Source organism: Rhinolophus ferrumequinum, chromosome 15 (genome assembly GCF_004115265.2).
Source record: "Rhinolophus ferrumequinum isolate MPI-CBG mRhiFer1 chromosome 15, mRhiFer1_v1.p, whole genome shotgun sequence".
NCBI lineage: Eukaryota > Metazoa > Chordata > Mammalia > Chiroptera > Rhinolophidae > Rhinolophus > Rhinolophus ferrumequinum.
This window is the reverse complement of record NC_046298.1, coordinates 47,994,445-48,050,127: the sequence shown is the minus strand read 5'-3', so window position 1 is coordinate 48,050,127 and position 55,683 is coordinate 47,994,445. Positions and strand designations below refer to the sequence as shown.

Sequence of the window (55,683 nt, the reverse complement as noted above, 5' to 3'; positions counted from 1 at the left end):
AGACTCACAGATAGGCTGTTACTTGAATGAGGTCACATAAGAGAGTGTGGATTCCAGGTGCAGATGCTGTGGGAAGAGCCACATGGGAAGCACCTAATGAAAAGAGAAGAGACTACAGAATTCAGACAGGGTGTTGGGATAGCATTCTGGGATTGCACCTTCCAGGTTGGACATAAATTTTAGTCCATTGATTCAGTTACTCAGCCACATTACCTTGCACTTAGAGCTGGAGGCAGAGAGACTCAGCAACTCACACCTGGGAATGTGGGCATTATAAAGACAATTGCAATACAGTGTTGGAACAGAGCATGAGAAAAAGTGGAGGAATGACAGAATCTCTTCATTTGAATGTAGCATTCTGTCATTGGGGTGGGGGAATAAGAGAAGAAAGATACTGAGGAGACAGCAAGGCAAGGGACAAGGTTCATGGTGAAGGAGCCTCCTCTAAGGAGCCTTCATCATTGCCTCCTGCACTGACAATGCTGTCTCATTTCCCTTATGTCCTCAGCACAGAGTTCACACAGCTTGTGCCTCCAATTCTTGAGAAACTTCTTTGTCATCACAACCTTACATATGTGGTTTTGTTCTAAGGTTCTATAAATCCTGAAAAGTGTGTGCAGCTCCAACGCAGTTTACCTCTTGGTTTCTCCAGTGGATTTTCTCTGTGCCACACCTGAAACACCAACACCCCTAGCATCACCAGAATCAATCCAGGCAGACCCATGCAAATGAGATTCTCCACTGTGTAATCTGGGGGTGGGGGGCCTGGGGAACAATAGGAGAAAGAGGTCATGGAGTGTAGAGAGGGCCACACTGAAAACAGCAGACAGAGCAGAGATTTAGATCCCCCTTCTCTTGAACAGGTCACATATCCTGTATGTACCCCACTTCCCAAACTAAACAGGTTGAGTTACTTACCACTCGTGGAATTCGGGGTCTGCACAGATGGAATGAAAATAACAGGAGCCTCTGAGAATCAGGAAGTGAGATAAGTTGAGGAGCTGAAATCATCTCAGCCCAGCATTCACTCAAGTATCTACATTTTTATATCTCCCTACTCATATACATTTTTATCTACTTTTTCAATGATACTTTCTTCAATTGTAGGTGAGGTGGCAACCTTAGTGTTTCTGATTTCCTTGTACTTAGATTTAGCTTTTCAGTTTTAATTAAAAAAAATAAAGATTTGGCCATGCCCCATGACACAGGCTGAGAGTGAACATGTTAAAAAACTTGAGATTTAGTTTTTTTCTTGGTTTCTTATCAGTCTAAAGCCATATCCCAAGCTAAGCTTCATCTACTAGAAAGGAGAGTCCTCAGATGAGAATCTTGGATTCATGGATGAGAGATAGATAGACAGGTTTCCTGGGGGTCAGAAACAGAAAGGAGTGGAAACCTGGGGCTATCAGTCTTTGCCCAACCTCAGTCAGTTCACTCCAACTCCTGCATCTGCATTGAAAACTTTTAACTGGAGGATGACATCATAAAAATGGCAATGTGAGGTAAGCCTCTTGAAATCTCCCCTAGAATTTAAAACAAATTGAAAAACTGTAATTCCACAAAGCATTCACTACAAAGAAGACAGGAAAAATTAGGAGATGCACAACTGAAATCATATGAAGAGGTAAACAGAGCCACTGAAACACACAGGCCCTAAATCTGGTGCGGGAAGCGCTTTGGAACTTCAGAAGCTTTCCACATCTCCCAATGGAGGTGGTGCCCTAAGACCCAGGCAACCTGCTCACAGAGGAGAAGTTCACTTTCCAGGGAATACCCCCATTGTGTGAGAAGCCAGAACAGTGCAGAGAAAATATAACACTACAGTGTGAGAGAGAATAAAAGGCTGCAGTTGGAGAGAAACTAAAACACTCCACCAACACCTACTGGAAAGCAAAAGAAAGACCTTTTCCTACCAACCTGTTCCAGAACCCACTCGTTAGATGCCAAGGAAGAGAAAGAATAATTCACTAATTACCATGAATAATGAAAGTAACAAGGCAACTAAGAAAGAAAATACCAGTCTCCAGAAAATGAACTTACAGACATGGAAACATGTGACTTAAATGACAGAGAATTCCAGATTTCAGTTCTGAAAAACCTCAATGAGATGCAAGAAAACACAGGAAGTTTAATGAACTCAGAAACACCATCAAAGAACAAAATGAGCATTTTACCAAAGTGATTGAAATTTTAAAAATGAACCAAATAGAATTTCTGGAGATTAAGAACTCAGTAAAAGAAATGAAGAATGAAATAGCCAGCATAGCTAATAGAGCCGACCAGATGAAGGAAAGAATCAATGACATCAAAGATAGAAATCTGGAAATTACACTGATGAAAGAAGAGAGAGACTCGAGAGTTAAAAATATTGAAAGAACTCTACAAGAACTTTCTGACTCCATCAGAAAGAGCAACAGAAAAATAATGGACATCCCAGAAGGAGAAGAAAGGGAGAAGGAAACAGAGAATATATTCAAAGAGATAGTCGACGAGAACTTTCCAAACTTGTGGAAAGAATTGGATCGTCGAATCCAAGAAGCAAATAGAACACCTAATTACCTCAATCCCAACAGGCCTTCTCCAAGGCACACTGTATTGCAGCTGTCAAAAATCAACGGCAAAGAAAGAATCCTCAAGGCAGCCAGGGAAAAGAAGACGGTAACCTACAAAGGAAAGACCATTAGATTATCATCAAATTTCTCAGCAGAAACTCTACAAGCCAGGAGGGAGTGGAAACAAATATTCAAACTATTGAAAGAGAGAAATTATGAGCCAAGAATAATATACCCAGCAAAGATACCCCTTAGATATGAAGGAGGAATAAAGACCTTTCCAGACATACAGAAGCTGAGGGAATTTTCTAATACACGACCTGCACTACAAGAAACACTAAAGGAGGCTATTCGACACCATCAACAGGGACAATTTGTGACAACCAAAACATAAAAAGGGGGAGAGTAAATGCCTGAACCAGAATATGGGAATGGAGAAAGTAAGCATGCTGAAGAAAATGGAATACTCTATATATCAAACTTTCTTTTACATAAACTTAATGGTAACCACTCAAAAAAAATCCAGAACTAAAATATATACTCCAATAAAACAAGAAACAGAGGGAAACATCATAGAATACCACCACACAGAAATAATAGACAACAACAAAAAGGCAAAGAAACCATGGAGACACAATCTTATCAGAAAACTAAAGATAGAACGATAGGAAATCCTCACATTTCAATAATCACCCTAAATGTAAGTGGACTGAACTCACCAATAACAAGGCACAGAGTAGCAGATTGGATCAAAAAATTAAACCCAACCATATACTGATGCTAAGAGACACATCTCAGCTACAAGGACAAATACAGGCTTAAAGTGAAAGGGTAGAAATTGACACACCAAGCAAACGGTACCAGAGAAAATCAGGTGTAGCCATAATGATATCAGATGAAACAGACTTCAGGGTGAAAAAGATAACAAGAGACAAAGATGGACATTTCATAATACAACAACATATATACAACATATACATATACAACATATATACAACATATAATACAACATATACAACAAGAAGACATAACAGTCATCAATATTTACACCCCCAATCAGGGAGCACCAAATGATACCAAGCAAAATATACCAAATAACAGAGCTAAAAGAAGAAATTGAGCAAAACACAATTATACTAGAGGACCTAAATACATCATTGACTGCTATGGATAGATCATCCAAACAGAAAATAAATAATGAAATAGCAGCCCTAAATGACACATTAGATGAAATGGACATAACTGACATTTATAGAGCACGTCATCCTAAAACATCAGACTATACATTTTTTTTCTAGTGTACATGGAACATTCTCAAGGATAGACCATATATTGGGACATAAAACTAACCTCAGCAAATTTAAGAAGACCAAAATCACACCAAGCATACACTCTGATCACAAGGCATTAAAATTGGATATCAACTGCCAAAAGAAAGTAGGAAAAAACACAAATACCTGGAGATTAAACAACATCCTTTTTTTTTTTAATTTATTGAGGTGACAATTGTTAGTAAAAGTACATAGATTTCAGGTGTACAATTCTGTATTACATCCTCTATAAATCCCATTGTGTGTTCACCACCCGGAGTCAGTTCTCCTTCCATCACCATATATTTGATCCCCCTTACCCTCATCTCCCACCCCTCATCCCCCCTTACCCTCTGGTAACCACTAAATTTTTAAAGAACGACTGGGTCAAAGAAGAAATTAGAGGAGAAATCAAAAGATACATAGAAACAAATGACAATGAAAATACATCCTACCAAAATTTTTGGGATGCAGCGAAAGCAATTTTAAGAGGGTTATTTATATCATTACAGGCCTATCTCAAGAAACAAGAAAAATCCCAAATAAAAAACCTCATGTTACACCTTAAAGAACTAGAAAAACAAGAACAAGTGAAACGCAAGGTCAGCAGAAGAAAGGAAATAACAAAAATCAGAGCACAGGAAGTCATAGGAATGGCGGCAGCGGGGCGCACTTTCTGAGTTCTTCTCCAGATCTTATTACAAACGGGACCTATAACCCATCAAAGAACTCTTTGCTCATCACACAGAACAGCTAAGAGACTCGTGGAAGGATTACTTGAAGGTGCGCTAATTGGGCGAGCAGGGGAAGAAGGAAGGGAGCGGACTGAAAACGCGCGGGCCCACGGTGGAATCCGGGCCGGTGGCGGATGCAGCGGCGGCGGCGAAAACCGCGGTGGCACCCGCAGTTCCAAACACGCACAGGATCCCAGGGCAGAACAGAGAACACACAAACCAGGAGGTGGGCTCTTTCCCTGCGTCCCACGGCTGATTTCTCCCGCCGGGAGGGCGGCTAGTGGGCCCTAGGGCAGACAAAGAACACAGACTCCAACCTGGGCCCCTCCGCCTGCTCTTCCAATCCTACCCCCACCCTTCCAGAGACTTAAACTGGCCCCTGAACTGAGGAGTAGTGTCAGATTACAGAGGAGCCATAGTAGTGCTCAGGCTCTGAGAAGACTGACAGGCACCTCTGACCCAGGGAAGAGGCTGGGAAGAGTATGATTTTGGCTGGGCTAGGAGAGAAGAGACTCCTCCACCCCCAGCCACCACCTTTTCTGGCCTGCAGGAAGAGGGTGACACAGCTGGGCAGGAAGAGAGAAGACCTTTCCATCACCAGCCCCCACCCTTTCTGGCCTGCCTAGGGTGGGGCAAGTGCAACTGCGGAGACACTCCCAGGGATCAGCAGTAAGCCACAGACATAGCTCTGGGCTTTCAGCAGCCCAGAAATCTCCCGCCCGTCCCCCTCCCCCCCATACACACACACTGAAGAAGTGCCCTAAGACTCAGGAGTACTGGACACGGGACTGGTGGTGCTACTCTCAGTGTGCATATGTGCAGGCAAGGGCAGAAACTGCACTGACTTTGTAAAAACTATCATCCAGACCCCTCAGGCCCACGCATTTAAATCTACAGCCCCAAAGTCACTCTGGGCACCAGGTGACCGGCTCTGCCTGCGCAATAAGCAGGGGGCTCTTTGGTACAGCAGAGGACAACCTGGACATTACTTAGTGGGCTTAAGCCAAGACTGGCACTGCTTTTTGTTTTATTTTGTTTTGTTTTGTTGTGTTTTGTCTTTATATCTTTGATATCTTTACCTGTGTCGAGTGGGGGTTATCGGGTGTTTTTACATGTGAATGTATTTGATTTTTTTCTTTGTTGTTGTTGTGCTTGGTGATTTGCTTTGTCCTGAAATTGCCTAACAGGGCCTAGCTTAAGATGCACAAGATTCAACATATCCAGAGGCCAACTCCAGACCAAACCAGAGTACCACTGGGTTTGACCTAGAAGTCACACACCCAGAGGGAATTCTCTGCAGGCACAAGAGCACACAGAGGCCAAACCACATTTAAGTCGTCAACCCTCACACAGCAGAACAACCTGCGGTGGGCAGAGCCAAGTCTCACAACGAGTCAGCCTAAGAGTTAACCCCACCTACTCACAAGCAAAAAGCAATTAAAGATCTTCTTGAACAGGACAACATACACAACACAAGAGTCACCTTTGGAGCACACGCAAGGAGAACAACGAAGTAGTGCGAGTCAAATATAAAGGACACATACTACATAAGATAACCCAGCAAGAACTAAGAACTCTAGGGGATCTACCTAACACATCAAAGCAAACACAGAGAATCAGCCAGAATCGGGAAACAAAGATACACGTCCCAAATAAAAGAACAGAAGAAACCTCCACAATTGGAACCAAATGAAGCAGAGGTAACCAACCTTTCAGAGACAGAGTTCAGAACACTGGTGATAAGAATGTTTAAGGAGCTTAGAGAAGACATAAAGAAGGATGTAGAAATCATAACGAACAACCAGTTAGAACTAAAGAACACAATTACCGAAATTAAGAACTCACTTGAAGGAATTACCAGCAGGTTAGATGAAGCAGAGGATCGAATCAGCGACTTAGAAGACAAGGTAGCAGAGATCACCCAAACGGAACAACAGAAAGAAAAAAGAATAAAAAACAATGAGGATGGCTTAAGAGACCTCTGGGATAACATCAAGCGCAACAACATGCGCATCATAGGAATATCAGAAGGTGAAGAGAGGAAGCAAGGGATTGAGAACATATTTGAAGTAATAATGTCCTAAAACTTCCCCAACCTGATGAAGGAAACCAACATACAAACCCAGGAAGTGCAGAGAGTTCCAACCAGGATAAATCCAAACAGGTCCACGCCAAGACACATTATAGTTAAAATGGCAAAGCTTAAAGACAAAGAGAGAATCCTAAAAGCAGCAAGAGAAAGACAGAGGGTTACATACAAGGGAACTCCCATAAGACTATCAAATGACTTTTCTACAGAAACATTGAAGGCCAGGAGGGAGTGGCAGGAGATACTCAAAGTGATGGGAAACAAAGGCCTACAACCTAGATTGCTTTATCCAGCAAGGCTATCATTTAAAGTTGATGGAGAGATAAAGAGCTTTCCAGAAAAAAATAAGCTAAAAGAATTTATTACCACCAAGCCAGCATTCTAAGAAATACTAAAAGGATTTCTGTAAATAGAAGAAAGCTGAAAACAATCTAAATACAAATTTAAAAATGGAAATAACTATGTTCCTATCAATAATCACTTTAAAAGTAAACAGATTAAATGCTCCAATCAAGAGACATAGGGTGGCTGAGTGGATAAGAAAGCAAGACACTTGTATATGCTGTATGCTAGAGACTCACCTCAGAACAAAAGACACACACACGCTGAAAGTGAAGGGTTGGAGTAAGATATTTCATGCAAATGGAAATGAGAAAAAAGCTGGAGTTACAATACTTATATCTGACAAAATAGACTTTAAGATGAAGAACATATTAAAAGATAAAGATGGGCACTATATAATAATAAAGGGATCGATCCGACAAGAGGACATAACCCTAGTAAACATCTATGCACCCAACATAGGAGCACCTAAATATATAAAACAGGTACTGACTGACATAAAGACAGAGATCAACAGTAACATTGTCATAGTAGGGGACTTCAACACACCTCTGACAGCAAGGGACAGGTCTTCCAGACAAAAAAATCAATATGGAAACAACAGCCTTAAATGATACATTGGACCACTTGGATTTAATCAATATTTTCAGAGCATTTCACCCCCATGCTGCAAAATACACGTTTTTCTCAAGCGCACATGGAACATTTACCAAGATAGACCATATGTTAGGCCACAAAACAAGTCTTGACAAATTTAAGAAAATTGAAATCATACCAATTGTCTTCTCTGATCACAGTGCTATGAAATTAGAAATGAACTACAGGAAAAAAACTGGAAGACACACCAATTCATGGAGGCTGAATAACTTATTACTAAATAATGAATGGGTCAAGCAGGAGATCAAGGAAGAAATCAAAAGATATCTCGAAGCAAACGAAAATGAAAACACGACGACCCAAAATCTATGGGATTCCGCGAAAGCAGTTGTAAGAGGGAAATTCATAGCATTGCAGGCCTACCTAAAGAAACAAGAAACATCACTAATCCACAGTTTATCTTCACACTTAAGGGATCTGGAAAAAGAAGAGCAAAATAAGCCCAAAGGGAGCACAAGGAAGGAGATAATAAAGATCAGAGCAGAAATAAATGAAATAGAAACCAGAAAAACAATACAAAAGATCAATGAATCCAAGAGTTGGTTCTTAGAGAAGATAAACAAAATTGACAAACCTTTAGCCAGACTCATTTAAAAAAAGAGAGAGAGGACCCAAATTAATAAAATCAGAAATGAAACAGGAGAAGTGACAACAGACACTGCAGAAATACAAAAAGTTTTAAGAAATTACTATGAGCAACTGTATGCCAACAAATTTGACAATCTGGAAGAAATGGAGAAATTTCTAGAGGCGTACAACCTTCCAAGGCTAACTCAAGAAGAAACAGAAAACGTGAATAGACTGATTACCACCACGGAAATTGAATCAGTAATCAACAGTCTCCCAACAAACAAAAGCCCTGGACCAGATGGCTTTACAGGTGAATTTTACAAAAAGTTCAAAAAAGAATTATCACCTATTCTCCTCAAGCTCTTCCAAAAAATCCAGAAGGAGGGAAGACTCCCAAACACTTTTTACGAAGTCACTATCACCCTGATCCCAAAAGCAGACAAAGACACCACAAAAAAAGAAAACTACAGGCCGATATCTCTAATGAACATAGATGCAAAAATCCTCAACAAAATATTAGCGAACAGAATTCAGCAATACATTAAAAAGATCATACACCATCATCAAGTGGGATTCATCCCTGGTATGCAAGGGTGGTTCAACATCTGCAAATCAATTAATGTGATACACCACATTAACAAAATGAAAAATAAAAATCACATGATCATATCAATAGATGCAGAAAAAGCATTTGATGAAATCCAACAGCGATTTATGATAAAAACCCTTAAGAAAATGGGAATAAAGGGATCATATCTCAACATAATAAAGGTCATATACGACAAACCCACAGCTAATATCATACTCAATGGGGAAAAGCTAAAACCATTCCCCCTAAGATCAGGAATAAGGCAAGGTTGCCCACTATCTCCGCTTCTATTGAACATAGTGCTGGAAGTTCTAGCCACAGCAATCAGACAAGAAAAAGAAATAAAAGGCATCCAGATTGGTAAGGAGGAAGTAAAGTTATCATTGTATGCAGACGATATGATACTATATATAGAGAACCCTAAAGACTCCACCAAGAAGCTATTAGAGCTGATAGATGAATTTAGTAAAGTAGCAGAATACAAAATTAATATTCAGAAATCTGTTGCATTCGTATATACTGATAATAAAACATCAGAAGGAGAAATTAAAAAAACAATCCCATTTACAATTGCTCCAAAGACTATGAAATACCTGGGAACAAATTTAACCAAAGAAGTAAAAGATCTGTGCTCAGAAAAGTATAAGACACTGAAGAAAGAAATGGAAGAAGATATAAATAGATGGAAACACATATCATGTTCATGGATAGGAAGAATTAATATAGTTAAAATGTCCATACTGCCTAAGGCAATATACATATTCAACGCAATTCCTATCAAACTACCAATGACGTTTTTCACAGAAATAGAACATATAATCCTAAAATTTATATGGGACCATAAAAGACCCTGGATAGCCTCAGCAATCTTGAGAAATAAGAACAAAGTGGGAGGTATAACAATACCTGACTTCAAATTATACTACAAGGCTACAGTAATCCAAACAGCATGGTACTGGCATAAAAACAGACACATAGATCAATGGAACAGAATAGAGAGTTCAGAAATAAATCCATGCCTATATGGCCATTTAATCTGCGACAATGGAAGCAAGAATGTACGATGGGGTAAAGACAGTCTATTCAATAAATGGTGCTGGGAAACCTGGACAGACACATACAAAAAAATGAAGCTGGACCACCTCCTTACACCATATACAAAAATAAATTCAAAATGGCTTAAAGACTTAAATGTAAGATCTGAAAATACCTAGAAGAAAATATAGGAAGAAATTCACAGACATTACCCGGAGTAAGATTTTTACTGATATATCCCCTCGCGTGAGGGAAGTAAGAGAAAAAATAAACATGTGGGATTACATCAAACTAAAAAGCTTTTTCACAGCAAAGGAAACCATCAATAAAAAAAAGGGATCCTACTGAATGGGAAAAGATATTTGCCAATGATATATCTGATAAGGGGTTAATATCACAAATTTATAAAAAACTCACTCAACTCAACTCCAAAAAACAAATAACCCAATTGAAAAATGGGCAGAAACATGAAGAGACATTTTTCTAAAAAGGACATACAGATGGCAAACAGACATATGAAGAAATGCGCAACCTCACTAACCTTCAGAGAAATGCAAATAAAAACCACAATGAGATACCACCTCACCCCAGTCAAAATGGCTATCATCAATAAATCAACAAACAACAAGTGCTGGTGCGGATGGGGAGAAAAGGGAACGCTTGTGCACTGTTGGTGGGATTGCAGATTGGTGCAGCCACTATGGAAAACAGTACGGAAGTATCTCAAAAATCTGAAAATGGAACAACCTTATGATCCAGCAATTCCACTCCTAGGTATTTATCCGGAGAAATCCAAAGCCCAATTCAAAAATCTTTATGCACTCCTATGTTTATCGCAGCACTACACACAATAGCCAAGACATGGAAACAACCGAAATGCCCATCGGTAGATGACTGGATTAAGAAACTGGTACATTTATACAATGGAGTATTACGCAGCCATAAAGAAGAAAGAAATCTTACCATTTGCAACAACATGGATGGACCTAGAGAACATTATGTTAAGTGAAATAAGTCAGACAGAGAAAGACAAATACCGCATGATCTCACTTATATGCGGAATCTAAAGAAAAGAATAAGTGAATGAACTAATCAGAAACAGTTTTGGAGACAAAGAGGAAAAACTGAGGGTTGCTAGATGGGCGGGGGGGGGGTAAGGGGGAAGGTGAGGGGATTAGAAAACAATCAGTAACCACAAGATGGCCATGGGGTTTTGAAAATTAATTTGGGGAACGTAATCAATAATGTTGTAAAGATTTTGTAGGGTATCCGATAGACACTGGTCTCGTTAGGGAGACCACCTCAGGGAAGATGTAGATGCCTGATCACTGCACTGTACACCTGAAGATGAACAATAATGAATGCCAACTATAATTATACACACACACACACACACACACACACACACACACATATATATATATACATATATATACATATATATGTGTATGTATGTATATACTTACAAGAAGCAGAGTACAGCATTAGGAATACAGACAGTGGAAATGTAATGGTTCTGTGCGATGTCAGAGGGGTAGTGAATGAGGGGCGGGGGTTCACACAGTGTGAGGGATATAAATGATAAAAGTCTAAGTATTACTTTGTCTTGTGCACCTGAAACTAATAATTAAAAAAAAGCTATTAGAAACAATCAACAAATACAGTAAAGTTGCCAGCTACAATATCAATGTATAACAGTCCATTGCATTCCAGGATACTAACAATGAAATCTCAGGAAAAAAAATAGAAAAAAGCAATTCCTTTTGCAATTGCAGCAAAAAGCATAAAATACCTAGGAATAAACTTACCCAAGGATGTGGAAACTATATGATGAAAACTACAAGACATTTTGTAAAGAAATTGAAGAAGACACAAAGAAATGGAAAAACATTCCATGCTCATGCATTGGAAGAATCAACATAGTTAAAATGGCCATATTACCCAAAGCAATATACAGATTTAATGCAATCCCCATCAAAATCCCAATAGCATTTTTTAAAGAAATAGAACAAAAAATCATCAGATTTGTTTGGAGTCATAAAAGACCCCGAATAGCCAAAGTAATCTTAAGAAAAAAGAACAATGCTGGAGGTATCACACTCCCTGACTTTAGCTTGTACTACAGGGCTACAATAATCAAAACAGCATGGTACTGGCAGAAAAACAGACACATAGGCCAATGGAATAGAATTGAGAACCCAGAAATAAAACCACATAAATATGGACAGATAATTTTTGACAAAGAAGCAAAAAACGTACAATGGAGAAAAGACAGCCTCTTCAATAAATGGTGCTGGGAGAATTGGATAGCTACATGCAAAAGAATGAAACTGGACTGCTATCTGTCACCATGTACCAAAATTAATTCAAAATGAATCAAAGACTTAAGCATAAGATCTGAAACAATAAACTGCATAGAAGAAAACATAGGTACTAAACTTATGGATCTTGGGTTCAAAGAACATTTTATGAATTTGACTCCAAAGGTAAGACAAGTAAAAGCTAAAATAAATGAATGGGACTATATCAAGTTTAAAAGCTTCAGCACAGCAAAAGAAACCATCGACAAAATAAAGAGGTAACTAACTGAATGGGAGAAGATTTTTGCAAACAGTGCCTCCGATAAGGTGCTAATATCCAAAATATACAAGGAACTCATGAAACTCAACGACAAAAAAACAAACAACCCAATTGAAAAATGGGCAGAGGACCCGAAGAGACATTTCTCCAAAGAGGACATACAAATGGCAAGTAGATATATGAAAAAATGCTCAACATCACTAATCATCAGAGAAACGCAAATAAAAACCACAATGAGATACCACCTCACCCCAGTTAGAATGGCTATCATCAACAAGACAAACAGTTACAAGTGTTGGAGAGGCTGTGGAGAAAAAGGAACCCTCATACACTGTTAGTGGGAATGCAGACTGGTGCAGCCCTTATGGAAGGCAGTGTGGAGGTTCCTCAAAAAATTATGAAATCTTACCATTTGCAACAACATGGATGGACCTAGAGAACATTATGGTAAGTGAAATAAGTCAGACAGAGAAAGATAAGTACCATATGATCTCACTTATTTGCGGATTCTAAAGAAAAGAATAAGTGAATGAACTAATCAGAAACAGTTTTGGAGACAAAGAGGAAAAACTGAGGGTTGCTAGATGGGCGGGAGGGGTGGGGGGTGGGGGGAGGGTGAGGGGATTGGAGGGCAGTCGGTGACCACAGGATGGCCACGGGTTTGAAAATTAATCTGGGGAACGTAATTTGGTGGTAAGGGGGTTGGGGGGTGGGGGATGAGGGTGAGGGGGATAAGATGTATGGTGGTGGGGGGGAGCTGACTCTGGGTGGTGAACACACAGTGTGATTTATGGATGATGTGATACAGAATTGCACACCTGAAATCTATGTAATTTTACTAACAATTGTCACCCCAATAAATTAAAAAAAAAAATTATGAATAGAGGGTCAGCCCGGTGGCTCAGGAGGTTAGAGCTCCATGCTCCTAACTCTGAAGGCTGCCAGTTCGATTCCCACATGGGCCAGTGGGCTCTCAAGTATAAGGTTGCCGGTTCAATTCCTCGAGTCCCACAAGGGATGGTGGGCAGTGCCCCCTGCAACTAAAATTGAACATGGCACCTTGAGCTGAACTGCCGCTGAGCTCCCAGATGGGTCAGTTGGTTGGAGCGCGTCCTCTCAACCACAAGGTTGCCGGATTTCGACTCCCGCAAGGGACGGTGGGCTGTGCCCCCTGCAACTAGCAACGGCAACTGGACCTGGAGCTGAGCTGCGCCCTCCACAACTAAGACTGAAAGGACAACAACTTGACTTGGGGAAAAAAAAAAGTCCTGGAAGTGCACACTGGTCCCAAATAAAGTCCTGTTCCCCTTCCCCAATAAAAATCTTTAAAAAAAAAAATTACGAATAGAATTACCATATGACCCAGCAATCCCTCTCCTGGGTATCTACTCAAAAAATCTGAAAACATTTATACATAAAGACACGTGTGCTCCAATGTTCATTACAACTTTATTTACAGTAGCCAAGACATGGAAACAACCAAAATGTCCTTTGATAGATGAATGGATAAAGAAGTTATGGTATATATACATAATGGAATATTACTCTACCATAAGTAAAGATGAAATACTGTCTTTTGCAACAACATGAAAGGATCTTGAAATTATTATGCTAAGTGAAATAAGTCAGACAGAAAAAGCAGAGAACCATATGATTTCACTGCTATGTGGTATATAAACCAAAAACAACAAAAGAACAAGAGAAACAAATGAGAAACAAAAACTCGTAGACACAGACAATAGTTTAGTGGTTATCAGAGGGTAAGTGGGGAGGGTGGTACATGAGGGTAAAAGGGATTAAATATATGGTGATGGAAGAACTGACTCTGGGTGGTGAACACACAATGGGATTTATAGATGATGTAATACAGAATTGTGCAACTGAAATCTATGTAAGTTTACTAACAATTATCACCCCAATAAACTTTAATTAAAAAAAACCAATGTGGGTGACTGAATGACGGCCTCACACTGACCCCACGTCCTGATTTCCAGAGCCCGTGAATAAGTTATTTACCTGGCAAAAGAGACTCGGCAGATGTGATGAAATAAAGGACCTTGAGGTGCAGAGATTACCTTGGAATCTCCAGGGAGCCTTAATGTGACCACAGGTCCTTAAAAGTGGATGAGGGTGGCGGGGGAGGGTCAGGGAAAGGAATGTGATGATGGGAACAGGTGGGGAACAGGTAGCACGAGAAATACTTGCCCCGCCATTGCTGGCTTGGAGATGGAGGAAGGACCCTGAGCTGAGGGATGTGGGTGACCTGTAGACATTGGAAAAGACGAGGAAATGGATGCATCCCTGGAGCCTCCAGAGAACGCAGCCCTGCAGACAACGTCACTTTAGCCCTGGGGACCTGCGTCAGACTTCCAAGTTATAGATCTGCGTGATCTAATGTGTGCTGCTCTGAGCATGAAGTTTGTGGGAATTTGTTACAGAAGCACTGGGAAACGAGAAAAATGGAAAGATGCAGAACAATATGAAATGCTAATTGTTTTTAAGAAAGTGGGTGGAATAAGATTGTGTGTATGTTCACTTATTTTTTCACGTATGTTTTCATTCTGAAAACCAGAATTAACAAAACTATTTACCTCCAATATGTGGGGTGTAGGGGGAAAAGGCTAGGATGAAGTGGTCATCTCTGAACGCACCATTTTGTGTAGTTTTAACTTTTGAAACCTATAAATGTTTATGTAGTCCAAAACACGATTAAGTCATAAAAAATGGGAAATGCATATGACATGAATATAAACAAATAAAAATAAAGATAAACTTATATCCAATTACCACAGCCACAGGATAAAACCAAAAAAAGTAACTACCGGGGGTGCCAAAAAAATGTATACACATTTTAAGAGATATTTTCTATGTAGCAGTAGTTCACCGTAATCAGAAGTGTCTGGCTGCCGATGGTAATCACTTTGAGCACCTCCTGTAATTGCAGAAGTCAAACGTGACTATATATTGAGTATTACAATTTTAATACAGTATTTTCCTTTCTTTTTTTTAAAATTTATTATTTTAATTTATTGGGGTGACAATTGTTAATAAAATTACATAGATTTCAGGTGTACAATTCTGTATTATATCATCTATAAATCCCATTGTGTGTTCACCACCCCGAGTCAGTTCTCCTTCCATCACCATATATTTGATCCCCCTTACCCTCATCTCCCACCCCACACACCCCTTACCCTCTGGTAATGTGGGGAGCCATGATTTCTTGTTATTCTAAAAGCCTTGCAGACTGGCTCAGTTTGTGATTAACTTGTTTCAGCTTCTAAGGCATTATCTCTGCCTGTTCCTGGAGGGTGCTTGCGAGCTACTGAGAAAGTAGGTGGGAGTGACCGGTTCTCGGACACTGAGGACTGAAGACTAGCAGGATAATTGGTGGGCTTTGTCATGAGATAATGACTTTGGGAGAGTTTCAAGGATTTTGTATCTGTATGTAAAAGTTATAAATTTGCTCTTGATGAGATAATAACATTGAGGCTTGTTTAGTAGTTTCTGCTTTTCTGTGTTTTAGGTAAAAGATAACTTTCTGTGATGTAATGCATTCCTTTATCTGCTGACTGTTAAAACTGCACGTATTCTTAGGGTTTATAAACGGTGGTAGTAAATAAACTCAGTGCTTCAGCATCACTGGAGACCGGCCGCATCATCATAATTGTGAGTGTCTTTATTTAATTCCCACTCCCCCTTTCAGGTTCTTCGTTGATTCGTGGCTGCTGGTCGGCCACATGGTAACCACTAAACTATTGTCTGTGTCTATGAGTTTGTTTTTTTTTCTTAGACGTTTATCATTTCTATCCCTCACACTGTGGACCCCCCGCCCCCATCCACTATCCCTCTGACATCGCACCGAGCCATCCCATTTCCACTATCTCCACTCCCAATGCTGTACTCTGCCTCTTGTAAATGTATACATACATATATATATATATATAATATTATAGTTGGCATTCATTATTGTTCAGCTTCAGGTGTACAGTGCAGTGATCAGGCATCTACATCTTCCCTGAGATGGTCACCCAAATGGGACACATCTCTATCGGACACCCTACAAAATCTTTACAACATTATTGATTACGTTCCCCAGATTAATTTTTCAAAACCCCAAGGCCATCTTGTGGTTACTGATTGTTTTCTAATCCCCTCACCTTCCCCCTTACCCCCCCCCGCCCATCTAGCAACCCTCAGTTTTTCCTCTTTGTCTCCAAAACTGTTTCTGATTAGTTCATTCACTTATTCTTTTCTTTAGATTCCGCATATAAGTGAGATCATGCGGTATTTGTCTTTCTCTGTCTGACTTATTTCACTTAACATAATGTTCTCTAGGTCCATCCATGTTGTTGCAAATGGTAAGATTTCTTTCTTCTTTATGGCTGCGTAATACTCCATTGTATAAATGTACCAGTTTCTTAATCCAGTCATCTACCGATGGGCATTTCGGTTGTTTCCATGTCTTGGCTATTGTGTGTAGTGCTGCGATAAACATAGGAGTGCATAAAGATTTTTGAATTGGGCTTTGGATTTCTCCGGATAAATACCTAGGAGTGGAATTGCTGGATCATAAGGTTGTTCCATTTTCAGATTTTTGAGATACTTCCGTACTGTTTTCCATAGTGGCTGCACCAATCTGCAATCCCACCAACAGTGCACAAGCGTTCCCTTTTCTCCCCATCCGCACCAGCACTTGTTGTTTGTTGATTTATTGATGATAGCCATTTTGACTGGGGTGAGGTGGTATCTCATTGTGGTTTTTATTTGCATTTCTCTGAAGGTTAGTGAGGTTGCGCATTTCTTCATATGTCTGTTTGCCATCTGTATGTCCTTTTTAGAAAAATGTCTCTTCATGTTTCTGCCCATTTTTCAATTGGGTTATTTGTTTTTTGGAGTTGAGTTGAGTGAGTTTTTTATAAATTTGTGATATTAACCCCTTATCAGATATATCATTGGCAAATATCTTTTCCCATTCAGTAGGATCCCTTTTTTTTTATTGATGGTTTCCTTTGCTGTGAAAAAGCTTTTTAGTTTGATGTAATCCCACATGTTTATTTTTTCTCTTACTTCCCTCACGCGAGGGGATATATCAGTAAAAATCTTACTCCGGGTAATGTCTGTGAATTTCTTCCTATATTTTCTTCTAGGTATTTTCAGATCTTACATTTAAGTCTTTAAGCCATTTTGAATTTATTTTTGTATATGGTGTAAGGAGGTGGTCCAGCTTCATTTTTTTGTATGTGTCTGTCCAGGTTTCCCAGCACCATTTATTGAATAGACTGTCTTTACCCCATCGTACATTCTTGCTTCCATTGTCGCAGATTAAATGGCCATATAGGCATGGATTTATTTCTGAACTCTCTATTCTGTTCCATTGATCTATGTGTCTGTTTTTATGCCAGTACCATGCTGTTTGGATTACTGTAGCCTTGTAGTATAATTTGAAGTCAGGTATTGTTATACCTCCCACTTTGTTCTTATTTCTCAAGATTGCTGAGGCTATCCAGGGTCTTTTATGGTCCCATATAAATTTTAGGATTATATGTTCTATTTCTGTGAAAAACGTCATTGGTAGTTTGATAGGAATTGCGTTGAATATGTATATTGCCTTAGGCAGTATGGACATTTTAACTATATTAATTCTTCCTATCCATGAACATGATATGTGTTTCCATCTATTTATATCTTCTTCCATTTCTTTCTTCAGTGTCTTATACTTTTCTGAGCACAGATCTTTTACTTCTTTGGTTAAATTTGTTCCCAGGTATTTCATAGTCTTTGGAGCAATTGTAAATGGGATTGTTTTTTTAATTTCTCCTTCTGATGTTTTATTATCAGTATATACGAATGCAACAGATTTCTGAATATTAATTTTGTATTCTGCTACTTTACTAAATTCATCTATCAGCTCTAATAGCTTCTTGGTGGAGTCTTTAGGGTTCTCTATATATAGTATCATATCGTCTGCATACAATGATAACTTTACTTCCTCCTTACCAATCTGGATGCCTTTTATTTCTTTTTCTTGTCTGATTGCTGTGGCTAGAACTTCCAGCACTATGTTCAATAGAAGCGGAGATAGTGGGCAACCTTGCCTTATTCCTGATCTTAGGGGGAATGGTTTTAGCTTTTCCCCATTGAGTATGATATTAGCTGTGGGTTTGTCGTATATGACCTTTATTATGTTGAGATATGATCCCTTTATTCCCATTTTCTTAAGGGTTTTTATCATAAATCGCTGTTGGATTTCATCAAATGCTTTTTCTGCATCTATTGATATGATCATGTGATTTTTATTTTTCATTTTGTTAATGTGGTGTATCACATTAATTGATTTGCAGATGTTGAACCACCCTTGCATACCAGGGATGAATCCCACTTGATGATGGTGTATGATCTTTTTAATGTATTGCTGAATTCTGTTCGCTAATATTTTGTTGAGGATTTTTGCATCTATGTTCATTAGAGATATCGGCCTGTAATTTTCTTTTTTTGTGGTGTCTTTGTCTGCTTTTGGGATCAGGGTGATAGTGACTTCGTAAAAAGTGTTTGGGAGTCTTCCCTCCTTCTGGATTTTTTGGAAGAGCTTGAGGAGAATAGGTGATAATTCTTTTTTGAACTTTTTGTAAAATTCACCTGTAAAGCCATCTGGTCCAGGGCTTTTGTTTGTTGGGAGACTGTTGATTACTGATTCAATTTCCGTGGTGGTAATCAGTCTATTCACGTTTTCTGTTTCTTCTTGAGTTAGCCTTGGAAGGTTGTACGCCTCTAGAAATTTCTCCATTTCTTCCAGATTGTCAAATTTGTTGGCATACAGTTGCTCATAGTAATTTCTTAAAACTTTTTGTATTTCTGCAGTGTCTGTTGTCACTTCTCCTGTTTCATTTCTGATTTTATTAATTTGGGTCCTCTCTCTCTTTTTTTAAATGAGTCTGGCTAAAGGTTTGTCAATTTTGTTTATCTTCTCTAAGAACCAACTCTTGGATTCATTGATCTTTTGTATTGTTTTTCTGGTTTCTATTTCATTTATTTCTGCTCTGATCTTTATTATCTCCTTCCTTGTGCTCCCTTTGGGCTTATTTTGCTCTTCTTTTCCCAGATCCCTTAAGTGTGAAGATAAACTGTGGATTAGTGATGTTTCTTGTTTCTTTAGGTAGGCCTGCAATGCTATGAATTTCCCTCTTACAACTGCTTTCGCGGAATCCCATAGATTTTGGGTCGTCGTGTTTTCATTTTCGTTTGCTTCGAGATATCTTTTGATTTCTTCCTTGATCTCCTGCTTGACCCATTCATTATTTAGTAATAAGTTATTCAGCCTCCATGAATTGGTGTGTCTTCCAGTTTTTTTCCTGTAGTTCATTTCTAATTTCATAGCACTGTGATCAGAGAAGACAATTGGTATGATTTCAATTTTCTTAAATTTGTCAAGACTTGTTTTGTGGCCTAACATATGGTCTATCTTGGTAAATGTTCCATGTGCGCTTGAGAAAAACGTGTATTTTGCAGCATGGGGGTGAAATGCTCTGAAAATATTGATTAAATCCAAGTGGTCCAATGTATCATTTAAGGCTGTTGTTTCCATATTGATTTTTTGTCTGGAAGACCTGTCCCTTGCTGTCAGAGGTGTGTTGAAGTCCCCTACTATGACAATGTTACTGTTGATCTCTGTCTTTATGTCAGTCAGTACCTGTTTTATATATTTAGGTGCTCCTATGTTGGGTGCATAGATGTTTACTAGGGTTATGTCCTCTTGTCAGATCGATCCCTTTATTATTATATAGTGCCCATCTTTATCTTTTAATATGTTCTTCATCTTAAAGTCTATTTTGTCAGATATAAGTATTGTAACTCCAGCTTTTTTCTCATTTCCATTTGCATGAAATATCTTACTCCAACCCTTCACTTTCAGCGTGTGTGTGTCTTTTGTTCTGAGGTGAGTCTCTAGCATACAGCATATACAAGTGTCTTGCTTTCTTATCCACTCAGCCACCCTATGTCTCTTGATTGGAGCATTTAATCTGTTTACTTTTAAAGTGATTATTGATAGGAACATAGTTATTTCCATTTTTAAATTTGTATTTAGATTGTTTTCAGCTTTCTTCTATTTACAGAAATCCTTTTAGTATTTCTTAGAATGCTGGCTTGGTGGTAATAAATTCTTTTAGCTTATTTTTTTCTGGAAAGCTCTTTATCTCTCCATCAACTTTAAATGATAGCCTTGCTGGATAAAGCAATCTAGGTTGTAGGCCTTTGTTTCCCATCACTTTGAGTATCTCCTGCCACTCCCTCCTGGCCTTCAATGTTTCTGTAGAAAAGTCATTTGATAGTCTTATGGGAGTTCCCTTGTATGTAACCCTCTGTCTTTCTCTTGCTGCTTTTAGGATTCTCTCTTTGTCTTTAAGCTTTGCCATTTTAACTATAATGTGTCTTGGCGTGGACCTGTTTGGATTTATCCTGGTTGGAACTCTCTGCACTTCCTGGGTTTGTATGTTGGTTTCCTTCATCAGGTTGGGGAAGTTTTAGGACATTATTACTTCAAATATGTTCTCAATCCCTTGCTTCCTCTCTTCACCTTCTGATATTCCTATGATGCGCATGTTGTTGCGCTTGATGTTATCCCAGAGGTCTCTTAAGCCATCCTCATTGTTTTTTATTCTTTTTTCTTTCTGTTGTTCCGTTTGGGTGATCTCTGCTACCTTGTCTTCTAAGTCGCTGATTCGATCCTCTGCTTCATCTAACCTGCTGGTAATTCCTTCAAGTGAGTTCTTAATTTCGGTAATTGTGTTCTTTAGTTCTAACTGGTTGTTCGTTATGATTTCTACATCCTTCTTTATGTCTTCTCTAAGCTCCTTAAACATTCTTATCACCAGTGTTCTGAACTCTGTCTCTGAAAGGTTGGTTACCTCTGCTTCATTTGGTTCCAATTGTGGAGGTTTCTTCTGTTCTTTTATTTGGGACGTGTATCTTTGTTTCCCGATTCTGGCTGATTCTCTGTGTTTGCTTTGATGTGTTAGGTAGATCCCCTAGAGTTCTTAGTTCTTGCTGGGTTATCTTATGTAGTATGTGTCCTTTATATTTGACTCGCACTACTTCGTTGTTCTCCTTGCGTGTGCTCCAAAGGTGACTCTTGTGTTGTGTATGTTGTCCTGTTCAAGAAGATCTTTAATTGCTTTTTGCTTGTGAGTAGGTGGGGTTAACTCTTAGGCTGACTCGTTGTGAGACTTGGCTCTGCCCACCGCAGGTTGTTCTGCTGTGTGAGGGTTGACGACTTAAATGTGGTTTGGCCTCTGTGTGCTCTTGTGCCTGCAGAGAATTCCCTCTGGGTGTGTGACTTCTAGGTCAAACCCAGTGGTACTCTGGTTTGGTCTGGAGTTGGCCTCTGGATATGTTGAATCTTGTGCATCTTAAGCTAGGCCCTGTTAGGCAATTTCAGGACAAAGCAAATCACCAAGCACAACAACAACAAAGAAAAAAATCAAATACATTCACATGTAAAAACACCCGATAACCCCCACTCGACACAGGTAAAGATATCAAAGATATAAAGACAAAACACAACAAAACAAAACAAAATAAAACAAAAAGCAGTGCCAGTCTTGGCTTAAGCCCACTAAGTAATGTCCAGGTTGTCCTCTGCTGTACCAAAGAGCCCCCTGCTTATTGCGCAGGCAGAGCCGGTCACCTGGTGCCCAGAGTGACTTTGGGGCTGTAGATTTAAATGCGTGGGCCTGAGGGGTCTGGATGATAGTTTTTACAAAGTCAGTGCAGTTTCTGCCCTTGCCTGCACATATGCACACTGAGAGTAGCACCACCAGTCCCGTGTCCAGTACTCCTGAGTCTTAGGGCACTTCTTCAGTGTGTGTGTATGGGGGGGAGGGGGACGGGCGGGAGATTTCTGGGCTGCTGAAAGCCCAGAGCTACGTCTGTGGCTTACTGCTGATCCCTGGGAGTGTCTCCGCAGTTGCACTTGCCCCACCCTAGGCAGGCCAGAAAGGGTGGGGGCTGGTGATGGAAAGGTCTTCTCTCTTCCTGCCCAGCTGTGTCACCCTCTTCCTGCAGGCCAGAAAAGGTGGTGGCTGGGGGTGGAGGAGTCTCTTCTCTCCTAGCCCAGCCAAAATCATACTCTTCCCAGCCTCTTCCCTGGGTCAGAGGTGCCTGTCAGTCTTCTCAGAGCCTGAGCACTACTATGGCTCCTCTGTAATCTGACACTACTCCTCAGTTCAGGGGCAAGTTTAAGTCTCTGGAAGGGTGGGGGTAGGATTGGAAGAGCAGGCGGAGGGGCCCAGGTTGGAGTCTGTGTTCTTTGTCTGCCCTAGGGCCCACTAGCCGCCCTCCCGGCGGGAGAAATCAGCCGTGGGACGTAGGGAAAGAGCCCACCTCCTGGTCTCTGTGCTCTCCGTTCCGCCCTGGGATCCCGTGCATGCCCGGAACTGCGGGTGCCACCGCGGGTTTCGTCGCCACCACCGCCGGCCAAGACCCCACTGCGGGCTGGGATTTCGCCGCCGTCATGGGCCCGCGCGTTTTCACTCCGCTCCCTTCCTTCTTCCACTGCTCGCCCAATTAGCGCACCTTCAAGTAATCCTTCCACGAGTCTCTTAGCTGTTCTGTATGATGAGCAAAGAGTTCTTTGATGGGTTATAGGTCCCATTTGTAATAAGATCCGGAGGAGAACTCAGAAAGTGCGCCCCGCTGCCGCCATTCCTATGACGTCATCCCTGAAGGTTAGTATTTTCCTGTCTTAAAATGTGTATACATTTGTTTTGGCATCCTCTGTATATGAATCTGTTAGGACTTGGGTTTCATAAAAGGACACAAGGACAACATAAAAGGCAGTAAATAAATCCTGCAGTGTCACACTGGGGTGGGAACACCTGTAAATTGACACTGCATCCTCCCTGGCACGCAGTGGTCCACAAGGAAAAAAACCCCTCCAGCCTTGAGTTCACATAACCCCAGGCTGTGTTTTCTAAGTATGTTCCCACTGGAAGGAACCCACGGACTTGGAGGAAAGGTTGCCCCAGGCCCAGGGCAGGAGGGACACGCACAGGCCTGGGCTCCATTTACTCCAGAAAGCAGGACAGAACACAACTGAGTGCGTCCTCTCAGAAGGCACAGCAGGGCCCGAAAGGACCTTCCTTGGCCAGGTTTGGGAAGCTGAGCACCAAAACTAACAGCGAGGACAGGCCCTGCTCTAAACAGGATGCAGGGTCCTGTAGGCACCCCGGGTGCTGGAAGAGCCCTCGCTCCTCCCGGAGACTGACGCACAGTCGGGAGCAGAGAAGGTTCCCCACAGTTGCTGACGAGAGGAACCCTGAGTGAGGGCAGTGAGCCTTCCCCTCACATTCTCCTGTCTGTGTGGGGACAGGGACGGGGTGGGGCAGTCACCCTGCATGTCCCTGCTCTGCAGGAGATGGGGATGACTGGGGCCTTGTCCTTGTCCCACCTCCTGCCCACAGGGGGACCCAGTGCTGTGGCACAGTAGTGCCACAGAGTGAAGCTGCCGCCTCCACACCCCAGAGCCCACTGTTTGCCCGGCTGGGCTTCCCACTCTGGTGGTCAGAGATTTGAGGAGACATCAGGGAATGGGGTCAGAGTCGGCCCCCAAACCAGTTTCCAGAAGTTTGGGGGCCTCATGAGACCAGTGTTGGATGCCAGGCGTATGAGACTCCTTGCTCTGCTGTGACAAATTAGCACAAGCATGATGGCTCACAACACGCTTTATTATCTTACGGTTCTGGAGGTCAGAGTCCAAACCGGGTCTCACTGGGCTGAAATACAGGTGTGTGCAGGGCTGCGTTCCTTCCTGGGGACTTGAGGGGAGAGTCCGTTCCTTGTCTTTCCAGTGTCTAGAGGCCACTCATTCCATGACATGTGGCCCCTTCCTCTGTCCTCAAAGCCACCCCTGCCGGGCTGTCCTTCCCAGGTGGCATCACTCTGACACTGATCATCTGCTTCCGTCCCCACGTTTGAGGAGCCTGGTGATGACACTGGCTATCATGAATACTGCTGCTGTGGGCGTGAGAGCACAGACGTCTAAGGTTCTGCTGTCATTTCTTTGAGTGTGGACCATTCCTTCGCTGAGTTGTGTGGTGATTCTGGGCACAGGTTTTCAGGAGCTGCCACATCACCTTCCGGTGGCTGCACCATCGTGCAGTCCCACCAGCAGGGCACCAGGGTTCCAATTCCTTCACTTCCTTGCCACACCTGCTATTTTCCCCTTAAATTATTTTCTTTTAATTAGTCTTCCTGCTGAGTGTGAGGTGATATCTCACTGTGGCTTTGGTTTGTGTTTCCTTCCCTGGACTTCTGATCCAAGACATTGGGGACCTGAGGAGACCACAGATCAAGGAAGGCAGACACCATTCCAGGAAGGGAAGAAGTGGGGTGCAGGGAGGCCCAGGGCAGGTGCAGTTTGAGCGCCTGGGTAAGGCGGGTGACAGGTGTGAGTCTTGGAGCCCTGGGGAGGTCCCTCCTGGGACGCTGGGGTCTAATCTCTCTGGTGGGCGCCCTCCTGAGTTCTGTGTGGGGACATGAGCTGGCTGTGCCCAGCTTCTGCCAGAATTGCCACCAGGATCAGCAAGACCACACCGGCCAGGCCGATACGGATACAGTTCCCCGCCATGTAATTCCGGGAGGCAGGAGCTGGAAGCAGAGGGCAGGAGTCACTACCAGGTGGACAGGACCCAGCCCAGCCCTGGACCTATGAGACAGGGGATCCTTGTCCTTTGGGCACAGAACCTGTCCTGCCCAGCGCTCCCCCTGGACACACTCCCAGGTGACTTACCTGTCTGGGAGCCCACTTCTGTGGGCAGGGGAGTGACTTCACCGGGGCCTCCTAGGAGTCAGAAAGAGTGGATGGACGTCTCATTCAGCCTCGCCTTCCCCCCGTTCTCAGGCTGACCTGCCTCCTGAGCCCCAACCAGGCCCCTGCCTCCCTTGAATCCCTCCACTCCTCCCCACCCCGAGATCCTTGAGTCCACAACCCCAGGTCCCACCAACGGTCAAGTAGAGGATTCCAGGGCCGTACATAGATGGAAAATTTAGACCTGCCTTTGATCAAACTTGTTAGGGATCTAGGGCAAGTATCCCCCTTCCTGGCTCTGAAACCCCCAGAAATGAACAGGCCTTTTGCCGTAGGAGGATGCAAGATTTCACTGCCCGCTCAGTGTCCACTCAACCACTGAGAGAAGCGGGACCCCTGTCCCACTGCCACCACACTGCCCACTCCCCAGCTGAGCCCCTCGGTGTGGACGCCCAGACTGAGAGGTCTCTACTCCCCAGTCCAGGAGGGGGCTCAGTGTGGGGAGTGAGGGGGCCCTGTGAAGGGGACAGGAGAAGGGCTGAGCCTGAGCTCCCTGGCCCCTCACCTCTTGCAGCATCCACACCTGGCCCCTTTCTCTCCACCGCTCAGTATACATGACGCCGTCTGGACTCCCAGAATAGCAGACAGGGAGACATGGGGGCACAGGGATGGCACTCTCTCTGCTTCCACTTGGCTGAGGGTCTGGACACTCCTCAGAACACCCCATACCTCCTTGTTACATTAGCACCAAGCAGCTGGTCCCTGGTCCATGGACAAACAAAACGGGTGGGAGCCTCGTCACCTGGCCACAGGGTCAGAGGGTCCCGGAGGCTGACCCCCCCCAGTAGGATACTGTACCCCCAGTGCCCCAGGTCAGTCACAGGGTCAGGATAAACTAGGCAGACACCCCCCAGGCCTGGACGATGAGGGCCACCCCTGGACAATGTGCACTGACCTAAGGTATGCCTGAGTTACAGCAGGATAAATAAAAAAGGGAGAGAAGATACTCGGTGTTAAAGGAAGAAGTTCCCCCTCCCACCATCCCTCCATGAGGGGTGTCACCCTCCTCACTGAACCCTGACTCCAGGAGACATCTCAGGTCTGACCACACGCAGGGAAGGACAGCCTCAGCCCAAAGGGGCCTGAAAGCACCGTCCCTGCCCTGGTCAGGCCCCCCTGGACCATGTGACTTGCCCAGTGGAGGGTGGACCGCACCACAGGGGACATGTGGCCTGGGGCCCCCACAGAGTGGGGCTCAGGGGAAAGGAGGGTTTAACACCATCCTGAGCAAAAGGACACATGTTTCCTTTTAGGGGGTCTGTCCCCACGTGATCTCTGGAAGCCCACTCCCCATCCAGCCCAGCAGGGCCAGCTCCCTGCCCACCCCGATGCTGGGCTGAGTGTCCAGACCATCATGGTGTCCAGATGGTGCCAGGACTCCAGGGCCCTGAGCCAGGTGTGAAGGCCGAGGGACATGTGTGCAGACGGGCAGGGGAGCCAGAGGGCTGGGCGTCCCCAGGAGGGCAGAGAGCCTGTGGACAGAGGACACAGCTGGGGCCAGTGTCCAGGGACCTGGAACAAACCTGAGGGCAGAACAGGGACTTCCTCAACTGTCAGCACCAGTTCCAGGGCCTCACTGCGCTCAGACCAGCGGAACCGTTTCATATAGATACAGCGATAAGGCCCAGCAGTGACGTCACTCACTGCGCGGATGGGGAATCGGGCCTCCGTTCCTGGTGATCCATGTTGAGACGTGATTTTCTGATCCGTGTACGCAGATCTATGCTCCAGGCGGAATAGGTCAGCCCCAGCAGGGCCCCGGCACAGGACGGTCACAGGCCGCCCCCGGGGGACCACAGGGCCTGGCTCGGCTCTGATGGAGGGTCTGAGCAGGAGCCCTGGGGGAAGCAGAGCAGGACCTCAGGTGCGTTCTGAGGAAATAGCCTTTCCTTCCCTGAGGGACAGGAGGGAAACAAGGCAGAGACTGCCGTTGACTCCACATCTGCACTAACATCCTCATTTGAATCAGACCATCACTTTAGAACCAGGCACAGTGCCTCAGGGAACAGAAAATGACATGTGCCCCCTGCCCCCCAGGAGTAGTTCTGTGCAGCCCTGTGACGATGTCTGCCCGTGAGATGGAAGCAGCCTTGTCGGTGAGGTCCCCAGGAGGGCAGCTTAAATGTGCTAATTAAGCCTGGAGGCCCCTTTCCTATTTCTGCCCTTCTTTGCCACCCAGCCTGCAAACATAAACTGGCTGGAGCTCTGGCAGCCGTGTTGCATCAGGAGGTGACCTTAGTGCTGGTGGCCATGGACTAAAGCTGTGGAACAGGATGAGAAGGCGAGAAAGCCTGCGATCCCGGTAACACATGGGGCTGCCACCCTGTCTCTGGCCAAGCTCCACAGAGGCTGCATCTCCGCGCACGAGAGAAATAAGCTCCAGACACTGTGTGTTCTATGCAGCGATGTTGGAGGAAAACACGGAGTGATGAGAGAGACCTTGATGAAGACAGAGCTGTGACGAGGGCTCTCAGGTCTAAGGAGAGCACAGAATAAGGAGACCCTTCCCCGTCTGCGGAGTCAGGGAGACCCCTGAGGAACAGGTGTCTGAGCTGAGACGTGATGGACAAGTATAATAGCAAGTAGCTCGGCTGAGCGGATCAGGGAAGCCGGGTGTGGGTGGTGGAGAACTCAGCGTGTGAGATGGTCCTGAGTGCATGGCGAGCACGGCGTGCTTCAGAAACTGAAAGAAAACCAACGCATGTCTGGTGATAAGCACAGAGCAGGGCAGGATATGGCCAGGGAGAGACAGAGCCAGAGGAAATACTTTGATAAGGCGTCTGATGCAACCTAAATTCAAGCAATGAAGGGTTTCATCTGGGAAGTAAAATCATGAGATTGGAGCTGTCTAAGTTCACCTGCAGGAGAGAATGGGGCAGAGCCGGCAGGAAGAGGCGCCTGGAGGCCCCAGTAGCTGCTGTGGGGGCGAGAGGTGCTGGAGCTCAGACTGGGGAGACGGCATCCAGGGGGCTGTGGGCACATGTGAGGACACGTGGGGTTCCGTGATGGAGTAAATATGGGGCGAGACAAGGGGGATCAAGGAGGACTGTTGTCTAGTCCTGGACCAACGACCTTCACCGAGGGGTGGGGGTGATGAATCAGGTCTGAGTGCGTGAGTGTCAGGGTCCAGTTTCAGATCTGCGGGTCTCAGGAGTCTGGAAATCAGTGGTGACGTCCTGTGGGTGTTTGCAGCTGTCAGGAGAGACTGAGGAGGGACCTTCATGTGGGGGAACCGGGGTTGGATCCCTCTTGGAACCCACATGAGCTGCCCTTGAGGTAGGAGGGGTTGGGAATCGTGTAAAAATGACTCACCGTGCTGCATGTGGATCACCTGGCCCAGGCAGAGCACTGGAAGAGAAGCCCAGTGAGGAAAACGTCCGCACGTGGTGTCCCTTAAACGGGGTCAAGGTCAGTGTGCTGCCGGGAAAGACCTGTCCACCGTAATCCCCTCACCACCTTCATTAGCGTGACTCCCAGTGGGCAGCTTCCTTTCCCCATAGCAGGTTCCAGCCAAGTTCCCAAGTGACCTCCCAACCGGACCCCACCCAGCGACCTTTCTGTATCTGACCTGTCCCCGTCCCTGTGTCCAGGACGTGTGAGAGACCCTGGTCCCTCCACGGTCGGCTTAGTGGAAGGTGACACAGCGTGGGCAGGACTGCAGGGCTGACTCTCTCCCCAGGGCCCCGAAAGTCTCGGACTAGAGGCTGGATTGAGGCGGGGACTGGGCCCCACCCGGAGTCTCCCATCCCCTCTGACCCTGTGGTCTCCCCGTGTTCGTACTCACTGAGGCCCAGGAGGGTGGTGGGATTGGACGACATGGCCAGCATCTCACCGTCTGCTTTGTCCTTGTCCTGGGGATGGGAGGACAGGGCCCTGCAGTCAGGAAGAGTGTAGGATGCGTTGGCAGGGGCCACGTCACGAGGCTCATTTCCGTGGTCTCATAGGAAGGTGCGCAGGCTGCTCCCTGAGGCAACTCTAGCTTCCCCTATTTCGGTCCAGAGAGGACTTGGTTTCAGAAGGCGTTTCTAGTGAGATATTTCATAACCAGTTGAATCCATGTCCTGATGAAACCCACAGAATATTAACTCATAATAGATAGAGGTAGGTGATATATATATATATATAGTAGGGAGACGATAGGTAGATAGAGGTATAAATAAACAGATGATAAACAGTAGGTAGATGGATAATAGGCACATACATACATGACAGATAAAGATATAGATAGAGACAGATGATACATGATGAACGGGTAGATAGAGATAAATGAGAGGGAGATGGATAGACAAATAATGGATGGTAGACGGATGCACAGCTGGATACACAGATACGTAGATACTTACATAAATAGATACATAGCGACAAAGATACTTAGACATATACATAGATACCTAGAAAAATAGATTGATAATTACATAGACACTTAGATAGATACATAGTAGACAGACAGACAGAATACAGGCGAGGAAACTTACTGGCTTGGCTTCTGGTCCTAACAGACTGACTGTTCCCAAACCACACGTTTCCTCATGCAAACACTTCGGTTTCTCACATGCAAAATGGGAACTACTTCAAAACTCCCGACAACTTCATGTTACTACGCGGGCGGTGCACAGAGAGGTGAGTGGCACATTGGAAGGACACTCAGTCAGGGCCCCTCAGGCCGTACAGGGCAGGCGGCACCTGGCTCAGGCACGATGCCCTTGTCTCTGTGTCCCTCTGTGTCCTGTGACCCCGGGCTGCCCTTCTCTCCCTTCCCTGTCTCCCAGCCAGTTCTGGTTATTTCTGAACTGAACGCCCTAAGTCTACAGAAGGGAATGCACTAAACAAACAGTTGTGTTGTCCAAATGGTGGGCGGGGCTTCTTGGACTGTTAACTTTGTGAAGAACCGATGGGTCTGGGCCGGTGCCTGGATTCCTGTCTGGACCCTGATGGGTGTCCCTGGGTCCGTTTATGGCACACAACACAGGCACTGTGATAGGGAAGGTGGTCTCACAGCCCCTGTCCCTGACAACATTGAGTCATACCGTCATGACTTCCCAGGGGAGAAGTCGGCCCTGTGAGGAGGAGATGGATAAGTGAATGGGGCGTGGAGGGCAAGACCTGAGGCTTCTCAGGGTCACAGCCCAGGGAATGGCTGCTGAGGCCACAGCACCAGGCGGGCTCTCAGGCAGGGCTGGGGTCATTGGGAAGGGACTTCCTCACGGTGCTGGGTCAGCCAGGTAAGGTCTGACGGGGGGGTGGGTCTGCCCCTCCGGCTGTCATGTCCTCCTGGACTGGGTGGGGCTCAGCCTCTCCCAAGGCTCCGACCTGTGGCTCTCCCCAGACCTGGATCTCAAGCCCTGGGGAGATCCAGCCCAGTGGTCACTGTTGCTCAAGGAGAGGAGAATCAGGCTCTTGGTGTCTGCCGTCCTCTGGGCACCAGGGCCCATGTGCTTTATGATTCTTGTCTGAACCCCCACCTGCCCAGACGTCCACGTTCCCCAGCCCAGGTGACCCAACACCTCTAAGAAACGGAAGGTCTGGACCACGGGCTCTGCCCTGGGACAGAACCCAGGAAGTGGCCCTGCAGATTGGGGACATGTCATGCAGGGTGTCACGCGGGGTCTCTGGTCCCGCTCCCCACATAAGAATGCAGGACATGGTGAGGCCAAAAAGGAACACCCACAGAGCCATAGATAAGGGAGTCATACCCCTATAGTCTCGCTGGCGGATGGGTTGGAGACACAGGAAGCAGGAGCCACAGGATCCACAACCCACTGTCCGCACTCTGCCAACCAATTCCCTTGCTAACTGCAATCTGCCTCTCTGCAATCAGGAATCCAGCCACCATCATCTTGCTAGCCCCCATTTTCTGCTAGCGTAGCCACAGTAGTTATACCAGTGGCCAATGGCTCACTGGTTACAGCTGACGGCCAACTAGCCACAGCTGATGGCCATCCAAACATAGTCAATGGCCATTTACTACCTGGGACAGCACCTTTCCACGTGAGGTGAGAGCCTGGAAACTGCACTCTTGGCTCTGTCCCCACAGGACCTTAGCGGGGTGACCTTAGCGGACGGCATCCCCCACGTGCTGCAGGGAACCTGGGGTCTGTGGTTAGAGCCACTGTCCTCAGAAAAGCACTTCTCTTTCTACGTGAAAACAACCACCCTCGATTTCCAAAGAAACAGGAAGAAAAGGCAGCAACACCCCCTGTGCAGAGACCAGCACAGCAACTGCCCAGTGCCACTCACTGCTCTCCAAGTGGCCTTACGTGCTTTTGTGGTGTCACCCCAGGTGGGAAAGTGTGGGAGGCAGAAAAAGGGCACATTGCGGACGAGCCAAATGTCCATCCAAGAGAGAGCTGTGCTCAGGGCTGAGCTGCAGACCTAAGACGGTGCTGTGGACACAGAATGTGTGCAAGGGACGCAGATGGAGCTTAAGGGACAGGACAGCTTAAAGGGGCCAATGACTTCTCATGCTGGGGAGGAAAAAGTGATGCATATGCTCGAAAAATCTGAGAGCAGTAATAAAAACAGCCAGCAATTGTCTAGCTTTTTCCAGTGACAGGATGTTGCTTTATTTCACGGAAGCACTGTTAAAATCACTACGGGTATACGCCGTTTCTTGGGGAAATGAAACCTGCAGAAGTTTCAGAGTACTGCGTGTCAGTAAATGGACCATCACAGGTCTGCAGGGGTTGTGTAAGTGCATGTGTGTCTGCGTGTGTGTGCGTGCATGTCTGTTTGTATGCGTATGTGTGTCTAGGTGTGTGCATGTGTGTGTGTGTAGCAGAACATGATGAAATGCAGTTAACCAGAAAAAAACAAGTCTTTGTTTTGTCCATCATTGCTCTGATCTTACTCAGGAGCTGCCCCACTTAATAAGAGGGCACACATACAGACACACAGACACACAGACACAGACACGCAGACACTGTCTCTCTCACACATACACACAGCCCTTCACAATCATTGCAAACGCTCCTTCAGTTACATTCCGTCTTCCAGGGACCCCCTCTCCTTGGTGCTTCCCAGGATGCTGTCCAGGGTGCAGGGAGCAGGTGGCCAATGTGACTATTGGGGGATGAACGGCTCTGTGTCCTCCCACTGGACCCTGGGTCTGAGCTGACTGGGCCTGTGCAGTCTCTTCTTCAGGTTGTTGGAGGCCCCGCTGATGTCTGTGCCCAGAGGTCATGGTGTCCACTGTGGGGACAGAGCCAGGAGTGCAATTTCCAGGCTCTCGGCCTCACGTGGAAAGGTGCTGGCTCAGGTAGTAAATGGCCATCAACTGTGATTGGATGGCCATCAGCTGTGGCTAGTTGGCAGTCAGCTGTAGCCAGTGAGCCATTGGCCACTAATAAAACAGCTGTGGCTAAGCTAGCAGAAAATGGGGGCTAGCAAGAAGATGGTGGCTGAGCTAGCAAGCAAATAGTGCAGTTAGCACGGCAGATTGCAGTTAGCAAGTGAGGTTGGTTGGCATAAAAGCACACGGCAGATTGCGGATAGTGTGGCTCCTGCTTCCTGTGTCTCCAAACCAGCCTCCAGTGAGACTATAGTGGTGTGACTCTCCTACCTATGGCTCCGTGGGTGTTCCTTTTTGCCCTCACCATGTCCTGCGTTCTTATGTGGGGAGCGGGACCAGAGACCCCACATGACACCCTGCATGACAAATACACTAATAGTTTGTAACCCAAGAAAACAAACGTAACAACTACAGTTAGGAAGCAGATCTCTGGAGGAAATTCACCTTGAGTACAAACGGAAAATTAAAGATCAGTACGAATTAAAATTGAGTAGGGAGGCCGGCCACCCACCCTCTCTAACTCAGGATAGAAACCTCCCGGCTAGTGAGATGCAGCCTGTCCTGAGGGCAGGACAGTGAGCCAGGCCCCCCCACCGGGCTGCACCCCTTGCCACTTAGAGCTGGCTGACTTTGGACATGTCAGTTAATGTTCCAGCCTTTTGTTTTTTTTTCCCAGTAAAATGGAGAAAAGAGTAGTACGTGTTGTAGAGAGTTTGTAAAAAGATTCAATGTGCTAATAATGTCTGCATAGAACTAAAATAGCAATTGCACCGTTGTAAGATCTGGCTGAGGTTTTGATGAACTTTAAAGAATAGTCTTTTAATATATAATACCATTTTAAACGCCAGGCCTGTAACAGGCGTGCAGGTTTTTACTTTTTCTATTAAAAAAAGGACACAAAATGTAATCAGAACGAGAAGTTGGCGCCCCCTAGCGGTTCTCAGTGTAACGTTCCGTTTTAATCTGACGGCGCTGTGGGTCTGACCCGCTATGTGGCAGGAGACAAAGACACGTCCAAACCACAGCGGGCCCAGAGCTCTCCTGGCGATGCGGGACGTGGTGGTACAGATCCAGAATGTTTCTTTGTGCAGCCTTGTTTAAGCTCTGCAGCAATCAGCAATGTTATCCGGTAACCAAGTGGACAGTTGTGGGTGGGAGCTAAATCTGTGTGAACAGACATTAAGAAATAACACAAGTCTGGTGAACACACAATGGGATTTATAGATGATGTAATATAGAATTGTACACCTGAAATCTATGTAACTTTACTAACAATTGTCACCCCAATAAACTTTAATTAACAAAAGAAAACGCAAAAGAAAGAACACAAGCCAAGACTTAAGAAATCCAAAATGGTGGAATAGAAATACACACACACACACACACACACACACAAAATAAATAAATAAAGAAAGAAAGAAAGAAAACAAGTTCTTACCACAAAAACCCAGGAAAATATAAGATATAAATAACCAAATGTGTGCATACATATATACACACACGTATGTGTACTGTAATTTTATGATGCTCTGACCCAGAGAGAATCAAACTAAATAAACTACATTTCAAGGAAAAAAAAATAACAGGGTCATGGGAAAGGGAGGAGGGATGTGTTCACGTCACAACCCCATGGTCAGTGATCCAGGGCTCAGGGAGGCATGAGGGCGGCTCCCACGTGTGGGATTCAAGAGGCCTGGGCGGACTTGACACCATGTAATGTGGGACAGAGGTGAAGAGCTGATTCAGGAAAACGGGGGAATCTGTTTTGTGCACCCCACAAAGATGGGAGCTCTGGGCCAACAGCCCCCCAAGGCAGCCACACCCCTTCTCTGGACCAAGGCTTTCTCACTGTCAGAATGTGTGTGATTAGCAGAGCGTCACTACTGCAGCCAATGGACCCCAAAATCTAATGACTCGCTTGGGAGACAAGGTTTAAAATACTGTGATTAATAGGAAATTGGAGGGATGGGCTGACAGATCAGCTGACAATGGCCATTGAAGACAGTCTGTTACTCACAGTTCCCGGGAGGAGGGGACACTCAGGAAGCACCAGTGTTGGTCAGTAGCGGGGGAGGGGAAATCACAGGGAAGGGCCTGTGATGTGGTTTCCAGAAGAAGAAACGGGCAAGACAGGGTACATGGGCTTAGGGATGTCTGGTTTGATTGTTTCAGAGGGCTGTGCAGTGCAAGGGTTGATGCCGGTTGTCTGGTACCTGAACGTGGGGTGATAACCGCCGGCAGATCACGGCCCAGAGTGTGGCAGCCCCACAAAGGAGGTGGTGGGGATGTGGGCGAAAGATTGGCTGGTTTATATCTGAAAAGTGACTCCAAGAAGAGGTCACTTGCTCGGGGGCGGGGGGCAATGAGGGAGGCAGGAGGCCAATGCAAAGTGACTCGGGCGTGTCACAGGGTCCTCTAGGACAGGGCGTGTCTGGCATGTACCTGTCGGACAGATGTTAAAGCATCAAGTTTACAGACACCTGAAACGTGGCGAATCCAAACGGGAACAGAGGCTCTGCTGCATAGTCATCCTGGGAACCAGGTGCCACCTCCTATGTGAGGTTTCCAGGGTCACCCTGGACATTAGTATCCACTAGCAAAGGGAAGAGCCGTGAGGACCTTATGTGGAGGGTTTTATGGGCCAGGGCTGGAAGCAGCTGCATCGCTCCTGCTCACACACTGGCTAAAATTCACCTCTGGACACGCCCAACTGCCAGGGAGGCTGGAAAGGTGGTCTCGCTGGAGCCCAGGAGGGAGGACACCATGCTGGTGAGCAGTCCTGTCACACAGCGCCCCTGGGGGTGAGTATTTCCCCTCTCCACTGCCTCCTACCCAGCCTCCTCTTACATGGGAGAAGGAAACATTCCTGCAGGAGAAAGTCAGAATTCACAGAGAAGTGCTCAAGCCCAGAGGAAGCCCATGGACGGACACAGTGCTGAGCACGGACACCCACTCAGGTAGACGGAATAATGTCCCCCAGAGGTGTCCAAGTCTGATCCCTGGGACCAGCTGGTGTGTTACCGTATGTGGCCAAGGGGTCTTTGCAAGTGTGATTGAGTCAAGGATATGGAGATGGGAGACCCTGGATTACCCAGGTGGGTCCAATGTCATCGCCAGGGTCCTTATGAGAGGGAGGCAGGAGGGTCAGAGACAGAGGGAAGGAGATGTGATCATGGAAGCCGGAGTCCTAGTCAGAGAGGAGTGTTTGAAGAAGCTGCAGTGCTCCTGGAGGATGGAGGAAGGGGGCACAAACCAAGGAACCACTAGAAGCTGCGAAAGATAAGGAGATGGATTCTCTCTGGAGCCTCCAGAGGGAGTGCAGCCCTGCGGACACCTTGATTTTGGCAAGTGAAACTGATTTCAGACTTCTGATGTTCTGACCAATAGGACAATAAATTGTGTTGTTTGAAGCCACTAAGTGTGTGGTAATTTGTTACAGCAGCCACAGGCAATTAATACTCTCATTGTAGGGGAGGAGTTTACTGCCAGCTTATTGGGAAGAACAGCATCCAATCCCAGACTTGGAGGGCAGTGGCCAGGTGAGGGGTGAAGGTCAGTCAGATCAAGGACAGTGTCCGAGAGCTGGGTGGGTGCTGTTGTGTTTGGAGAATGCATGGCGTTGGTGGGGATGAACCCAGGGTGTGGCTGGGAAGTGGGAACTGCCATGTTCCTCCGAGTGGGCTAAAGGCCTCAGGGCCGCTCCTGTGCAGTCGTGGCCTTGCCAAACCCTTGCCCAGTTCACACATGTGTCCATGAGTGTGCACGGGCGCATGTGTATGTATGTGTTTGTACAGTGTGTGCATGCATGCATTCATGGGTGTGTGCATGTGCATGTGCATTTGTACCAGTGTGTGTATGCATGTAGGTGTGTGTACATGTGTGTGCGTGCATGCATCCATGGGCATGTGCAAGTGTATGTTTATACAGTGTGTGCATGCATGTTTGTGTGCACTCGTGCATTCATGGGTGTGTGCATGTGTGTGTGTGCATCTGTTCCAGTGTGTGCATATGTGTAGGTATGTGTACGTGTGTGAGTGCATGCATCCATGTCCATGTGCATGTATGTGGGGTGGGTGGGGTGTACACTCTGCACCTTCACCAGCCACACATCCCCTCAGACGTCTCCCTCACTCATCCCCGAGACCCACACTCAGATCGGAAAACACCAATGACTTTTTTTCTGTCTTTTTTCCCTCACTAAGTTTTGAGCATCTGTGAAGGCAGAGACTGGGGAAGAAGTACCTGTGTACCCCGTCTCCTCATGCAGAGCTGCTGTGGTTGGGTCTGTGAAAGCATTTATTGATGAACAAGGTGAAGCAGGATTCAGGAAAATGGGGCCCCAGCTATGAGTTGCACAAGTATAGCCCAGGTTCAAAGTCAAAAACTGGACTCGAGGAAGGTCTTCAGAGTCAGCTGAGAAGAAAATGGTTAAAACAGTCTCTGGGGAAGTTGGGGATTCACAGGGCATGTCTGGAATCAGCTGGGTGACTGTAGGACTGTATCTGTGTCTCTGGAAACAGCCAAATGACTGCAGCTGGGTGCCTGGAAACTGCTGGACAACAGTAGCTGGGTGTCTGGAAACAACCAGCACCTGTAGCTGGGTCTCTGGAAACAAGTGCTACATGGGGGTTCCAAGGAGCTGGTTGATCCTAGGAGGGGCTGCCTGGTTAATGAATCTCCTAGATGTTGATTAGGTCTCCAGACTCCAGCTCTTGTCTCCAGGAGAACTGACTGGAGGACATTCCAGGAAGGGATGGTTTCATAGGGAAGCCCTCCAAGTGGCTACTTTAGACTTTTTCAAGAGCGACTTCCTGTGTCTCTAGGTGCAGAATACACGTGGGCCTGAGATCAGCGTCTGGCAAGGGCTGCGTATGTGTTGGAATCAGCCGTGGGCTCCGTGGCCTGTGGGGACACAGCTCTGGCCGCCCTCAGTGTGAGGGCCCGGTGGTCCAGCTGGGCATATGTCACCTCCTGGGTGTCTCCTGCAGCAGGGCTCTGAGGTGAGAGGGGCCGAGAGTGAGAGGAGGGCACTGTGGGAAGGGAAGATGGTGGCAGCCAGCCTCCAGGTGCACCCCCTGCCCCTGTGATTCCACCACTGTGATGAATCACCATTGTGTAGACCCTTCCACGTGGAATCAGACTTGGTCTGTGTGACCAATAGATACAGCAGAAGTGAGGAATGTCACCTCCATGGAGAGGCCACAAAAGACATTGTGGCTTCTGTCCTTCCCTCTCTGGGATCCCACCCTTTGTCGGAGGCCAGCTGCCATGGAGAAGCTCGTGGGAAGAGGAACTGAGGCGTCCTGTCCACAGCCCTAAGAGTACTCTGTCTTGGCAGTTGAACTTCTGGCCCCAGTCAAGCCTTCAGATGAATGCAGCCCTGGTCATCATGACAGCAACTTCATGAGAGACCATGAGCCAGAACCACCCAGCAAATCCACTTCCAAATTTCTAGTCCAAGAAACAGATAATTTTGTAAAGCTGCTAAAGTTGGGGAACTTGGTTACATAGCAGAAGGTGACTAATACAAGGACTTACCGGGGTGTCCTTCTCAGGAAGTTTATCAACTGTGGCAATATCTGGAGGGGAAAGGACAATGGTCAGTTCTCTGGGGTGGAACTTGAAAGGCAAATTTGCCTGAAACCTCACAGGTTCAGATTTCATCCCCGACCTCATCTGTACATGCATCACAGAATATTCCCAAATGTCCTCCTCCCCCCATTACATCTTGAATGGCACTGAATGCCTACTCCCCCTCTCCCAGGCCTGTCCCGTTACCTGGTGTCCTCTCTACGATGTCAGCAGCTGGGCTGAGCCTGTGTGGAAAGAACAAGTGAGCACAGGGGGCTCCTGGAGAAAGAGGACTGGGCGGGGGGTCGTGCCCAGGGCCTCACCTCTCCTGGGGCCTCTGCTCCTCACCCTTGTTGCTGAGGGGCCCTGAAGACAGTCAGAAGTGTGAATTAGGAGGGGGGCTGAATTCCCAACACCCCAAAGAGCCCGCCCAGGTCACCCCACCCTGACCCTGAGACCTACCGTGTTTTTTCTGATGCTGACGGTGGAGTAAGAGGAAGACCAGGAGGAGAAGACAAAGGAGGAAGGCCACGGAGACCCCAGTGAGAACATAAACGTACTGTGTCGGCAGGCCTGGGGAGGAGGGGGTTGGAACCAGAGAATCAACACTGCATGCACTGATTGAGTACCTACTGCATGCCAGGCGTATGCTGGGTGCTTGTCATGTACACACACACATATACAATCTCTCACGAGCACGGAAGTCCTGCAACATGGGAATCACTATTCTCATGTTACAAAACCGGGGTCCTGAATGCTGACATCCTCTGCCAACAGGGCATTGACAGAACTGGAATCTGACCAACACCAAAGCCCACTCTTTGCCCCCCGTCCCCAAGAGGCACACACCAGGTCCATGGTCCGTGATCACTCACCGTGATTGTTACTGTCACATGAACGTGTCTGAGTGTCTCTTGGGGTGAGGAATCAGGAGGACACGGGTCAAAGGCCCAAGCTGGACAGAGGAGGCTCTGAGTCTCCCGGTCCTCCCACAGGGGTCTCAGAGCCTTAGCTGCACCTACTGCATTTCAAGGGCTCAGTGGTCACACCTGGGTAATAACATTCTCACTGAATGGCACAGACATACATTTCCTTTCTGCAGAAGGTTATGTGGGAAGCACTGCCCTCCACCCTTTGGCATCTCATACAGACCGACACTCAGTAGGAATGGGGAGTGGGCACCTCCCTTTGCTGACCTCCTTCTGGGTTCCCAACCCCAGTGCAGGAACCCCAGCTCGGATTTCTTGTTTATCACAACGGCCTCTGATGAGGGTGGAACTGCCCTTCTGTGAGTGAGGCAGTCAGACCGGACATCCTTGTGTTGCCCCTGCAGGTAGCCGGTGAGTTCATGGAGCACCAGCCACGGTCTGGTCTTGCCACATGTACTGTACATCCATCACCTCCTTTACCATTCACCTCCTCTGCACAGTGCGCATTACCTCGTATTTCACAGGTGGTCAGACGGAGGTCCTGGGGGCTCCTCCACACACAGGGTTGGAGCCTCCGCGGTCCCTTTCTTGGAACGAGCTCCCACCCCTCCCACTGGTCCAGGGGCTGAATTCTCAATATGCTTTAAGAAAGGCAGGAAACTTCACCTCCCTGAGTGCCCTTCTGTCAGCACCTTGTGCTCGGTCCACAATCCAGGACCCAGCCACTATTCTATACATTGCTGCCTGGGCTTCCTTTTATGATTTTCACCACAATTTAAAATTATATGTATGTGCAATATATGTGCAATATGTATGGTACATTACAATGTATTTATATAGTTGTATTATATATTATATAAATATTTTAATATGCAATTATAATAAATATATATTGAAAATTATGTGATTTAAATTATATATGTATAATTTAAATTACATGTAATTTAAAAGAACTTACAGTATATATAATAGAAAATATATCAATTACACGTTTATTATATAATATATGGTAATATTTATGTTAACATTTACATATGTTAATTTTAGTGATGCATAATAAAATGTATAACATAATATATAATAATGTACTTTATATTCATTTGAAATGACATATGAATGCATTTTATTATATTAATTACATTACTCATATTTTGTTACTATACAATGTAAATATATACCCTAACATAATGTAAATTATAGATCTGAAATTTTGCATTGTAAATTGTATATTTATAGATAAATTCCCCAGAGAGGGTTTGCTGGGTCATATGGTAATTCTATTCTTAATTTTTTGAGGAACCTCCACACTGCCTTCCATAGCGGCTGCACCAGTCTGCATTCCCACCAACAGTGTATGAGGGTTCCTTTTCTCCACAGCCTCTCCAACACCTGTTACTATTTGTCTTGTTGATGATAGCCATTCTGACTGGGGTGAGGTGCTATCTCTCTTCGGTTTCTATTTGCATTTCTCTGAGGATTAGTGGTGTTGAGCATCTTTTCACATGTAACTTTGCTAACCATTGCCACCCCAATAAACGTCATTTAAAAACTTATGTATTTGTATTTGCACATGTATACATATATGCATTTTTTTGCCCATTATAAATGATTCTCCCCATTAAAGTTGGGAGGACAGGGACCATTTCTCCTCATTCACCATGAGCATCAAGCCCACAGCAAATGGGCGTCTGGTGCAGATGGGGTGACAAGAAAATATTAGCTCAATATTAATACGAGCCTTTTCCGATGCTCCTGTTTGGTGGGAACCCATTTAAGTGCCGTGTCCTGTGTAAATGACCCCCTGTGTCCCCTAAACAGCATTCAGGACCCTTCGAGGGGGGTCCTTCATCGTGTAGGTGACTTGGTCGCTGTTCAAGCATAACCATCAAGGGGGCCCTTCTCTCCCCTAATGTTGGAGTTTGGAAGCTGAGCTACCAGTCCCTCTGTCCCTCTATCCCTCTGTCCCTCTATCCCTCTGTCGGTGCAGGGTAGGACCCTGCCCACAAGGGGGCGACGCAGAGCCGCAGACAAACCCTGAGGTCTGGGCTCTGTTCAGCCCCTTCAGAGCCTTGTGCCTTTGGGCAAGAAACTTAAACTTCGTTTCTGCACATCCAAAGAAGCGGGGCTCTTAGGGGTCAGACGAGGACCTCCCACATCGGCTGTTGTTGGCATAACAGCTTTCACAGAGCCTGACACAGAGTTAGTCAAACATGTTAGTGCTGTTGTCTTGGTCCAAATGAATGTTAGTGACACCCAGTGTCCTGCGGGTGGCAGCCCCCTGCTGTGGCCCTTCACAGTCCCTAATCCTAGCCTAGGGCAGAGGGCTGGGCCCCGGAGCCTGAACCCCAGCACAGAGGCATCCCCCACCACCCCCAAACCTCTCCAGGCCGAGGTCTCTTCTCACCAGCGGGGGGGGGGGGGGGGGGGGGGGAGGGGCGCTGTGTGTGTGAGGGGCGCGGAGCTGCCGCCTGTGGTGACTCCTGTGAACAGGGGCAGGAGAAGGGTTGAGGTATGTGAGGGCTGCCTGGGGTCCTCCCACTCAGCCTCGTAAAGGGGAAATTCCGTAAATCTATAACATAATGAGACTTAGCCAGTTTGCAGTTTAACTCACTGCATAGCCTGCTGTCTTGCCACCTGCTATTAGACTTAGTTTGTTTGCAGTTTGATCCATCCTGATGTTCATCCGTTTGCTCTTTGTTTCTCCCCTCACTGATTAACTGAAGAACTCTGTTTGTTCCCTTTCTCAAGGCTACACATGCCTCATTAATTAACAACATCCTAAGCCAAAGAAAGCAATTTTTTAATCCCCAGGCACCCGGACACCAGACACTGGAATCCAATCTACAACTTCTTACAGTTTTTACTGGTGACAACATTAAAGTCCCCAGACCTTGATAGCTGAGTCTGAGTCTGGAGATAACATCATCTTCAAGCAGAACAGACCCCAGGAAGGATGTCAGCCCTCAAACCTGCCTGACCAACTCCCTCTTTCCCATGTAAAAAAAAGCTAACCTGCAGTTAGTGCAGCTGTCCACTCTCAGACTCTGGACTCTGCCCCAGCGACACCCCACCCCGCCCGTGTTTCTCTCCTCACAACTTGTGGCAGCGTCATCTTTGGACACTGCCGTGGGCATTCTCTCTCTGCCCTAACTTTAATAAAAACTTCCTTTGTAGAGTCTGTGAATGCTTTCACCTTTTGTGAATGACCAGGGGTTAATTCCACACCACAACAAGCCTGGCCCCTCTGCACACTGAATGTCCACTCACAGGACACATCTGGCCGTCACTCAGTCCCAAAAGACAGCCTGAGATTCCTGATAAATGGAGCGGAGTAGGAGACAGGGAAGGCCCCCTCTGCTCTACACATCATCTGTGCTTCCCTTTATGACATTCACCACAATTTAAAACTACACACACATACACACACACACACACACACACACACACATATTCAGACAATTAAGTTTGCAAAATCATCCCAGAAAAAGTGCTACATGTCTCATTGCCTAATATCACTATGGGCATCTTCTAAGTACTCCCCTTGGGAAGCTACGCACCGACGACAGTGCCTAGTCCACCCTTCTAAGCAATTTTGGAACTCTTTTTCTGGAATGGCCATCAGAGCTGTCATCGTATTACCCCTGATGTCCTGAATGTCATCAAAATGTCTTCCTTTCAATATTTCCTTTACCTTCGGGTAAAGAAAGAAGTCATTGGGGGGCAGATCAGGTGAGTCAGGAGGATGTTCCAATACCAATACAGTTATTTGTTTACTGGCCAAAAACTCCCTCACAGACAGTGCTGTGTGAGCTGGTGCATTGTCGTGATGCAAGAGCCATGAATTATTGCGAAAAGTTCAGGTCGTCTAACTTTCTCACAGGGCCTTTTCAACACTTCCAAATAGTACATTTGGATAACTGTTTGTCCGGTTGGTGTAAATTCATAATGAATAATCCCTCTGATATCAAAAAAAGGTTAGCAACATCGTTGCAACAAGTTCACGAACTTAATTGTCATACCTTGGTGTATCTATATCATATATATATATATATATGCTGGGCTGGGGGGTGGTCACCCCTCTCACCTCCCATCACCATGCTCCTCTTGAACCCCCAGATTCAGCAAGAAACAGCTCCTCTGAGTCCCCGGGAGGACTGGAGCGGGGTCAGAACGCCTCCTTTGGACGCTGAGTTCAGACCATCTCGGGCACTGACCACAGACAGGGAAGGAAAGCATCAGCCCAAAGGGGCCCGAAAGCACTTCCTACCCTGGTTAGGGCCCCCCTGGACATGTGGCCTGAGCCCCCCACAGAGTGAGGCTCAGTGGGAAGGAGGGTTTAACACCATCCTGAGCAAAAGGACACATGTTCCCTTGAAGGGGGTCTGTCCCCACCTGATCTCTGGAAGCCCACTCCCCACCCAGACCAGCAGGGCCAGCTCCCTGCCCTCCCCGATGCTGGGCTGAGTGTCAGGCCATCATGGTGCCCAGATGGGGCCAGGACTCCAGGGCCCTGAGCCGGGTGTGAAGGCTGAGGAACATGTGTGCAGATGGGCAGGGGAGCCAGAGGGCTGGTGGTCCCCAGGAGGGCAGAGAGCCTGTGGACAGAGGACACAGCTGGGGCCAGTGTCCAGTGACCTGGGACAAACCTGAGGGCAGAGCGGGGACTTCCTCATCTGTCAGCACCAGTTCCAGGGCCTCACTGCGCTCAGACCAGCGGTACCGTTTCCTATATTCACAGCGATAAGGCCCAGCAGTGATGTCACTCACTGCGCGGATGGGGAATCGGGCCTCCGCTCCCGGTGATCCATGTTGAGACGTGATTTTCTGATCCGTGTATGCAGATCTATGCTCCAGGCGGAATAGGTCAGCCCCAGCAGGGCCCCGGCACAGGATAGTCACAGGCCGCCCTCGGGGGACCACAGGGCCTGGCTGGGCTCTGATGGAGGGTGCGGGCAGGAGCCCTGGGAGGAAGCAGAGCAGGACCTCAGGTGCGTTCTGAGGAAATCACCACACCTCACAATTCACCCATTTTAAGTGTGTTCAATGTGTTTAGCAACTGTACAGAGTGGTGCATCCATCACACTCCAATTTTAGAACATTTCCATTATCCTCCCCCGCAAAACCCCCTCTGCCCATTCTAGGTGGGTGTGAATTCTCATCACTGCAGAGTTATTTCCCCACAAGACACAAGGACCCCGAGTCTTGGTCACATCTTGGACTTTTCTAGGGTGGAGAGGTAGGTGTCAGAGCAGCCTGGGGGCCCGGTGAAATCTCCCTGCCCTCGGCCACTTTCTAGGGAGACAAAGAGGGCTGGGAGGAAGGCACAAGATGAGGACGACCAGGTCATTGGGGCGACAAAGGAAGCAGGAGTCTGAGTCAGTAGGAATGATCTGGGCCTCCTGTCTCCAGGGCAAGTCCTCTGTGCAGCGCCCACCTCTGTTCCCTCTGTATTGTCAACCTTCTCCTCAGCCTTATTTCCATTTCCTTATTTTTGAGGCTTTTGAAAAACCCATGAGTCTCTAGGCTGGGGTAGGGGGTGGGGAGGAAGAGAGGCTTTGTAGCCCTGAAACAGGAAGATGGCATCAAACTTATACAGTCCGGGATAGAGACAGGCAGGAGCTGACAAAAGTTCATTCATTCATTCATTCATTCATTCATTCTGTCTTTCATCCATGTCTCACTTCCTATCTCCCCAGTCATTGATGACCTCCATGTGCCATTGGGTCCACAAACACGAGAAACACGCACACAGTCCCTGCCTTTGTGGGCTGAAAGACAGAAGCTGATTAAAGAATTGTGCAAATCCACAGCTACGCACTGTGATACGTGCCCGCGGGTGAGTGTGGGAATCTCGAGGCGGGTGGAGGCAGAGCTGACCTCCTCTGGGAGTCAGAGGGAAGAGACATTGAGCTGACACCCCAGGGCCAAACGTGAATTACCCAAGCTGAGCGATAGGGGGCGCCGGGCACTCAACAGGGAGATGTCACCTGGGGAGGAGGCCAGGGTCTAGCGGAGAAAATGGTGTTTGTGAAAGTGAAAGAAAGCCAAAGTTTCTGCAGATAAGTGAGTCAGGCCGCGTGAGGACAGACAGTGCAGACAAAGAGATCTGTGGGTCTCATTTTATCTGAAGATAAACCGTGAGAGGACTCTAGGGAAAATAATATTGTGCCTGAAACTAAAATATATATATGAAAAACGAAATTTATAAATGTAGACTCACCATTTTGCATGTGAATCATCTGGCCCAGACAGAGCACTGGAAGAGAAGCTCTAGTGAGGAAAACGCCCAGCCCCTGGTTTCCTCACAGGGCTGCGATCAAGGGGCATTTGATGGAGCCGGAAGGGAGCCCTCATAGCTTCCAAACCGCCGTCCTCAACATTACATCTAAGCACAGTCTTTCTCCTTGCTCTGAAAGTCTCAAGATAAACCCCCAATCTCCTCTTCCAAACAGGTACTCCTTCCCCAGTCCTTCTTCCAGTCTGAACTAGTCCCCATACCCAGATACCAGCTTCTAGGGCTGAACCTTCCATGGTCAGACTTAGGTCTGGGCCAGAGCTGAGGGGGCAGACCCCAACGGGACCACTTTGCTCCCCCAGGGTCCCAGAGTCTCCTGGACTGGACTGAGGACTGAACAAGGACACAGACCCTTCCCCAAGTCCCACGCCCTCTGTCCCTGGAACGCTGCCCCTCCATTCCAGACTCACCGAGGCCCAGGACGGTGGTGGGGTGAGGGGCCATGGCCAGGCCCTCCTGCCAGTGCCGTCCTGGAGCCAGTGGGTGCAAGGACGGAGCCTGCAGCTGACGCAAGAGGACAGGATGTGTTGGCCGGGGGCCGTCTTGGAGTTTCCACATCAACTACCTCACCCAAAGGGGAAGCACACTCTCCCATCCTTTCCACTCCTCCTGCTAAGGAGACAGAGGGAGGGTCTTGGCTTCCATGTCTCTCCTCCATGCTCAAGTGAGGCCGATCTCATCTCCAACGAACCCCCTGGGTGTGGACCTCATTGTCATCTACCAGACAAGGAAGAGTGTGGATTTGTGCCTCAAAGTGACTTTACCATCAGTCCCAACCCCGTAAACTAACCATCTGTTCTTGGGCATGGCGACGCTCCTTTATGCCGACATGTCCTCATATTTAAAATGGAAGTCTGAACTCTCCCTCCAAGCATTTAATGTTATGATACGTGTTAAATTCCCAGCAAGGCACAGAGTGCACTGAAAATGTCCTACTAACACGGGCTCTATCCCCACCTTCTCCCAGTGGCATTAGAACCAGAGGAATAGGTGGCCCATCAGCATATGAGAATCCTAACGGCATTGATCAGTCTGGGGAGAGACCTTGGGACCTGGCCCTGGGGTTGGGGCCAATGGGGCACCCAGCTGGGTGCTGGGATGAAAGGCCGGACCAGGCTGGTGATGGCGTTTGTGCATCACAGAACTACAATGACAATCACATTGCAATATAAATGCATCAAATCTATACCTTGTACACCTTAAACTTACACAATGTTCTATGTCAATCATATCTCAATTTTAAAAAAAAGATGAGTTAGCATCAGAATAGTTGAAATATTCCAGAGATACACTGGCATGGTCACTCCATGTTGACCAGTCCTCCCTCTGGGATGTGATGGGCCTGCCGTCGACTCTCGTGGGTAGACTGGGTTCTTGAGCTGGACCCTGGACCCATCTGCATGTTACAGCCCTGGGTCTTGTCCTCATTACATGGCGTAACTGATCAGGTCTCAAAGACCCCTGTTTCTGAGCATCCCCAGCTTGGCTCAGCCAAACGGGAGTGTCTGCAGTGGGGTCTACAGGACAGAATCTGACTGGGCCTAGAATATCCATGGATCTCTGCTTTGGGTGTTTCCAGTTCAACTGCAAAGCCCTCCCTAAGCGTCTGTGTTAGCCCACGCCTCTGTGCTCCACTCCTCCTGCTAGAAGAACCTTGGTGTTCAGCCCAGAAAGCACCTAGGGCAGGGGTGGACTCACCTACTTGCATCTGGATCCTCTGGCCTTGATGGAACCCTGGAAGGAAGCCTTCATGACTGGTGATGCCCCTTCATCTGGATCCTGTCGTCTTGGCTGTAACCCTTGGCAGCCTGGCCTGGGTTTGGACAGTGGATGAACTTGGCTTTCCACAGCCTCCCACCCTCAGCTCTGGGTTGTGGAAGGCCACGCCTATAGGACAGGATTTTCCTCTATACCCCTCTCCTCTCATCCCTTTCTGGACTCACTGAGACAACCACATAGGCAACGAATGTGGGAGACGCAAAAGGCTTCGGCTGCACCCAAAGAAGGAGCCAATCCAAACTAGAAAGCTCACAGGATGTGGCGTGCTAGCACGTCACAGTTTAAATAACAACCATACATAAAAGCGAGCAGTTTTCCTCCCCGTCTGTATAGGTCTCTGATCTTCCCAGATTGGAGCAGAGTAGGGAGCACAGCTTTCTGAAATTTTTCTACAGGAGACGCAAGGCCGAGTTAGGCAAACTCATCACCTAATCAGTGCCCAGCACGAATGCATTTGTGCCCCAAGCCTCATATCCCAAATGGTCACATTGTGGTTTTACCAAACTCACATCGAAGCTCAAATATTTTTTACTTTCCTTAACTACAAGGTCTTATTATTATAATACATAATATTCCTCTACCAACTAAATATGTAAATATTTTATTCTTGTAAACTGAAAGGAAACATTTGAAACACACAAATTCAAATGATTATTCCCACTAGAATTTTGACTCAGTGTCACTTACAAAGATATTAATCTTGGGCCGGCTGGTGGCTCAGATGGTTGGAGCTTCATGCTACTAACTCCAAAGGCTGCCGGTTCGATTCCCACATGGGGCAGTGGGTTCTCAACCACAAGGTTACGGGTTTAATACCTCAAGTCCCGCAAGGGATGGTGGGCAGCGCCCCCTACAACTAGCAACGGCAACTGGACCTGGAGCTGAGCTGCGCCCTCCACAACTAAGACTGAAAGGACAACAACTTGACTTGAAAAAAGTCCTGGAACTACACACTGTTCCCCAATAAAGTCCTGTTCTCCTTCCCCAATAAAATCTTTAAAAAAAAATTTTTTTTCCTTAAAAAAAAAAAAAAGATATTAATCTTCTTTATGGAGGTCAATGAATTATTGAATGTACCTTAGAATTCCATTTAATAGAAAAGGATGATACATATAGAAACTATTCCTTGAGGATTTTATAAAAAATCCTCTTATTCATTGGCCAAATAAGATTTCCCTTTCCCTCTCCTCCCTCTTCGTCCCCTCACCCCTCTCTCTCTCGTCATCTATCTATGTAGCTTTCTCTCATGTATCTATATGTGTTTATCATTTATCTGCATCTATCTATTAAACATCATTATTGTCTCTCATCTATCTCTCATTTATCTATATTGTGTTTATATATCAATATCTATGTATCATCTAAGTATCACTTGTCTATCTATCATCTATCTATCTTCTATATCTAGCATCTCTCTCTCTCTCTCTCTCTCTCTCTCTCTCTCTCTCTCTCTCTCTCTCTTTTTCTCTCTCTCTCTCCCCCCCTCCCTGCCTCTCTCCCTCCCTTCCCCCCACTTTCCTCCCTGTTCCCGATTCCTAACCTTTATTTTCCTTAAGGACAGCCCTATAGCTCTGGCCCTTGGATTAACACAATTTTTCCTTGACTTAATGCTACACTCTGTGGTGTGCTGGAGCCAGCCAGCTCAAACCGGCTCCCAAAGCCACGTTCAATAGTGCCCGTTTGTAGCTGGAAATCAGCCGTGATGTGAGTATTTACACTACAGAAATTGTCAAATGCTACGAATCAGATATTTTTTCAGAGAGCTGACTGTTGTACATTTACCACCATGCTGCCGGTCAATGTCCAAAGGCCAATTTAGAGAACATTAAACGGAGCATGTAGAGAAAACCCCTGTGAAATCAACGTCCTTCAGGAGAACTAGAAAACTGATGAAGTCCTATCTGTGTCTTGGTGTACCCCATCCTGCCCCATTCCTTCCTCACCTCGAGTAAACAGCATCTGAAATCTCGTGCTCAATTTCCATTGCCTGTGTGTAGATACAGTGTTACCACATGTGTACAGTATCTGTATGCATGTATGTATGTCCATTGACGTTTTTAACTTTATGACAAAATAAAATGATTTGTTAAATCTTGTCAAATATAGAGTGAGCATGTGCCAATGTTTTATTAATTCATTAATGATGAAATAATCGTTTGGAATTTCTGTCTTTGTCAGATATTTGCCCTTTCCACTGATTTCCTCCTTTCCTGCATTCTTTGTTTCCATAGGTATTATTTTCATTTTTCCGGAAATTTTATGCTTTTGGCACCCGTCTGTTGGTGGTGAATACAGCTTTTTGTTGCCTGAAATGTCTTTATTTCACCCCCATTGTTGAAGGGTGCTTTCTCTTGTTGTAGAGTTCTTGGCTGATACTTTCCTTCTGCTCTTTAAATATAGCCTCACCTGGTTGCTGGCGTTAATCATTTTCGTTGTGAGTAAAATGTAAATCTTATGATTCCTCATTTGAAAATGTGTTCTTTTTCTTTCAGTACTCTTAAGATTTTGTCTTTGTGTTTCAGCAGTTTCACTATGGTGTGTCTCAGGGTGTGTGTGTGTGTGTGTGTGTGTTTGTTGAAATATAACAGACAGAAGATGCCCGTGTCAGAGGCACAACTGGATGAAGCCTCACTACCTGGGCACAGCCATGTCACCACCACCCTGATTCCTAAACGGAACATTTCTAGCTCCCCCTTTATTTGCTTTGCAGCAATTTCTCTCCAAGGGCAATGACTACCCTGAATTCTAACAGCATGGCTTAAATTTGCTTGTTTGTGTTCTTTACATAGATGTGAATACACTCTATTGTCTTTCTGTGTGGTATCTTTTGTTCAACCAAAGGTTTGTGAGATTTATCCACAGTGATGCATGTGGAGGTGTCGGCCATCGATCCTTGTTGTTTTCGAGTATTCTGGTGTGTGAATATCCACAAAGTACACTTTCGTTCTAGTGTTATTGGGCCTTCTTTAGCTTCTAGTTTAGGGTCTGAGGCATAGCGCTGCTTTGGATGTCTTATTGCATACCTCCTGATGAGTGGATATGAGCATTTCTGCTGGAATAAACCTAGGAGTGTAACTGCTGTGTTTCGTGCTGTGCACGTATTCAGTTTTGGTAGATACTGCCAAACATTGTTCAAAGTGACTGTATCAATTTATATCCAGTGCACTTCAGTGTCCTGACTATGCCACATCCTTACCAATTCATCAAGCTGTCACCTTCTTATTTCAGCTACACTGGTGTGGGTAGTGGTATCCTGTGGTTTTAGTTTGCATTTCTCTGATGACTAATGCAATTGGGGACGTTTTCATATGGTTTGGGTTATTTGGATATTTTTTTTATTTTTGCAAAACGTCTATTTGAGTTTTTTTCTTGCTTCCCCATTAAAAAATGGGTTGACTGTTTTTAACTGAACAGTAGGAAGATTTCTGTTTTTTTTGTTATATGTGTGAGTTGTTTGCCAGATACACTCACTGTGAATACCACTCTAACTGAGGTTTCACTCTTTTTTTATTAATTACAGTTTATTGGGGTGACAATGGTTAGTAAAGTTACATAGGTTTCAAGTGTACGAGTCTGTAATACATCATCTATACTCACATTGTGCGGGGGAGTGGGTGGTAGATGAGGGGGAACAGGATTAAATATTTGGGGATGGGAAGTTTCACTCTCTTATTGGCCAATTTTGAAGAACAGAATTTCCAAATCTCATTATAGTGAATTGACCTATATTTCTATTTTATATTTAGTGCTTTCTTTGGTGTTCTGATTGAGAAATAACTGCCTGCAGCAAAGTAGGAAGAAACCCTGTGTGTGCCTCCCACGTCCTGGAGTTCTAACACACAGCATGGTGACTGCAGTCGACAAAATTGTGATGTTACTTCAAAGTTGCTGAGGGACAAGATCTTATTAAATGTCTCCACTACAAAAAACGAAATGACAATTACAGGATGTGATGGAGGTGTGAGCTCACGCTGCGGTGGGAACCGTGTTGCAGTATGTAAGTGCATCAAACCACCATGGTGTTCTCCTGTAAACAGTAACATACACGGGGCCACTTTAACATGGAGCGGGAGTGCCATCCAGAGGAACTGCCTTGGGCGTCTTATGCCTCAAACCTTTGGAATGTTAAAAAAAAAAGGGAGGGGGGCAACAGAAATATGGACTGGGCCCAAAGAAACATTGTGTCCCAAAGAACTGTTTGCCAAGACAACAAGAAAGCAGATATTATCTTATCTTATATTATATTATATTATATTATATTATATTATATTATATTATATTGTATTATATTAGATATTATATTAGTACTAGACTGATGAGTACTGGACTGAAAACTAAAAGCATTGTTTAGAATACCATTGATGGAGACGTCATCAAAATGGCGGTGTGAAGTGAGCCTCTGTAAAGCTCCCCTGGAATTTACAACTACTCGAACAACACTAACTCCACAAAGAACTCCCTGCACAGCACACAGGCAAGACGAAGAGGCCCACTACTGAATTCACCTAAAGGTGAGTGAATTGTGCGAATGGGGAAGGCGGGAAGGTAGAAGTATGGAGACGGAGCCACACGGGCCCAGGAAGCAGACCTAGCTCAGTGCTCCGAGCTCGCTGCATCCCGGAACTACCGCAGCTGCGGGAGAGGGAAGAACTAGGACTGCTAGGGCTCCGCTTATGGCCCACAGGGCTGAGGGGGCAGCATATAACACGGCTGAACCCAACGCTCACGGCAGAGATCTCGCAGCAAAGACTGAGGGAAGAAGGATGAAAACGTGCTTTAAGCCCTCACTGCTGAGCAGAGAACGGAAGCCTTAGGCACTGAGACTAGCCGCCCCCTCCCTGCCCTCCCAGAGCTCGCCCCGCCCCCATGTGCCCGGTCCTAGAAGCAGAACAGTAGCAGTGTCACATCAAAAGAACAGAATATTTGCTGTTCTGAGAACTGTGGTCTGCAGACACAGATTTGCAGCCCAACTAGTTCCGGCAAAGGGGAGGGAGCTGTGGAAGCAGGACTGGCGCTGGTGGTGGTCGCTGCCTTTGTTCTGGGCCACCTCTCACAATCCACCCCACCCCTGGTCCCACCTTACTGGGTGGATCCCTGCAGGAGTAAACAGAACTGCTGAAATATATGGGCTCTTAATCTGGTGCCAGAAGAACTTTGGAACTTCAAAATCTCTCCGCATACCCACACGGACACTGCGCCCTGTGACCCAGGAGAACTATTAACAAAGGAGAAGCCCGTCTCCCAGGGAATCCTCCATTGTATGAGAAGCTTGAATAGTGCAGAGAAAATATAGCACTACCATGTGAGAGAGACAAAAAGGCTGCAGTAGGAGAGAAAATAAAACATTCTACCAACAAGTACTGGAAAACAAAAGAAAGACATCTTCATATCAACCTGTTGCAGAAGCCACTCTGGTATATGTCTAGGAAGAGAAATAATAAATCAGTAATTGCCATGAATAACCAAGGCAACAAGACAGCTCAGAAAGAAGTGAAAAGTCTCCAGAAAAGGAACTTAAAGATATGAAAATATGTGACTTAAATGACAGAGAATTCAAGACTGCAGTTCTCAAAAAACTCAACAGATGCAAGAAAACACAGAAAGGCAGTTTAATGAACTCAGAAACACAGTCAAAGAACAACATGAGCATTTTACAAAAGAGATTGAAATTTTAAAAAAGAACCAAATAGAATTTCTGGAGGTTAAGAACTCAATAGAAGAAATTAAGAATGAAATAACCAGCTTAGGTAGTAGAGTTGACCAGATGGAGGAAAGAATCAGTGATATCGAAGATAGAAACCTGGAAATGACACGGATGGAAGAAGAAAGAGACTTGAGACTTAAAAGAAATGAAAGAACTCTACAAGAACTTTCTGACTCCATCAGAAAGAGCAATATAAGAATAATGGGCATACCAGTAGGAGAAGAAGAGAGAAGGGAACAGAGAACATATTCAAACAAATTGTTGATGAGAACTTCCCAAACTTGTGGAAGAACTGGATCCTCGAATCCAAGAAGCAAATAGAACACCTAATTACCTCAATCCCAACAGGCCTTCTCCAAGGCACATTGTATTGAAGCTGTCTAAAATCAATGACAAAGAAAGAATCCTCAAGGCAGCCAGGAAAAAGAAGACGGTAACCTACAAAGGAAAGCCCATTAGATTATCATCAGACTTTTCAGCAGAAACTCTAAAAGCCAGGAGGGAGTGGAACCAAATATTCAAAATATTGATAGAAAGAAGTTATGAGCCAAGATTAATATATCCAGCAAAGATATCCTTTAGATATGAAGGAGGAATAAAGACATTTCCAGACATACAGAAGCTGAGGAAATTTTCTAATACACGACCTGCACTACAAGAAATACTAAAGGAGGTTATTCGACCACCATCAACAGGGACAATTTGTGGCAACCAAAACATAAAAAAGGGGAGAGTAAAGGCCTGAACCGGAATATGGGAATGGAGAAAGTAAGCGTGCTAAAAGAAAATGGAATACTCTAAATATCAAACTTTCTTTTACATAAACTTAAGGGTAACTACTCAAGAAAAATGCAGAATAGAAATATATACTGTAATAAAAGAAGAAACAGAGGGAAACATCATAGAATACCACCACAGAGAAATAATAGACAACAACAAAAAGGCAAAGAAACAATGGAGACACAGCCTTACCAGAAAACTAAAGATAGAATGACAGGAAATCCTCACATGTCAATAATCACCATAAATGTAAATGGACTGAACTCACCAATAAAAAGGGACAGAGTAGCAGACGGGATCAAAAAACTAAACCCAACCATATGCTGTCTCCAAGAGACACATCTCAGCTACAAGGACAAGCACAGACTCAAAGTGAAAGGGTGGAAATTGAAACTCCAAGCAAATGGTACCCAGAGAAAATCAGGTGTAGCCATAATGATATCAGATGAAACAGACTTCAGGGTGAAAAAGATAACAAGAGACAAAGATGGACATTTCATAAAGGTAAAGGGGACTATACAACAAGGAGACATAACAGTCATCCATATTTATGCCCCCTAATCAGGGAGCACCGAAATATACCAAACAACTACTAACAGAACTAAAGGGAGAAATTTACCGAAACAAATTATACTAGGGGACTTCAATACATCATTGACAGCTATGGATAGGTCATCCAAACAGAAAATAAATAACGAAATAGCAGCGCTAAATGACACATTAGATGAAATGGACATACTTGACATATATAGAGCACTTCATCCTAAAACATCAGACTATACATTCTTTTCTAGTGTACATGGAACATTCTCAAGGATAGACAATATATTGGGACATAAAATCACCCTCAGCAAATTTAAGAAGATTGAAATCATACCAAGCATATTCTCTGATCACAAGGCTTTGAAATTGGATATCAACTGCAAAAAGAAAACAGGAAAAAACACAAATACATGGAGATCACACAACATACTTTTAAAGAACGACTGGGTCAAAGAAGAAATTAGAGGAGAGATCAAAAGATACATAGAAACAAATGACAATGAAAAGACATCCTACCAAAATTTTTGGGATGCAGCGAAAGCGGTTTTAAGAGGGAAATTTATATCATTACAGGCCTATCTCAAGAAACAAGCAAAATCCCAAATAAATAACCTCATGTTAAAACCTTAAAGAACTAGAAAAAGAAGAACAAGTGAAACCCAAGGTCAGCAGAAAAAAGGAAATAACAAAAATCAGAGCAGAACTAAATGAAATAGAGAACAAAAACATAATAGAAAAACTTGATGTGACAAAGAGCTGGTTCTTTGAAAAGATTAACAAAATTGACAAACCTTGGCTAGACTCAGTAAGATAAAAAGAGAGAAGACACTAATTAACAAAATCAGAAATGAAAAAGGGGAAGTTATCACGGACACCACAGAAATATAAAGGATCATCCAAGAACACTATGAAGGACTATATGCCACCAAATTCAATAACCTAGAAGAAATGGACAAGTTCTTAGAAACATATAGCCTTCTGAGGCTGAACCATGAAGAACTGGAAAATCTAAACAGACTGATCACCAGTAACGAAATTGAATCAGTCATCCAAAACCTTCCCAAAAGCAAAAGTCCGGGACCAGATGGCTTCTCTAGTGAATTCTACCAAACCTTCAAAGAGGATCTAATACCAATCCTGCTCAAACTCTTCCAAAAAATTGAAGAAGAGACAGTACTCCCTAACTCATTTTATGAGGCCAACATTACCCTGATACCAAAACCTGGTAGGGACAACACAAAAAAAGAAAACTACAGACCAATATCTATGATGAATACAGATGCAAAAATTCTAAACAAAATTCTAGCAAATCGAATACAGCAATACATTAAAAAGATCATTCATCACGACCAAGTGGGTTCATCCCCGGGGCACAAGGATGGTTTAACATCCACAAATCCATCGATGTGATACATCAAATAAACAAAATAAAGGACAAAGATCATATGATTATATCAATTGATGCATAAAA

General features: G+C 45.4%; 2 protein-coding genes across 5 annotated transcripts; both read right to left on the bottom strand.

Moving 5' to 3' along the window:
- Positions 1-23,951: 23,951 nt before the first annotated feature.
- Positions 23,952-29,881, bottom strand: LOC117035534 (leukocyte-associated immunoglobulin-like receptor 1). 2 transcript variants are annotated; one of them, XM_033129446.1, is made up of 6 exons: positions 29,799-29,881; positions 29,108-29,384; positions 28,636-28,671; positions 26,968-27,161; positions 25,246-25,296; positions 23,952-24,788 (listed from the first exon to the last, which is right to left on the bottom strand). In XM_033129446.1, exons 2-6 carry the CDS (start codon positions 29,148-29,150, stop codon positions 24,699-24,701), a joined length of 414 nt encoding a protein of 137 aa, XP_032985337.1. In that variant the 5' UTR covers positions 29,151-29,384; positions 29,799-29,881; the 3' UTR covers positions 23,952-24,698. The 2 variants fall into 2 exon arrangements, with proteins under 2 accessions (XP_032985337.1, XP_032985338.1); XM_033129447.1 differs by having other exon boundaries at positions 29,156-29,384.
- A 7,017-nt stretch (positions 29,882-36,898) lies between these two features.
- LOC117035533 (leukocyte-associated immunoglobulin-like receptor 1) lies at positions 36,899-47,310 on the bottom strand. 3 transcript variants are annotated; one of them, XM_033129443.1, is made up of 9 exons: positions 47,105-47,310; positions 45,817-46,018; positions 45,332-45,367; positions 43,758-44,072; positions 38,645-38,755; positions 38,506-38,548; positions 38,390-38,427; positions 38,150-38,190; positions 36,899-37,606 (listed from the first exon to the last, which is right to left on the bottom strand). In XM_033129443.1, exons 2-9 carry the CDS (start codon positions 45,962-45,964, stop codon positions 37,460-37,462), a joined length of 879 nt encoding a protein of 292 aa, XP_032985334.1. In that variant the 5' UTR covers positions 45,965-46,018; positions 47,105-47,310; the 3' UTR covers positions 36,899-37,459. The 3 variants fall into 3 exon arrangements, with proteins under 3 accessions (XP_032985334.1, XP_032985335.1, XP_032985336.1); XM_033129444.1 differs by having other exon boundaries at positions 45,817-45,910; XM_033129445.1 differs by having other exon boundaries at positions 45,332-45,421; positions 47,105-47,309.
- Between the last annotated feature and the right edge of the window lie 8,373 nt (positions 47,311-55,683).

What these genes read in the sequence shown, in the direction of transcription:
- LOC117035534 (XM_033129446.1), bottom strand. Translation starts at nt 29,150, where the DNA reads ATGCTGGCCATGTCGTCCAATCCCACCACCCTCCTGGGCCTCA. An exon ending in CCCGATTCCCCATCCGCGCA is followed by an intron (nt 25,297 to 26,967) that starts GTGAGTGACGTC and finishes TCTGACTCCTAG; the next exon opens with GAGGCCCCGGTGAAGTCACT. An exon ending in AGAAGTGGGCTCCCAGACAG is followed by an intron (nt 24,789 to 25,245) that starts GTAAGTCACCTG and finishes TGGTCTCCTCAG; the next exon opens with GTCCCCAATGTCTTGGATCA.
- LOC117035533 (XM_033129443.1), bottom strand. Translation starts at nt 45,964, where the DNA reads ATGTGGAAACTCCAAGACGGCCCCCGGCCAACACATCCTGTCCTCTTG. An exon ending in CACCACCGTCCTGGGCCTCG is followed by an intron (nt 45,368 to 45,816) that starts GTGAGTCTGGAA and finishes CTTCTCTTCCAG; the next exon opens with TGCTCTGTCTGGGCCAGATG. An exon ending in GATGATTCACATGCAAAATG is followed by an intron (nt 44,073 to 45,331) that starts GTGAGTCTACAT and finishes GCTTCCTCCCAG; the next exon opens with GGCTCCTGCCCGCACCCTCC.